At 35.2% G+C, this 69,666-nt stretch overlaps 10 protein-coding genes across 14 annotated transcripts; 5 read left to right on the top strand and 5 right to left on the bottom strand.

Annotated features, from left to right (window-relative positions):
* Nucleotides 1–22,950: 22,950 nt before the first annotated feature.
* Nucleotides 22,951–25,218, bottom strand: LOC133331960 (acyl-coenzyme A diphosphatase NUDT19-like). Its single transcript, XM_061540347.1, has 6 exons — nt 25,114–25,218; nt 24,810–25,057; nt 23,690–23,950; nt 23,547–23,628; nt 23,224–23,431; nt 22,951–23,156 (listed from the first exon to the last, which is right to left on the bottom strand). The coding sequence occupies exons 1-6, from the start codon at nt 25,216–25,218 to the stop codon at nt 22,951–22,953; spliced, it is 1,110 nt and encodes a 369-aa protein (XP_061396331.1).
* Nucleotides 25,219–27,342: 2,124 nt separating this feature from the next.
* Nucleotides 27,343–28,620, top strand: LOC133331959 (acyl-coenzyme A diphosphatase NUDT19). The gene is made up of 4 exons (XM_061540346.1): nt 27,343–27,441; nt 27,498–28,058; nt 28,124–28,334; nt 28,409–28,620. The coding sequence occupies exons 1-4, from the start codon at nt 27,343–27,345 to the stop codon at nt 28,618–28,620; spliced, it is 1,083 nt and encodes a 360-aa protein (XP_061396330.1).
* Nucleotides 28,621–29,744: 1,124 nt separating this feature from the next.
* On the top strand, nt 29,745–30,554 carry LOC133331958 (zinc finger protein 830). Its single transcript, XM_061540345.1, has one exon. It carries the CDS (start codon nt 29,745–29,747, stop codon nt 30,552–30,554), a length of 810 nt encoding a protein of 269 aa, XP_061396329.1.
* A 115-nt stretch (nt 30,555–30,669) lies between these two features.
* On the bottom strand, nt 30,670–31,959 carry LOC133331956 (cytoplasmic tRNA 2-thiolation protein 2). The gene has a single exon (XM_061540344.1). The coding sequence runs from the start codon at nt 31,957–31,959 to the stop codon at nt 30,670–30,672; it is 1,290 nt and encodes a 429-aa protein (XP_061396328.1).
* A 2,475-nt stretch (nt 31,960–34,434) lies between these two features.
* On the top strand, nt 34,435–39,226 carry LOC133331955 (zinc finger protein swm). The gene is made up of 4 exons (XM_061540342.1): nt 34,435–34,509; nt 34,582–35,026; nt 35,238–37,898; nt 38,764–39,226. Exons 1-4 carry the CDS (start codon nt 34,451–34,453, stop codon nt 39,163–39,165), a joined length of 3,567 nt encoding a protein of 1,188 aa, XP_061396326.1. The 5' UTR covers nt 34,435–34,450; the 3' UTR covers nt 39,166–39,226.
* A 2,775-nt stretch (nt 39,227–42,001) lies between these two features.
* Nucleotides 42,002–43,035, bottom strand: LOC133331954 (DNA-directed RNA polymerase I subunit RPA43). The gene is made up of 2 exons (XM_061540341.1): nt 42,484–43,035; nt 42,002–42,427 (listed from the first exon to the last, which is right to left on the bottom strand). Exons 1-2 carry the CDS (start codon nt 43,033–43,035, stop codon nt 42,002–42,004), a joined length of 978 nt encoding a protein of 325 aa, XP_061396325.1.
* A 2,141-nt stretch (nt 43,036–45,176) lies between these two features.
* On the top strand, nt 45,177–46,882 carry LOC133331953 (putative RNA polymerase II subunit B1 CTD phosphatase RPAP2 homolog). Its single transcript, XM_061540340.1, has 4 exons — nt 45,177–45,217; nt 45,275–45,389; nt 45,462–45,559; nt 46,690–46,882. Exons 1-4 carry the CDS (start codon nt 45,177–45,179, stop codon nt 46,880–46,882), a joined length of 447 nt encoding a protein of 148 aa, XP_061396324.1.
* A 298-nt stretch (nt 46,883–47,180) lies between these two features.
* LOC133331978 (FK506-binding protein 59) lies at nt 47,181–54,127 on the bottom strand. Its single transcript, XM_061540365.1, has 8 exons — nt 53,907–54,127; nt 53,670–53,812; nt 53,472–53,592; nt 52,794–52,932; nt 52,464–52,720; nt 52,298–52,392; nt 51,454–51,702; nt 47,181–47,344 (listed from the first exon to the last, which is right to left on the bottom strand). Exons 1-8 carry the CDS (start codon nt 54,109–54,111, stop codon nt 47,183–47,185), a joined length of 1,371 nt encoding a protein of 456 aa, XP_061396349.1. The 5' UTR covers nt 54,112–54,127; the 3' UTR covers nt 47,181–47,182.
* On the bottom strand, nt 48,208–51,292 carry LOC133331977 (uncharacterized). Of its 5 annotated transcripts, XM_061540363.1 has the most exons (5): nt 51,003–51,292; nt 49,013–49,125; nt 48,744–48,946; nt 48,533–48,683; nt 48,208–48,473 (listed from the first exon to the last, which is right to left on the bottom strand). In XM_061540363.1, exons 2-5 carry the CDS (start codon nt 49,068–49,070, stop codon nt 48,325–48,327), a joined length of 561 nt encoding a protein of 186 aa, XP_061396347.1. In that variant the 5' UTR covers nt 49,071–49,125; nt 51,003–51,292; the 3' UTR covers nt 48,208–48,324. The 5 variants fall into 5 exon arrangements, 2 of the variants coding, with proteins under 2 accessions (XP_061396347.1, XP_061396346.1); XM_061540362.1 differs by having other exon boundaries at nt 49,013–51,292; XR_009754402.1 differs by having other exon boundaries at nt 48,533–51,292.
* A 4,184-nt stretch (nt 54,128–58,311) lies between the features above and the next one.
* Nucleotides 58,312–64,680, top strand: LOC133331951 (methylcytosine dioxygenase TET). Its single transcript, XM_061540339.1, has 3 exons — nt 58,312–59,198; nt 62,407–62,889; nt 62,959–64,680. The coding sequence occupies exons 1-3, from the start codon at nt 58,347–58,349 to the stop codon at nt 64,663–64,665; spliced, it is 3,042 nt and encodes a 1,013-aa protein (XP_061396323.1). The 5' UTR covers nt 58,312–58,346; the 3' UTR covers nt 64,666–64,680.
* The last annotated feature ends 4,986 nt before the right edge of the window (nt 64,681–69,666 follow it).

Raw genomic sequence — 69,666 nt, 5'->3', positions numbered from 1 at the left:
TACATTAAGACGGATGCTTACCTTGGCTGTCACAAGGTAATGGTCCGAATCGATATTCGTTCCTCGGATCGATCGAACGTCTAATACACTGGATGAATGCATTCCGTCTTTCACAACATGGTCACTTTGATTTCTCGTTGCTTGATCAGGAGAAATCCAAGTGGCCTTGTGTATATCGAGATGCGTGAATCTGTTGCTGCTAACTACCATGTTTTTTGCTGCCGCGAAGTCAATCAACCTCATGCCGTTCTCGGATGTTTCATCATAAAGCTGAATTTTCCGACGGTGGGACCAAAAATATTTTCCCTTCCGATTTTTGCATTAAAATCTCCTAACAGAATTTTAATGTCATGGCAGCGATCATATGCTGTTTCTAGGCGCTCGTAAAATATGCCTTTGGTCTGCTCATCTTTGTCTTCGCTCGGAGCAAGGGCTCAAAAAAGTCTGATGTAGAAGAACTTCGCTTTTATACGGATTATAGCAATTCGCTCATCTCCCGGAGTGAATCTGGAGACGAGGTCATTTTTATTCTCCTGTTAACCATAAATCCGCAGCCAAATTCATGTCTCGTTGCAAGGCAGCTATAATACAGTGCGTAATCGTCTGATTTACTTACGCCTGTCCCTTTCCATCGAATTTCGTGTAAGGCAATAAAATCTGCTTTGTACTTCTTGAGTACATCCGCCAAAGCGAAAACTGCGCCTTTTTGGACCTTGCATACATTCCAAGTGCAGATCGTGGTCCTTTATACGTTTGCGGGGCTTGTCAACAGTAGGGGGAGTTTGGTTTTCTTTTTCTTTGCTTTTTCATAGTAGGCGGGGTTTTCCGAGTGTGGGCAACTAACCCGACGCTTCAACCCATTTTTTTAGTTCTTATGGGTGAACTCGCGGCACATATTAGCTCACTATTTAATCGGGTGATGAAAATAGCTACCCCAGGTGACACCGCGTGGAGGTCAGTGTCACAATTGAGATGAAAGAGGGACCAAGATAAGCCTGGACTTTGCCATGTTAAAGCCAATCAGAGCCGTTGCTTGGTATCTATCATCCCCTACGCCACCCCAGCCTTCTTGACTATTTGAAAAAAATGTTTTTTTTTTTTTAATCCGCACCTTGTTTAATATTTTATTTCACCTTAAAAATGCTGTTCCTTCCCTGTTTTGGTCACCTGCGACCATTTCCTTGTTTGTAAAACTTCGAACGGAATCGTTTAATTACAAACAAGTAACCTTTAACCAGCCAACCAAACATCTTCCTAAATGGTTAAACCTTAATGGCTACAAGTTCACATAACCCCTTGACATTGTTGCTTCTGAATGTGTAGCCGGTGAACTCTTTCATTTTGCGAACAGAATCAAAAGCGTAAAATCGAAAACTTTGAATGACTGATTTTTCACGGTTTGTTTCGGTAATGGAAGATTCCTTGTTATTTTCTCTTCTTTGGGAGAAAATTACCAACATAACTGATACACTGACACACACACACCCTCATGCATAACAATTCGATTTGTAAATGAAGATTTCATAATTTACAGCGTATCGAATTTGAGTTCGAAATATGAATTGTGGCTGTATATCGCATCGTTTCAACGATGTGCTATCAATTATCTCGATGTTGGGGTGAGTTGAGGTTTGGTATGAGGAGATTTAATTTTCGTTAATAAAACCTTGGGTTTAACAAAAATATTTTTTTATATAGTCTAGGCCTTGTGTAGGTCCTCAAAAAATATGTTTAAACCAGTAAGGAAAGTAGTAAAGTCGGACTGGGCCGACTATATGATACCCTTCACGACTTTGGGTATATTGTACATCCTACGATAAATTTAATTTCATTCGGGCAGATTTAGAGTCGTCTGCGTAGCAAAATTGATACACACTATTCGGTACGCCGCACTGTTAAAAAAATTAATCTCAATAGGGACTTTGGTGCACCATTTGTCTTAAATCGGACGAAAATATATATGCGAGCTATATCTAATTCCGAACCGATTTTCACGAAACTTAGCACACATCATTCTAGGCTTAATACAGTATGCTATGCCAAATTTCGTGCAAATCGAACGATATTTAGGGACTTTGGTGCACCATTTACCTTAAATCGGACGAATATGTATATGAGAGCTATATCTACATCTAAACGGATTTCCACGAAACTTAGCACACATCATTCTAGGCTTAATTCAGTTGGTTGTGCCAAATTTCTTGCAAATCGAAAAAAATTAATCTCAATAGAGACTTTGGTGCACCATTTGTCTTAAATCGGACAAAATATATATATATATATATATATATATATTTATAAAATCTGAACCGATTTTCACGAAACTTAGCACACATCATTCTAGGCTTAATTCAGTAGGCTGTGCCAAATTTCGTGCAAATCGAACGATATTTAGGGACTTTAGTGCACCATTTAGCTTAAATCGGACGAATATGTATATGAGAGCTATATCTAAATCTGAACCGATTTTCACGAAACTTAGCACACATCATTCTAGGCTTAATTTAGTACGCTTTGGCAAAATTTCGTGCAAATCGAAAGATATTTAGGAACTTTGGTGCACCATTTATCTTAAATCGGACGAAAATATATATGGGAGCTATATCTAAATCTGAACCGATTTTCACGAAATTTAGCACACATCATTCTAGGCTTAATACAGTGTGCTATGCCAAATTTCGTGCAAATCGAAAGATATTTAGGAACTTTGGTGCACCATTTACCTTAAATCGTACGAAAATATATATGGAAGCTATATCTAAATCTGAACCGATTTTCACGAAATTTAGCACACATCATTCTAGGCTTAATTTAGTACGCCTTGCCAAATTTCGTACAAATCGAAAGATATTTAGGGCCTTTGGTGCACCATTTACCTTAAATCGTACGAAAATATATATGGGAGCTATATCTAAATCTGAACCGATTTTTCCCAATTTCAATAGGGTTCGTCCTTGGGCCAAATGAATGAGCTGTGCCAAATTTCATCCAATTCCAATAATAAATGCGTCCTGTACTTTGTTTACAATTTAACATGGGCAGACGGACGGACATGCATAAATCGACTCAGAATGTGATTCTATGCATATTCTCAAAAGGAACCATGTGTCTATCTCGTTTCCTTTTGCCTGTTACAAACATATCCACAAATACATAATACCCTGTACCACAGTGTGGCGAAGGGTATAAAAATCTACACCTTGTGTAGGTCCTTAAAAATATTTTAAAAAAATTTTAGCCTTATGTAGGTCCTCAAAAAATATTTTATTAAAAATCCATAGATTATGCCCTCTAAAAAACGACGCGGTACATTAAGGTTCTACCCGCCATCCATTTGACATAAATGAAGCGTGTTTTTTAAATTTACTTCGTTTTATAATTGGCTCATGTCTACTTGGCCTGTGTCATATTTTTCGCCATAAAAAAGGGTTTCCCCTTTATTGATTTCACGCATATCAAAGTTAAATTTTATAGACTGGTTGTGTTTTCCACTTCACTGCCGCCATCTCCTTACGCACCCCTGCAAATTCGAAGTTCATTTCATTCGAAGTTAATAATTTTCACATTTTCTCAATAGACAATATACTGGAAGATTTTTTTTGTAGAGATATTCTAATATTTACATACAATTTGGAATATTAATGTTCCGAGGGGAGGGAGGGGAATGTGAACATCCACAACGACAAGGATGAGCCTTACACACATAAACAAGAAACTACGATAGGCTATAGAAGAATAGTGGGGCTTAGTATCAGCCATAAGAGAATTATTTGTAGAGTATGGGTGAGTATGGGATTTTATCTAGGACTGGATTCTATTATATTTTTGGCTGACCCTTAAGCCTCAAATTCTCTAATGTGATCCTCACCCTAATACCTTTCCATATCAGGAGGTTTTTTTTAGCAATACAGGGAAGGCAGATCCTTCCTTAGAAATTCTGAATTTTCCCTTTATATGCCAATGTCTTATGACCCTCCATAAATTAGCAATACCTCATTTCCCCTGATTGGAGATATTCATAAGAATTTTTCGCAAAGTCATAAATTCCACAAAATTTTAAACAAAAATAAATTTTCAAGTTTCTTGGGAAAGGAATGATACAGTAACATATTCTATATGTCATATCTACAATCTTCAAATAATAATAAAAAAGGGGTTAAACTGTCTTTAAAATATGACACTGTTCGGAACTTTACCCCATTCGCACTTAACAACGAAAAGTATTCGCAAAGAAACTTCGCTTTCTTCGTTTTTGATGAAGACATCAGGAATACAAATTTATTCAAAGCAAACACGGTGGGGTGAAAAGCCAAAGAAGTTAAGTAATAAAAAAATCTTTAAAAAATCCACGCCTTGTAAGGACCTCAAAAAATATTGAAAATCTTTAAAAAATCCACGCCTTGTAAGGACCTCAAAAAATATTGAAAATCTTTAAAAAATCCACGCCTTGTAAGGACCTCAAAAAATATTGAAAATCTTTAAAAAATCCACGCCTTGTAAGGACCTCAAAAAATATTGAAAATCTTTAAAAAATCCACGCCTTGTAAGGACCTCAAAAAATATGCTTTAAAAAATCCACGCCTTGTAAGGACCTCAAAAAATATGCTTTAAAAAATCCACGCCTTTTAAGGACCTCAAAAAATATGCTTTAAAAATCCACGCCTTTTAAGGACCTCAAAAAATATGCTTTAAAACATCCACGCCTTGTAAGGAAGGGTGTCAAAAAATATTCTTTAAAAAATCCACGCCTTGTAAGGAAGGGTGTCAAAAAATATTCTATAAAAAATCCACGCCTTGTAAGGAAGGACCTCAAAAAATATTCTTTAAAAAATCCACGCCTTGTAAGGAAGGACCTCAAAAAATATTCTTTAAAAAATCCACGCCTTGTAAGGAAGGACCTCAAAAAATATTCTTTAAAAAATCCACGCCTTGTAAGGAAGGACCTCAAAAAATATTCTTTAAAAAATCCACGCCTTGTAAGGAAGGACCTCAAAAAATATTCTTTAAAAAATCCACGCCTTGTAAGGAAGGACCTCAAAAAATATTCTTTAAAAAATCCACGCCTTGTAAGGAAGGACCTCAAAAAATATTCTTTAAAAAATCCACGCCTTGTAAGGAAGGACCTCAAAAAATATTCTTTAAAAAATCCACGCCTTGTAAGGAAGGACCTCAAAAAATATTCTTTAAAAAATCCACGCCTTGTAAGGAAGGACCTCAAAAAATATTCTTTAAAAATATTCTTTAAAAAATCCACGCCTTGTAAGGACCTTGAAAAAATATTCTTTAAAAAATCCACGCCTTGTAAAAACCTTGGACCTTTAAAAAATCCACGCCTTGTAAGGAAGGACCTCAAAAAATATTCTTTAAAAAATCCACGCCTTGTAAGGAAGGACCTGAACAAAAATATTCTTTAAAAAATCCACGCCTTGTAAGGAAGGACCTCGAAAAAATATTCTTTAAAAAATCCACGCCTTGTAAGGAAGGACCTCGAAAAAATATTCTTTAAAAAATCCACGCCTTGTAAGGAAGGACCTTGAAAAAATATTCTTTAAAAAATCCACGCCTTGTAAGGAAGGAATCCACGCCTTGTAAGGAAGGACCTGAACAAAAATATTCTTTAAAAAATCCACGCCTTGTAAGGAAGGACCTGAACAAAAATATTCTTTAAAAAATCCACGCCTTGTAAGGAAGGACCTCAAAAAATATTCTTTAAAAAAATCCACGCCTTGTAAGGAAAGACCTCAAAACATATTCTTTAAAAAATCCACGCCCTGTAAGGAAGGACCTTGAAAAAATATTCTTTAAAAAATCCACGCCTTGTAAGGAAGGACCTTGAAAAAATATTCTTTAAAAAATCCACGCCTTGTATGGAAGGGTGTCAAAAAATATTCTTTAAAAATTTCACGCCTTGTGTGGTTCCTCCAAAATTTTTTTATATTACTTAGTCCATTTGGCCTTTTTCCCTAATATTTTTATAAATTAAAAGACATTTAGAAATCCCAAAAGGGGGTGGGGCCCTAAGTCTTTAACGCTTGATTTAGTATCCTGGGTGGCTGAGGTAGGTGGGTGGTTGGCCTTGTTGAGTATTTATTTTTTACGCTTTTCTCAAGGCTATAATGGCAGACAGACAACAGAGGCCGGATGAAATCATAGCTAAGAAGAAGAGGAAAAAACGAAACAAAGGGAATTTTGTTACAATGGAAGATAGCTGGCAGGATGGATGGATAAATGAAAGGATGTTTCAATGGTTGGATGCTTCGAACGTGTACTTTGTGCGTGGAATATGAATCTTAATAGATTTTAGATAAATATCCGCAACATATGTATGTGCTGACATACACACACACATACATATCCATCCATCCGTAAATATAGCTATGATCATAACCTGCAAAAGTAAAGGGAGGGGGAAGGATTTTTCTTTTGAATATAAACATGTACTACCAGTTGAAGGAAAAATCGCAACAACAACAACAACCACGATAATAAAAAAGAGTATGAGAAGCGAAACATGTCCATGCAAAGAAAATTGAAAACTTCATAACGAAATTGACAAGTTGTATTTTTTTCCGATTTTCCTCATTGAAGTTCTGTTCAGATATTTCAAGTGGATTTTTTTTTGGTTTTTTGTTGCTTTTCTGAATAGTCAGTCGATCCACTGCCTTTTAAAAGTATTGAAATATGTTTTTATTGAATACGAGAGATTAAGTTTTTTGTTAAAAAATTGACTTTAGAAATTATTATTATTACTGGACTGAGGTGAAGCGGATGAGGAGGAGGAGGGGGCATAATCATGTCTTAAAAAAAAATTTTTAAAAACGAATTTTTTTATTTATTTTTTTAATCCTAATGAGAATTTTTCTTTTCCAACTAGAACATCCTTTGAAGTTGGATTAGATATTTTTTAAATGGTTTTCAATTCAAGTTTTTCAAATTATTAATACAAAGAAAATAAATAAAAAACTAGATTATGAATGGAGATAAATTAAAAAAAAATAAATACAATATAAAGGTTGATTGAATATCGATAATGTGAGGTTATGTTGACATATGTGCTAGTCATCATAACAATGGCTTAGGCAGTCTGTCTTTTGAAATCTTGTCCAGAGACTGACAAATAAAAAATTCTTTTCAAATCCCATACCATAACATACACACAAACTGGTACTTAGATGTCATTGCAACATCTTCATTTGAATATCGGATTTAAATAACCAGAATTCTAAGGAATTTTGAATGAAAACATTCTTTAATGGATGTGGGAAAAAATTTGGGATTTACTTGGAATTAAAACAGCAACACAAGGAATGGATTTTTTAAAAATATTTTTTAAAGCATCCACAAGGCCTATATTTTTTAAAGAATATTTTTTCAAGGTCCTTCCTTACAAGGCATGGATTTTTTAAAGATTTTTTTTTTCAAGGTTCTTCCTTACAAGGCCTGGATTTTTTAAAAAGTATTTTTTGAGGTCCTTCCTTACAAGGCGTGAATTTTTTAAAAAATATTTTTTGAGGTCCTTCCTTACAAGGCGTGGATTTTTTAAAGAATATTTTTTGACACCCTTCCTTACAAGGCGTGGATTTTTTAAAGAATATTTTTTGAAGGTCCTTCCTTACAAGGCGTGAATTTTTTAAAGAATATTTTTTAGGAAGGTTCTTCCTTACAAGGCGTGGATTTTTTAAAGAATATTTTTTTCAAGGTCCTTCCTTACAAGGCGTGGATTTTTTAAAGAATATTTTTTGACACCCTTCCTTACAAGGAGTGGATTTTTTAAAGAATATTTTTTTCAAGGTCCTTCCTTACAGGCGTGGATTTTTTAAAGAATATTTTTTTCAAGGTCTTTCCTTACAAGGCGTGGATTTTTTAAAGAATATTTTTTTCAAGGTCCTTCCTTACAAGGCGTGGATTTTTTAAAGAATATTTTTTTCAAGGTCTTTCCTTACAAGGCGTGGATTTTTTAAAGAATATTTTTTGACACCCTTCCTTACAAGGCGTGGATTTTTTAAAGAATATTTTTTGACACCCTTCCTTACAAGGCGTGGATTTTTTTAAGAATATTTTTTGACACCCTTCCTTACAAGGCGTGGATTTTTTAAAGAATATTTTTTGACACCCTTCCTTACAAGGCGTGGATTTTTTAAAGAATATTTTTTGACACCCTTCCTTACAAGGCGTGGATTTTTTAAAGAATATTTTTTGACACCCTTCCTTACAAGGCGTGGATTTTTTAACGAATATTTTTTGACACCCTTCCTTACAAGGCGTGGATTTTTTAAAGAATATTTTTTTCAAGGTCCTTCCTTACAAGGCGTGGATTTTTTAAAGAATATTTTTTTCAAGGTCCTTCCTTACAAGGCGTGGATTTTTTAAAGAATATTTTTTGATACCCTTCCTTACAAGGCGTGGATTTTTTAAAGAATATTTTTTTCCTTCCTTACAAGGCGTGGATTTTTTAAAGAATATGTTTTGAGGTCTTTCCTTACAAGGCGTGGATTTTTTTAAAGAATATTTTTTGAGGTCCTTCCTTACAAGGCGTGGATTTTTTAAAGAATATTTTTTGACACCCTTCCTTACAAGGCGTGGATTTTTTAAAGAATATTTTTTGAGGTTTCCTTACAAGGCGTGGATTTTTTAAAGAATATTTTTTGACACCCTTCCTTACAAGGCGTGGATTTTTTAAAGAATATTTTTTGACACCCTTCCTTACAAGGCGTGGATTTTTTAAAGAATATTTTTTGACACCCTTCCTTACAAGGCGTGGATTTTTTAAAGAATATTTTTTGACACCCTTCCTTACAAGGCGTGGATTTTTTAAAGAATATTTTTTGACACCCTTCCTTACAAGGCGTGGATTTTTTAAAGAATATTTTTTGACACCCTTCCTTACAAGGCGTGGATTTTTTAAAGAATATTTTTTGACACCCTTCCTTACAAGGCGTGGATTTTTTAAAGAATATTTTTTGACACCCTTCCTTACAAGGCGTGGATTTTTTAAAGAATATTTTTTGACACCCTTCCTTACAAGGCGTGGATTTTTTAAAGAATATTTTTTGACACCCTTCCTTACAAGGCGTGGATTTTTTAAAGAATATTTTTTGACACCCTTCCTTACAAGGCGTGGATTTTTTAAAGAATATTTTTTGACACCCTTCCTTACAAGGCGTGGATTTTTTAAAGAATATTTTTTGACACCCTTCCTTACAAGGCGTGGATTTTTTAAAGAATATTTTTTGACACCCTTCCTTACAAGGCGTGGATTTTTTAAAGAATATTTTTTGACACCCTTCCTTACAAGGCGTGGATTTTTTAAAGAATATTTTTTGACACCCTTCCTTACAAGGCGTGGATTTTTTAAAGAATATTTTTTGACACCCTTCCTTACAAGGCGTGGATTTTTTAAAGAATATTTTTTGACACCCTTCCTTACAAGGCGTGGATTTTTTAAAGAATATTTTTTGACACCCTTCCTTACAAGGCGTGGATTTTTTAAAGAATATTTTTTGACACCCTTCCTTACAAGGCGTGGATTTTTTAAAGAATATTTTTTGACACCCTTCCTTACAAGGCGTGGATTTTTTAAAGAATATTTTTTGAGGTCCTTCCTTACAAGGCGTGGATTTTTTAAAGAATATTTTTTGACACCCTTCCTTACAAGGCGTGGGTTTTTTAAAGAATATTTTTTGACACCCTTCCTTACAAGGCGTGGATTTTTTAAAGAATATTTTTTGGCACCCTTCCTTACAAGGCGTGGATTTTTTAAAGAATATTTTTTGACACCCTTCCTTACAAGGCGTGGATTTTTTAAAGAATATTTTTTGACACCCTTCCTTACAAGGCGTGGATTTTTTAAAGAATATTTTTTGACACCCTTCCTTACAAGGCGTGGATTTTTTAAAGAATATTTTTTGACACCCTTCCTTACAAGGCGTGGATTTTTTAAAGAATATTTTTTCAAGGTCCTTCCTTACAAGGCGTGGATTTTTTAAAGAATATTTTTTCAAGGTCCTTCCTTACAAGGCGTGGATTTTTTAAAGAATATTTTTTTCAAGGTCCTTCCTTACAAGGCGTGGATTTTTTAAAGAATATTTTTTTCAAGGTCCTTCCTTACAAGGTGTGGATTTTTTAAAGAATATGTTTTCAAGGTCCTTCCTTACAAGGCGTGGATTTTTTAAAGAATATTTTTCCAAGGTCCTTCCTTACAAGGCGTGGATTTTTAAAAAATATTTTTTTCAAGGTCCTTCCTTACATTTTTAAAAAATATTTTTTTCAAGGTCCTTCCTTACAAGGCGTGGATTTTTAAAAAATATTTTTTTCAAGGTCCTTCCTTACAAGGCGTGGATTTTTAAAAAATATTTTTTTCAAGGTCCTTCCTTACAAGGCGTGGATTTTTAAAAAATATTTTTTTCAAGGTCCTTCCTTACAAGGCGTGGATTTTTAAGAAATATTTTTTTCAAGGTCCTTATACCGGTTCTCCAAAAGGCGTGGATTTTAAGAAATATTTTTTTCAAGGTCCTTATACCGGTTCTCCAAAAGGCGTGGATTTTAAGAAATATTTTTTTCAAGGTCCTTCCTTACAAGGCGTGGATTTTTAAAAAATATTTTTTTTAAATACACAACCATTTTCAAGGACCATATGTTGGGCGCCATTTACATAGATTTTCTCTAATGCTAAAAATCAGCCTTTAAAATAATTTCTGAACCCATAAATACCACAATTCGATAACCATTTGTCTTCTTTGCTCCAAATTATTTCTATGCAAAAACATCTAAACAATTCCGACTGGCCAAGGTCATGTTTGGAAATATTTTTTTGCGATAACGAATAAATTAATATAAATTTACGATTTGATATGTATGTCGTAAATATATCAAACACACATATATATCCACCATAAAATACTGACAGACAGCCAGCCAGCCAAATTATTCCTCAAAACAACACTTCGTCCCGCAAAAGAAAAAAAGAATGACTGGAAACCGAATTTCCTGTTGGATTTGCGCAAGTCTCAATGGAAACCATTTTACTCCATCGCTTCGCTTGAATATATATGTAAGGTTGTGCGTTGTCCATTTCACATAAATAAACCCTAAAATTCCCGGAAACAACAACAAAAATTGGAGCTACACGGCTAGGGGGGAAATGAGACAACAAGTACTGCGACTTCTCATTTCATTGCAAAAGGTGTGAAATTTATTTTCCATTGAAATTTCATACATCCAACACCATGGATGGATGATGCGGATGGTGCAACAACAACAACACCAACTGCGAATTCCATTCTGCCACCTAGGACTCGGAAAAAAAGCCATTAATTGTAACCACCATCAATGTTTTGGATGATGTTGATAGACAACGAATGCCAACCATTCCGATGGCGATAAATTCCAATTCCATGGATGAGAAAACTGAATGTGACAGACAGAAAGACATACAACAACCATCCAAAAGGAACGAATGATTTTCATTCAAACACTCAGTCATACATACAGACATATACATTCGTATATAATGATTTGAACATGAAAACAAATCATAAAGATAACGCCCCTTCAGTTTCGACACTTTGTTTGGTGCCCCTCCTTCTTTTTGTTTGGCTGCTTGGGTTCTTTTGGTGTTGGAGTAATGGAAAACAAATTCGTGTAAAGGTGTGAGTTTATAACAGGTACACTCAGAAACACACATACTCAGAGAGTATGAAAATTGTTTGAGGTAGGTAGGTGGCATAACCACCAACCACCATTTTCAAGGCCCCTAAAAAATATTCTTTAAAAAATCCACGCCTTTTGAAGGTCCATAAAAAATATTCTTTAAAAAATCCACGCCTTTTGAAGGTCCATAAAAAATATTCTTTAAAAAATCCACGCCTTTTGAAGGTCCATAAAAAATATTCTTTAAAAAATCCACGCCTTTTGAAGGTCCATAAAAAATATTCTTTAAAAAATCCACGCCTTTTGAAGGTCCATAAAAAATATTCTTTAAAAAATCCATGCCTTTGAAGGTCCCTAAAAAATATTCTTTAAAAAATCCACGCCTTTTGAAGGTCCCTAAAAAATATTCTTTAAAAAATCCACGCCTTTTGAAGGTCCCTAAAAAATATTCTTTAAAAAATCCACGCCTTTTGAAGCCCTAAAAAATATTCTTTAAAAAATCCACGCCTCCCCAAAAAATATTTTTTAAAAAATCCACGCCTTTTGAAGGTCCCTAAAAAATATTCTTTAAAAAATCCACGCCTTTTGAAGGTCCCTAAAAAATATTCTTTAAAAAATCCACGCCTTTTGAAGGTCCCTAAAAAATATTCTTTAAAAAATCCACGCCTTTTGAAGGTCCCTAAAAAATATTCTTTAAAAAATCCACGCCTTTTGAAGGTCCCTAAAAAAAATTCTTTAAAAAATCCACGCCTTTTGAAGGTCCCTAAAAAATATTCTTTAAAAAATCCACGCCTTTTGAAGGTCCCTAAAAAATATTCTTTAAAAAATCCACGCCTTTTGAAGGTCCCTAAAAAATATTCTTTAAAAAATCCACGCCTTTTGAAGGTCCCTAAAAAATATTCTTTAAAAAATCCACGCCTTTTGAAGGTCCCTAAAAAATATTCTTTAAAAAATCCACGCCTTTTGAAGGTCCCTAAAAAATATTCTTTAAAAAATCCACGCCTTTTGAAGGTCCCTAAAAAATATTCTTTAAAAAATCCACGCCTTTTGAAGGTCCCTAAAAAATATTCTTTAAAAAATCCACGCCTTTTGAAGGTCCCTAAAAAATATTCTTTAAAAAATCCACGCCTTTTGAAGGTCCCTAAAAAATATTCTTTAAAAAATCCACGCCTTTTGAAGGTCCCTAAAAAATATTCTTTAAAAAATCCACGCCTTTTGAAGGTCCCTAAAAAATATTCTTTAAAAAATCCACGCCTTTTGAAGGTCCCTAAAAAATATTCTTTAAAAAATCCACGCCTTTTGAAGGTCCCTAAAAAATATTCTTTAAAAAATCCACGCCTTTTGAAGGTCCCTAAAAAATATTCTTTAAAAAATCCACGCCTTTTGAAGGTCCCTAAAAAATATTCTTTAAAAAATCCACGCCTTTTGAAGGTCCCTAAAAAATATTCTTTAAAAAATCCACGCCTTTTGAAGGTCCCTAAAAAATATTCTTTAAAAAATCCACGCCTTTTGAAGGTCCCTAAAAAATATTCTTTAAAAAATCCACGCCTTTTGAAGGTCCCTAAAAAATATTCTTTAAAAAATCCACGCCTTTTGAAGGTCCCTAAAAAATATTCTTTAAAAAATCCACGCCTTTTGAAGGTCCCTAAAAAATATTCTTTAAAAAATCCACGCCTTTTGAAGGTCCCTAAAAAATATTCTTTAAAAAATCCACGCCTTTTGAAGGTCCCTAAAAAATATTCTTTAAAAAATCCACGCCTTTTGAAGGTCCCTAAAAAATATTCTTTAAAAAATCCACGCCTTTTGAAGGTCCCTAAAAAATATTCTTTAAAAAATCCACGCCTTTTGAAGGTCCCTAAAAAATATTCTTTAAAAAATCCACGCCTTTTGAAGGTCCCTAAAAAATATTCTTTAAAAAATCCACGCCTTTTGAAGGTCCCTAAAAAATATTCTTTAAAAAATCCACGCCTTTTGAAGGTCCCTAAAAAATATTCTTTAAAAAATCCACGCCTTTTGAAGGTCCCTAAAAAATATTCTTTAAAAAATCCACGCCTTTTGAAGGTCCCTAAAAAATATTCTTTAAAAAATCCACGCCTTTTGAAGGTCCCTAAAAAATATTCTTTAAAAAATCCACGCCTTTTGAAGGTCCCTAAAAAATATTCTTTAAAAAATCCACGCCTTTTGAAGGCCCTAAAAAATATTCTTTAAAAAATCCACGCCTTTTGAAGGTCCCTAAAAAATATTCTTTAAAAAATCCACGCCTTTTGAAGGTCCCTAAAAAATATTCTTTAAAAAATCCACGCCTTTTGAAGGTCCCTAAAAAATATTCTTTAAAAAATCCACGCCTTTTGAAGGTCCCTAAAAAATATTCTTTAAAAAATCCACGCCTTTTGAAGGTCCCTAAAAAATATTCTTTAAAAAATCCACGCCTTTTGAAGGTCCCTAAAAAATATTCTTTAAAAAATCCACGCCTTTTGAAGGTCCCTAAAAAATATTCTTTAAAAAATCCACGCCTTTTGAAGGTCCCTAAAAAATATTCTTTAAAAAATCCACGCCTTTTGAAGGTCCCTAAAAAATATTCTTTAAAAAATCCACGCCTTTTGAAGGTCCCTAAAAAATATTCTTTAAAAAATCCACGCCTTTTGAAGGTCCCTAAAAAATATTCTTTAAAAAATCCACGCCTTTTGAAGGTCCCTAAAAAATATTCTTTAAAAAATCCACGCCTTTTGAAGGTCCCTAAAAAATATTCTTTAAAAAATCCACGCCTTTTGAAGGTCCCTAAAAAATATTCTTTAAAAAATCCACGCCTTTTGAAGGTCCCTAAAAAATATTCTTTAAAAAATCCACGCCTTTTGAAGGTCCCTAAAAAATATTCTTTAAAAAATCCACGCCTTTTGAAGGTCCCTAAAAAATATTCTTTAAAAAATCCACGCCTTTTGAAGGTCCCTAAAAAATATTCTTTAAAAAATCCACGCCTTTTGAAGGTCCCTAAAAAATATTCTTTAAAAAATCCACGCCTTTTGAAAAAAATATTCTTTAAAAAATCCACGCCTTTTGAAGGTCCCTAAAAAATATTCTTTAAAAAATCCACGCCTTTTGAAGGTCCCTAAAAAATATTCTTTAAAAAATCCACGCCTTTTGAAGGTCCCTAAAAAATATTCTTTAAAAAATCCACGCCTTTTGAAGGTCCCTAAAAAATATTCTTTAAAAAATCCACGCCTTTTGAAGGTCCCTAAAAAATATTCTTTAAAAAATCCACGCCTTTTGAAGGTCCCTAAAAAATATTCTTTAAAAAATCCACGCCTTTTGAAGGTCCCTAAAAAATATTCTTTAAAAAATCCACGCCTTTTGAAGGTCCCTAAAAAATATTCTTTAAAAAATCCACACCTTTTGAAGGTCCCTAAAAAATATTCTTTAAAAAATCCACGCCTTTTGAAGGTCCCTAAAAAATATTCTTTAAAAAATCCACGCCTTTTGAAGGTCCCTAAAAAATATTCTTTAAAAAATCCACACCTTTTGAAGGTCCCTAAAAAATATTCTTTAAAAAATCCACGCCTTTTGAAGGTCCCTAAAAAATATTCTTTAAAAAATCCACGCCTTTTGAAGGTCCCTAAAAAATATTCTTTAAGAAATCCAAGCCTTGTAGTAACCTCAAAAATATTCTTTAAAAAAAACCACGCCTTGTGTAGGTCCCTGAAAAAACAGTCTTTAAAAAATCCACGCCTGGCGAGGTTCCCTAAAAAAATAATCCTTAAAAATCACGCCTGGCGAGAGGCTCAGAAAAAATATTCTTTAAAAAATCCACACCATAAGAAGGGCCTGAAAAATTAATTTTTATAAAATCCACGCCTAAAAAATAATTTTAATAATAGATCCCCGATTAAAATATTTAAGAAATGCACGCCTTTTTTAGATCCCTATGATCCCCAGATTCACGCCTTAAGTAGATCCTGAAAAAATAATTACTCTCCAAGGACTTAATTTTTACTTATATTTTGAGATTCCTTATCCTGTTCCCCTTCCTATCTTGTCGCCCTCTTATCACCATCCCACAAAACTCGAAACGACATTTTCAAAATAATTTCAATTTAATTTTTTTTCATTTATAATCATGTTTTATTACGTTATCTTTGTAAACAACTTTGTTGGGTGTTTGGGTAATAATAAATCTGTCCGCTCACAATATTTATGATAAGTAAATCATCCCCCCTCCTACCTCGCCTTTGGAAAATGAAGTTTACTTCTGTAAAAATTGTTCTCATGCCTACGTTTGCACCTTTTTTCATTCCTTGAACTTAATCGTAAATTTTATGAAATGTTAATTTGTTGTCCTGCCCATGATTTAGTGGTTGGTGGCATCTTCATTCCTTCTTCAAATGAAGGAGATGAGGAAGAGTCTCCTTCTTCTTCTTCTCGTGATAATGTAAGAGGCTTTTCGTAATTCATCTTTCTTTTGGCCAACCAGCAGGAGAGCTCTATTAATTTTCTAATTTTCATTTATAATTTATGCAAGTCGGAGGGGGTGAGGTGGTAGTCGGTGGGTGGGGTTGATATAATGGTTGGTGATTAGAATAGAATCAACATCGAAGTCATAGTGAGGTCAATGTAAAGTGATTTATTTTTATGAAGTAATTTTGTTGGTATCTTTGGGCAAATATTTGGTATCCGTGGGAAGAAAATCGAATAGGACATTTTTGGTGATCCTGTAGAAGAGAATGAATGCAGATTTTGGCTCATAGAAATATAAAGTATGTTTTATATTTGGGCGCCATTTAGTACCACCAAGTCACATTTAGATTAAAAAACCCCTCGTTGCGGGATTATCCATTTTTGGATTTTTTGAAATTATTTTTGAGGTCCTTCAAAAAGGCCCGGTTTTTTATAATTTTTGTTTTTAAAGGATTTAAAAAGAAACATTTCAACACGTCCTTTTTAAAATATACCCAAGGGATGTTGTTGCACTTCATATTCAGTTCGAGTTCCCATGGGGCGGCGAATGATACTCCATTGATGAACGGTGTGAATATAAAGAATAGTTGGACATGAAAAAATTCTGCTGGTGATGATGTTGTTGTTTATTTGTTAGTTTTTTTACCCTTGGCTTTATTAACAGATTCTATCAATGGCATAACCTGACAATTGGTCTGTATCACTTTGTTCCAATACTAATAATAAATTGTCTATAACACAATTGAGGGTTATTTTTATTAGTTCGCAAAAACATGTCAAGTGGACTCTTCATCAATATCAGAATATAACATTCTGGTTATATTTTATTCCTGGCAGATTTTTTTATTTTTGTTTCTTTTTTTTATTATGCATGTCAGTTGCCATCATCATAGCAATTCCCTAAACATGTCCTGCTGTTACACTTAACCAATGTCCTGATACAAAACAAAACCGAACAGGTTTATTCAACAAAACGAGACACCTTATTAAATCAACCTCTCCGTCAATTCAGTTCTGCACACCCCCACCCACTTGCCACTGCCACCACCATCACCATTAAATCGTTTCATTCTGTCTGTGACAATAATCACTATAATTGGTTGTCATCGTCTTTATTTCTTTTGTCTACTTTCTTTTCCTTTCTACTTCCTGACATTTTTATTTTGTTCCATCTGAAAAAAACGAACGTGACTAGAATGCGGTGTGCAAACGTGTAAGGAGGTGAGCGAGTCGTCCTTCTTCTAGGAAGTCAAACAAAAAAAAAACAAATATTCCCGTACTTGATATTTCTAAAATTTGAGGTAAAGAAGGGGAGGGGATGCTATATCCTTATTTGCTACATTGTATTTGTAATCGCAAACACACACACTCACGCACATCTCACTCTCACTGGCTTATAATTATTATCGAAATTAATATTCTTGTCAATATTATTATCAACGACAGTAAATATCCTTGTAGGATGTGATAGGAAATTGGCAAATTTATAGCATATCCTTCGGGCAGCAAGGCAATTAATATTTGGTATTAAAGGCTTGTGAAGTTGGAAAATACAATTTTTTTATTGAATTTTATCAAATTTGTAAAGGTGATTTGAATTAATAAATAATTGGCGCCCAACGTGAAACCATAATTCATCTGGATGTTCGAAGTAGAAGCCGAAAGTTGCTATGAAATAGTATCCTGGTATACTCAAATAGTGTCTGCTATTTTAATTCCATGATAAAGATGGCGCCCAACATATAAAATATTAAATAATCTAAAAATTAAAAAAAATATTATTTTTTGATAATAAAGGCTTGGGATATAAATATTTTTCATGGATTTTTTTTTTTTTTTTTTTTTTGTAAATTGGTTCAAATTAAAAATAAGTGGCGCCCAACGCGATAATAAAACACAGTAATTTTGTCCAATAAAAGCAGAAACTAATCACAAATTATCGGCCCTTTCTGTGGTTTCATTTCGACACTTCTCAGAATTCTTCCAAAACATGTAAGCTCCTTCTCGGGGACTTTTTATGAAACTTGTCAGCACTGTGTCCGTGGCTTTTCATATTCCTTTCATTTTCAGTCCACCAACCTAGACATGCCAGTCTTAGGTGCCAAATTAAAATCGCCGATTCCTTTAAATCCTTAGTTTGAAATTTCAAACCTGAGAGATGGATGTTTCAGCTCGAGCACATAGACTTTTTATTTCATGTAAATTGCGCCCAACATACAGCTCAGTCTTGAGTGTGAAAAACTGAGTGTTGATTATTTTCAGTTCGAGGTCAGATATTTTTTTAAGCTTGAGTTTAGGAATTTTCTTTTCTGAACCCTGCGTTTTACAGGCCTTGATCTAAAACTACCAATTGTGAAATTCTAATCCTGGGTATTTAAATTTCAGCCCAAGGTCTGAGACTTCTTAACGTTGAGTCTGATACTTTTTATCACTGAGTCCTAGATTTTAATAGTTTTAATTTAGGGCTGTTACAATTTGTTGAATCAAAGCTTATCCATCCTTTTTTACCTTTTCCGAAACTTGTCACCTCTGGGTCCGGGGCTTTTCGTATTACTTTCATTTTCAATCCTCTAACCTAGATATGTCATTATTAAGTCCTAATTTTCAGTCTTCGATTTCTATTTCATGCAAATGGCGCCCAATATACAGCTCAGTACTGAGTGCTAAACTTTTAGTTCGAGGTCAAATACTTTTAGGGCTTGAGTTTGGGACTTTTTTATAATTCATCTGAAACATGTTAGTTCCTGCTCGAGTACTTCCCAAACTTTCAGCTATGGATCCTTTTAGCCTTTCAGCCTTTTTATACTACTTTCATTTTCAGTACTCCAACCTAGACATGTCCCAATTATCTGTCTTCGATTTATACTTCATGTAAATGGCGCCCAACGTACAGCTCAGTCCTGAGTGATAAAAACTGGCTGCTGATCTTTTCAGTTTGTGATTAGAGACTTCTTAGGTTTGTGTTTGGGACTTTTCATTTCTGAAACTTAAGTTTTACAAACATTCATCTAAAACTACCCAATGTGGAATTTTAATCCTAGAATTTGCGACTTCTTAAATTTGAGTAAAACACTTTTTATCGCTGAACCCTAATGCTATTTGATCTAAGGCTATTTCAATTTTTAACTAAAACGTGTCCTCTATTGGCGCGAATTTAATCAGCCCTTTGTGTGGTTCATTCCGGGACTTCTCTGGAACTTTTAAGCTCTATCTCGAGGACTTTTTTCTTTTCCGAAATATTTTGAGCTCTGGGTACGTGGTCCTTTCATTTTCAGTCCTCCAACATAGACATGTCAGTTTTAGGTCCACTTTTAAGTCCTAATTGTGCAATTTCAAAGCTGAGAGATGGACTTTTCAGTTCGAAGTCAGAGATTTCTTGAGTAAGTTCCGCATCCCTGAATTTTACCGACCATGAAAAAATATTTATTTACACTATATTTTAATAATATGCTTGACAACACTTGGCGCGGAATATACCAGTCGTTGGAGAGAAACTCCGGCCGTAAGACTGAAATATCGCGGTGCCAGATATTCCAGTCTTGCGGCCGGTCCTTAAGTCCTGTCAAAACTAGAACATAATTTAGCAATCTTCGATTATATTAAACTCTGAATTTGGGTCAGGTTAGTTTCGGGTGAGGAACCTCATTCAAAATCGTTTACAGCAATGAATTCTGGACTTCAGAACCTCGAAACTAAGACTACTTTGATATTTAGAACATAATATAGCAGCCTTCGATTCTATTAAACTCTGAGTTTGGTCAGGTTAGTTTCGGGTCAGGAACCTCATTCAAAAAATTTTACGGCAATGAATTCTGGACTTCAGAACCTCGAAACTAAGACTATTTTGATATTTTCCTCCGAAAACTTTCGGAATTAGTACGATCTATGCCATCAGTACATTTCAGCTCTGATTTATGACGGGTTCTCTTCGAGACTTTTTACATGTCGGCTAAAGTATGTCAGTTCGATTTTTTATTTAGTTCATAATCATGTATACTCTTTGTCCAAGACGTGCCAGCCTTAAATTCCGAGTGTATAATTTTAAAACTTAGCTTTTCCAATCCGACACATTTGAACTCTGAACTCTTGATTTTACATAAGACTTATTAAGGCATTTGGCGAGATTTTTGAGCTAAAGTCCAAAACTTATAAGATCTGACACCAGGAGTGGGTTCAAGACATGTCCCGTCCATATTTAATATTAGATTTAGAGGTCACAAGAAGAACCGAGATCACAATAATTAACAATTGGAACTAAACAGCTGGACCTAGTTCCTATCGTTCCTTCATAAGAACAATCGCAATGAACTAGTTCGCTCTGAAACTACACAATTCTACTTCTCAGTTCTAGGCCCGGGACTTGTTGGCCACTGAACATTTCCAACACTGTTTGTTAATTGTTTAGTTTTGGGTCAAGAAAATTTTATATCCACGCTCTCTTTCTGCGTTTGGTGCTTTTCACATTTTGGTAAGGGATATTAGAGCCTTTGGACCTACACATCTAAAGCCTTGGTCTGCAACTTGCCATCACTGGTTCTGAAGTTCTCATTTCTTTCACAGATTCTTAATTACTACCACTTTTGTCCACGACCGGGCAAATCTCTGTCTGTGATGCGGGTAATTTCAATTTTTTATCTGCGAGAAGTTGGTTCTGGATCTGCTCTATTAAATTATCCTTTATGTTAACTCTAGGTCTGGAGCTCTTTTAAATCGTTGTACCTTTCAATTCTCTGGCCACGAATTTTTATCACTGAGACACTCTCCTGATAACCGCTAATCCTCATAAACAATTTCTAACCAATTACCCATTTAATGACCACCTCCTCTCTCTACTGTCCTGCAGTGATAAGAAATAATTCTTAATTTGCATTTTGTTTTTAAAATCCCCTTAACAAAATTAAATTTAAAAAAATCCGCGTCAATTAACTGAATATGTCATAAAAAACATAGAGAATCTAATCCCTAAATAATTGGCTACAGTGGCAAAGAAATTTACTACCAGCCAAACAAAAAGTAAAAATTGCCACTGGAGGACATTTGGAGGAGACGAAGTTGTCGCCGTCACTTCCCATTACAAAAAAGGGTAATCACCAAAACAAATTATTGTTGGTATCACAAAAATTAGCCAAGGACTTTTGAACTATCTTCATTATTTCAAATCATATTTTATTTTATTGTTCAATTTGTTTTGACATAGACGGCGGAAGGGAGAGGGGAGAAGATATTCAATTTCCCTCCTTCCTTGCTTCCTTTTCCCATTTCAAAACATATTTGAAGAAAATTTATGAGGTCCTTTTTTCTGAACACGTTAAACAAATCGTTATTTTGTTCACAGATTTGTGCAACCCCCCACCCCAACCAACCACATTTCTTAGACAAAACAACCAAGGGGTGATTTTTTTAATAGACTGCCACCAGAAGTCATCGTTTTAAACTCCAGCACGGCCACAAAGTACCCTTGATGTTGTTAAGCGTTTAATGTATCACCCAAAATGTTTGAAATCAGGTGGTGGTGGTGGGGTATCACTTCCGTATTCAATTGTAAAAAAGGCCTCACAGCAGGCAGTGGAATGCCACTCTCTCGTTTTCAATAATCACATTAAAGTCATGGTGTGTCCTGGCCGTGGCACAACAACAACAAAAAAGTGATTTTAATGCATCCTTAATGGGATAAAATCAGTGTCTGCTTTGTGGTTTTGTTTGTTAACCATTGAAAGACAACAACAAAAAGAAATATTGAATAAAAAACTCCCCGCTCTGTGGCATGGGCAGCCATTGTGGTGAGTTTTGAACATTGGTACTTAAACATGAATGTTGTACAGCCCTCCATCCCATATTTTGGTGGGCCACAATTCCCTTTCCTTTTCTCTTTTTTTAATTATTCATTGTGTCGCACGGATGTTCATTTTTATCACAGTTTAAAATTCACGGAAGTTTTAAATTTAATTCAATTGTTTTGAAATCAACATTGGTTTTACGCTTGGAAATAAACCAGGGACTTTATAAGGAACCACAGGTCTTTATAAAGAACAATTGGTCTGTATAGAGACCAAGGGTCTTTATAAAAACCAAATGGTCTGTATAGAGACCACAGATCTTTATAAAAACCAAATGGTCTGTATAGAGACCACAGATCTTTATAGAGACAAATTGGTCTATATAGAGACCACAGGTCTCTATTACTGACCAATTGGGCTGTATAGAGACACAGGTCTTTATTACAGACCAATTGGGCTGTATAGAGACCCCAAGGTCTTTATACAGACCAATAGAGACCCCATGGTCTTTATAATATAGAGACCCCATGGTCTTTATAATATAGAGACCCCATGGTCTTTATTACAGACCAATTGGGCTGTATAGAGACCACAGGTCTTTATAAAGACCTATCGGTCGGAATAGGGACCATAGGTCTGTATGGAGACCACAGGTCCTTATTACAGACCAATTGGGCTGTATAGAGACCACAGGCCTTTATAAAGACCTATTAGTCGGAATACAAACCACAGTTCTTTATAAAGACCAATTGCTCTGTATAGAGACCACAGTTCTTTATAAAGACCAATTTCTCTGTATAGAGACCACAGTTCTTTATAAACCCCAATTGGTCTGTATAGAGACCACAGGTCTTTATAAAGACCTATTGGTCGGAGTACAGACCACAGTTCTTTATAAGGACTAATTGGTCTGTATGGGGACAAGAGGTCTTTATAAATACCACAGGTTTTTATAAGCTTGACTTTGGAAGACTTTCCGGCTTTGGAATCTCTATTTATTACTATCAAGTACACACACAATTACTATTTACTCATTACGTATAATATTTACAAAAAAAAATCCAATTTTATTCCTCTAAAGTTTATGTTTTCCCTCGAAACCACACAACGGTTTCAAATGTCCATCCAATGGTTCAAAATTCATATATATCACAGCATCGGCGGAACTTAAATTCTCTAAACGGTGAATAAGTTTCGAATGTAAACGAAATTCCTCGACGGAAAAGTCAACGGTACGATATGTTGTTGCCAGACGGGGGCAACCAACATGGAATTCATCTCCTATAAGAAATTGGAAAACAAATATTTTAAAAATATAGAAATCCATTCCAAAAAGTTGTAGGTTTACCTGGTAAAATTGATACAGGTCCATCGGTACATAAATATAAAATCGGGTGATTAATTGCCACACCTTTACCCCTACGCTCGATGGCAAAGTTCTTGAGGAAATCATATGATTTGTATGGCATAAAACGTGATATTTCATAGAATTGCGGAGGCATAAAGAACATATCACCATTTTTAACCATATCCAAAATTATTGAGGGTGGTAGCCACTAAAAAAAACAGAAAAAATAGGCACTATAGTATAGTATAATTGAGACATCAGCTGCGCTAAATGGATTACCTATTTATTGTGCCATGTCGAGGATTAAATGTACATATACTTACCAAATGTTCCTTAACTTCGGATACCTCACACAATATTGTTGGCTTTTCATTTAAAAATGTTATATAGAATGCAGTTTCATAGCTAGACAAAAATATAGGTAATTAAAAAAAAATATGCATAAAAAATTTCATTCAAAATTTACCCCTTACGTATGACAGCTGGACTTGCCCAACAAGACCATTCATGTAAAGCCCATAAATCGGGAACTACTTGCAGTTCACGACACATTTTAAGAAAATTCAATGGATTATCATGTACCGATTTTTGCCACTCCTTTTTATCCGCCAGCTCCATATAATAACCTTCATTAACCGGCAAATGTAATTGATGTTTATTGCGGCATAATAGTATTCCGACCTCTTCGAATGTTTCTCGTATGGCATTAATGCGTAGGGAAATTTCTCTGTGAAATTAGAAGAAACGTTTGGGAGTGTTAATTGTTTACATTAGGCAATTTTAACGGCAAGAACTCTATGATCTGCTGTTTGTAGAAATGAGAGGGATAATAGTTCTTAGCCTCACTTCTTTACATACTGAGTAATGCCGTTACTTAAGTTGATATAATTCGAATCTACACTGATTAAAGAATGTCTTTTCAAGTGAAAATCTCAAGAACTCTTGAAGATATAGCCGATTTATTGTGTCAGCATCAAGTGACGGCTGAAGGGCTTCTCAAACTTTAAACGCGTTTTTCTCTAAACATTTTTTTGCGAATGGCGGGCACGATAACTCAAAAACTAATAATCCAATCGGTTCCAAATTTTGCAAGTGTATAGTGTATAGCTCTCGTATGAACTAGGATAAAGCCAATCGGTGAAGATCTTCCTTATTTTTTAACTTGGTTTTTGGTAAAAAATCCGCGATTTTTCAAAAATATTTTTTCAAACGGCCACCATTTTCTTAATTTTAGAGCGAAGTCAATAATCCTAGTTCATACGAGAGTCAGACATGTACTCTTTCTAACACCGTTGGAATTTTCGGATTCCGATGTTCCAGTGAGGAGTTATCATGCCCGCCATCAAAAATAAGGACTTTTCTTTAATTACAAAAAAACAACAAAACAATAACAAAAATTTTTTGTAAATTATGTTTCTACTCTTTTAAATCTTCAATTATATATGTGCAAAGTTACAAACCGTAACAAGCATTGGTATTGATTTACCAGCCCATTGAAAATCTTGAAAAATTAAAATCGAGAATGGGTGGGGTTCCCTTAAAGTGTTTCACTGATCTTCATTAAATAAAAATTCTCTTTTCCTTACCTAGCCCATATTTTATTACTCTTAAAAAATCGATCATAACACCCAGTGCCCTGGGGAGCTAAAATCTTGGGTCTCTCTGTTTTAGTATCAACAACTACCAATTGTTTTAGCTCATCTTGAGTTATACCAAATTCTTGAAAATATTTTAACCATTCAATACTTTCATCGGCAGCATCAAATATTCCGCCAGGGAATACACCTTGATTTGTCGAAATTGCAGTTTTATCGGAACGTTTTATGAGCAGGATCTGTAAATGTATTTAATTATTAAAATAACCTTTTTAAATATTCCTCCAATACTTACATTATAATCATAACCATCTGTCTTCTTGGGGTTTTTCGTACATATTATTAAACTTGCCGATTCACGCCAAATGGGTCCTTTGTCGAGCTGCTTTTCCTCGGCCATTGTTGTTTAAAGCGAAATCTTTTTGGGAATTGAAATGATCAAATGTTAAATGCTTGTTTATTTTTGGCCAGAAAAGAAATTGATAAGAATTCTCGGGGAGTGTTGATATTGTGATAAGCGCCTTTACGCGTCGAAGAGATTATATAGCCCAAGATTATGTTTTTTTAATCGGCAGAGCAAATTATACCTGAATAGAATTTCGCTTGATAAAAAAACATATGTTTTTTGAAATCTATATGTTTTTATTTTAATAAAAAAAGGGTTCAAAATCTTCAGTATATTTTTAATATGTGTGAGCGTATCGTAATGAAATAATAGTTTTTCTATATATCTTTAGTCCTTAATTTCAAATTCAATTTTCAATCAAAATTACCTACACACAAATATATTAAAATATAGATCTTTCGCGTGAGCTCATATACACTTATAACGACCGATTTTAGGATTTCTAAAGGCCGTAGAGGCTGGAATTGAAATCGCAATTGAAAGAAGACTCCCTCCCAAAACGTATTCACCTTTTAAGAAGTCCTCCTCTGAGAATGAGCAATCACAATATTTAAAAACATAAACTAGGTCTTCTATTAAATGCAGATTATCGAGTCTCTATTCTTGACTTGAAAATCATACCCTTTTGGTTTTCGATATTGCAATATTGATCTGTTGGGTTAGCTCATATACTATTATAACGACCGATTTTATGGGTTTCAAAAGGTATTAGATGCTGAAATTGAAGGAGGATCTCTTCCCAAAACGTATCCACCCTTCAAGATGTCCTCCTCTGCTAGTAGGACAAAAGAATGAACAGGTATTAGAGGCTGAAATTGAAGGAGGACCTCTTCCCAAAATGTATCCACCCTTCAAGATGTCCTCCTCGGCTAGTAGGACAAAAGAATGAACAGTCCCAGTATTAAAAACAATAAACTAGGTCTTTTATTAAATGTTGATCATCGGTTCTCTATTTCTGACTTGAAAATCATTCCTTTGGGTTTCTATTATAAATGTCTATCTGTCTTTCGCCCAATATTTCTAGAAGGATGGGAAACTTTCTTATACAGAATAATGATTTATAGATAACCCAATGATTATCTTGTGTATAAGCTGATTAGAAATCCATAAAATTATCCTTTTGAAGATGACCCAAATATTTTCCTTTATACAAAATCCAATGACGTATCTTATGGAGTTTCCAATGATAAACAGTGCTTCATATAACCGGAAACAAATTAGTCTTATGGAAGAACAATTAGCCTTTAATATTGGTCCATTTAAATTTAACATTTCTTCGTCAAATACATCCACCTCTAGATATTTAAATTTTGGCACTGTTTACCTAGAAACCCATAATCATAGTTTATTAGAAATAATGCGATCTTATATGGACTATGACATTACCTGGTTTTCGTTAAAAACTTCTAAGATATCCCAAGAGCTTAAAAAATCCGAAAAATAATACGTTTAACTACCCTTTGTACTTTGGTAATAGAAGAGGTTTACGGATTTTTGTTTTTAACTTCATGACTTCTTCTGAACCTCCAGCTGATCGCAAAGATTATAATTAGAATGACAAGAGGTATCGAATTTCAATAACATGTATGGAGATTTTAAAAATATGTTCAGCTATTATATCAAATTTAAGAGGTTCCGGAATTTATTGAATTCAAATGTCCCGATGTAAATGGAGAAACTTTTTTTTTATTAATTACATTTCATTATTAAATTGTTAGAATTATATGTCTTATAACATAATATCCCAAGTGGTACTCCTATACCACTTGATATTCTTAATTTTCTCAAAGTGTATGCGATCAGCTGTTTGCGTATCACTATTTAGAGATTAGAAAAACAATAACAACAACAAATAATTATTGGTAAATAAAAACAAACTTGTTCCAAATTCCATAAATAAAAAAAATTTCAGGGAAGCACAAAACATCCAACAGAAAACCACCGAAAACTTTGGATGCAATATTCCTTCTACACCAGCATGGAGTAAAGGCATAATGGAATAAAAATCTAACATTACAATTACAATTTACTACCTTCCCAGAAAGGCACTCGAACAAAGTTCAAACTACTATCAATGGAGAAGTATTGTTTCCATATTAAAATATCAAAAATACAAATATGACAAGCCACGACGAATATGAGAAAATCTATCGGCCATCTGCCACAATTATTATATCAGCTAAAACTGACTCCAAGGAACTTGGTTACAATTATAGGGTAAATATGAATGCAGATTATTGAAATTTTTATTTATTTATTTGTTATCTCCTCAGATACTCTTAGCCAAGCGAACATATAAAACTGCCTTTGCACCCGATCACCATGTCTTTCCGGGAGGTGTTTTTGATGCCAAAGCTGATGAAAATCCCCAGTGGTTAGATCTGTTCAAAGAAAATGGTGTAACAGAAAAAGAATTACAGAAACTGTGTTTGGAACATTTACCCAATCGACCGCGACCATTGATGACAAATAAGAAATTTATGTCTCGGGATATTTCCTTACGCATTACAGCCATTCGAGAAGCCTTCGAAGAAGTCGGTGTTTTGTTGTGTATAACAAAGAAACAATTTGCAACTGGTAATCCAGGTTATGGACAATTCAGGGATAATTTCGACAAGAGCCATTGGCAGCAACGTGTCCACAATAATTCCATGGAATTTTTGAACTTGTGTAAATATTTGAAAGTAATACCAGACTTATGGTCCCTACACGAATGGAGTATATGGCGTAGTCCACCGGCAGCTTTAAAGAAATATGATACAGTTTTGTATTTTGTGGCTTTGGATAGGCTGCCGCAGTTGCTTTTAGAACCTAGTGAGGTGGAAAAGGAGTTGGTAATTACAACAATAAATTATTTTTTTATAAATTAATTAAATCTCTTTGTTCTTCCATTCTCCAGTGGGCCTCTCCCTCATTTGCCCTTAAATTATATAGAGAACGTAAAATTTGGCTACCACCTTTACAGTTTTATGAAATCTCTCGTCTAACAAATATTTTAAATTGGTCCGAACTTAAGAAGTTTGTAAAAAATCGTAGTACTAAAGGCAGTACCTTATTGGTATTGGCCTATTATCGTTGTAATGATGACGTTCTCGTCGGAACACTGCCAAGTAAGTGAATATGATACAAAATTATTTTGTTTTATGATTAATTAAATTTTATTTTTTCATTGTTTTTTTTTTAGATGACGATTTCTATCCCAAAGAGCCTATAGACAACCGGGAGACTGTACAGCTGGAAGAAGATCCCACGCAATTCCATGCCAGAGCTAAGAACCTTCATCGTTTAGTCTATAAGGATATGTATGATTTGGCAATAATTTGTAATATACCAGGCTTGGATGGTCACCTTAGTCCAATGAACCAGGGTTTAGAGGAGGAAAAGAGTAAATTGTAAATGTAAATATTTTGGAAAATAGGACGATATAGAATTTATATTTTTGTGCTTATGTATATATTTTATTATAAGTTAATAAAATTTTAATTTTGATACAAAATATTGTACCTTTATGTTTTTCATATGTGGTCTCAATTGGTCCTTATGAAGACCTCTGGTCTCTATACAGACCAATTGGTCTTTATAAAGACCTCTTGTCTCTATACAGACCAATTGGTCTTTATAAAGACCTCTTGTCTCTATACAGACCAATTGGTCTTTATAAAGACCTCTGGTCTATATACAGACCAATTGGTCTTTATAAAGACCTCTTGTCTCAATACAGACCAATTGGTCTCTGAAACCTCTGGTATCTATACAGCCCAATTGGCTTGTAATAAGGATCTGTGGTCTCTATACAGCCCAATTGCTCTGTTATAAAGACCTGTGGTCTCTACACAGCCCAATTGGTCTCTATAAAGACCTCTGATCTTTTATAGAGACCAATTTGTCTTTATAAAGAACTATGGTCTATATACAGAAAAATTGGTCTTTATTAAGAACTATGGTCTATATACAGACCAATCGGTCTTTATAAAGTCCTCTGGTCTCTATACAGACCAATTGGTCTCTATAAAGACCTCTGGTCTCAGACCAATTGTTCCTTAAAAAAGACCTCTGGTATCTATACAGCCCTATTGGTCTGTAATAAAGCCCTCTGGTATCTATAATAAAGACCTGTGGTCTCTATACAGCCCAATTAGTCTGTTATAAAGACCTGTGCTCTATACAGCCCAATTGGTCTGTTATAAAGACCTGTGGTCTCTATACAGAGCCGTGGTCTCTATACAAAACAAATAGTGTATATAGTCCTGTGTTCCAGGACCATCAAGAAACTTATATAAATCGAAATTATTTTACAACGTTTCTAGTACGGGAACAAACCGTAAACATTTAAATAGTCAAACGTAACTAGTTCACATGGTTTCTTTGAAGTGAATATTGATTTTGAACACTTCAGCAAGAAATTGGCACTAAACGATTGAATTTGTACATAAACAATAAATTAACATTTTTACTAATAGATAGTGGACCCAGAAGGCGTCCTGTCCCCAAAATTATTTCCTAAGATTACAACAACAGCAATGAAACGCCTCAGTACGAATGTCACACAAAAACAGCTTCGGGCTTTGGCTGTAAAACATGGCATGAAAGAGGCTGCAAATACCACAGAAAAAATCGAATCGCCACTAATGAAAGTGGATTCTAAAGGACAACTGATTTGTGTAATTTGTCGTACCCCTCTAAAATCGGCCAATATTTGGAAGGTTCACGTCAATTCCAAAGCTCATAAAAATAATGTACAAGCTGCCAAGGAACTGAAGACGACGCTCCTAAATGCCGGGACCTCTACTTTGAAAACAAATATTCCCACAAAGACTGATGGCAATGTCAAATCGGCTGCTGTTCCAAAAGATACTGTGCACGGGAAGACAACAAAAACAACTCCAATAGAATCTAATTCAATTAGACCACAAGTAGCCTCTGCCACAGTGGACACCAAAAGTTCAGAGTTAGCGAACAAATCATTGAATGATCCCTTACCAGCTGAGTTTTTTGATAGTAGTGCTGCTGAAGCGAAAGCCCAGATTGCCGAAAATAAAGATGCCGAATGGGAATTGTTCCAGAAGGAAATAAAAGAAGTAGCCGAGGCGTCATATGAAATTTTCGTGGCCGATCAAAAGGAATTGGCAGTGGAAAAGGAGCTTGTCGAGATTGATGAGCAGATACATCATTGGTCCAAGGTTTTGGAATTAGAAGAGAAAAGGAAAAAATTGAATAAATTTATGGAGAAAAATAAATCCGCTCACAACTCGGATGAATCAAGTGATGATGTATCCGAAACGGAGGACTTTGATGAATACACAGATTGGAGGGCAAAGGGGTTTAAGTAGTTTACAAAGTTTTTTATTATAAAGAAAAAAATGTTTACCATGTAAATTATTAAAAAAAGTAATAAAACAAAAAAAATATTTAAATATTTATAGTTAATATTTTTATTAAAAACTGTTATTGTAACAAAATGTCATTGTTATTTGAATCTGCATAAATATTACGACAGGCATGACACATCTGTGTCAAATCACAGCCCTCAATATCACCAGCAACATGTTTTTGGGCTTCCATACTTAACTCCGACGTATCATCCTCGGTTTTAATACCACATTCCGAAACAATGCGAGAAAATTCAATAGCCAATAATGTCGTCGAATCCTGATAATCCAAAGGGGATTTACAAAATTTACAACATCCTTCCGTTTTATTATTATCATCTCCAATTTGTGAGGCTATTTTAGAACCGGTACGAAACACTGTCGATACCGTCGATGAATAATTCTGTTGTAAATCTTTAACAAATGACTTGGTGAGATTTTGCAAACTTGCCGAGGGTCCACAATCATTGCCATATATCCGATGATCCAGTAATGGGAGATTTTGAGCTTTTATATACAAACCAATTTCCTCTTCGGTTAGGTCTTTGAGAGGCCTTACAATTTTAATATCATCATCTAGACGATTATCCACCAAGGCAACATCCAATGCAGCACTGCCTCCCCTACCCAAAGCAATGGCTGCCAACAGATCTGAGGCTAAATCTGAACTTATATCTGCCTTAAAGGCAAATTGACATTGAAAGTGCTTTGCAGCAAGGGCAATAATTTTACTTCGATAATGTTTGATGAAATCTTGTCGGGATGTTAAGGATTTCAGACAATCTACTGCCCCTTTAAAATCCAATTTTTGTTTAGCCACTGTTGAAAAGTAATTTTCCTCCAACAATTTCAAATCAAAGATTAAATCCTTAACATAATCCGCCTTCACCAATGGCAGTAGGAAACATTCAAAATGTTCATATGTTCCACAGGTCTTTTGTACATCTCGCAATAGCTTTTCATAATCCTTGTCGTCCTCCCCGTTCACTGCATAATCATCTATATAAAGAACTGTTGCATTGCAATGCAATCTCTTAAACGTATTCTGAGTCTGAGCATGATGTAGCATATCCAAAAGCACCAAAGACTGTGCACTACCATCAAACACTAGCAGGACATTGGCATTCTTGGGTAACACTTTGGAGGAGCCCAATGCTGCACGAAATTTATGTCGTACATAGTTGAGGAAGCAATCCTTACATTCTGGTTCACGGAATGCCAGTTTATATGCAGCTCCAGGTTGTTTACATTTATTGCACAAACGTTCAGTTTCAATGGATGATTGTGATTCGTCACGCTTTACATCAGGTACCATAGAATGAACTCCACCCTCATCCCCAAAGTCATCTTCACCAATGCTGCACATTTTTTTATTTATATATTTTTTTGTTTTTAAATAATTTATTGATTTAAATAAACTATTCCAGCAGCATGCTCGTTCCAAATGACGTGAGAGAAGGTTTTAGTGTTGCCAACCGCATAGAGAATTTGTTTATTCACGAGTTCACGTTATGCGCTCGTTCAATTCAATTATTCACTGAGCAAAGAGGGACTAGTTTAATCTATAAATCTCAGACATTGACAAATTGCGTTAAAAAATATCTTTATAAATAATATAAAAAGATTTGCAAATTATGGACAGGGGTCGTTATAGACAACCTGAAGAGGGAGTCTATAGACGAGATGAAAGTAGGGAGTCTATGGACGCATTTAAAAGAGAGGCAGAGATTCTAAAGCTTGAAGGCTGGTGGTTGAGATGAGAAAAAAAGTCTTTATGGATGTTCAAATTAGTGGAAGGGGGTCTTTATGGACCAGCTGAAGTGGTAGTCTATAGACGAGATGAAGATAGGACGAACTTAACAGATAGGCAGAGGTTCTAAATCTTGAAGGGTGGTGGTTGAGATGAAAAGATGAATAGTATAGCCAGTAATAGATAAAAAAAAGATGCCAGTCCAAACAATATGGAATTCATATATCAATATCAATGTATATATGCCGATTGGCATACTTTAAATAAATTAAACTAAATCGCCATATACATTAGAACTTTTTACCGTGTTAACCTACTTTATGAGGATTTATTTGACATATATACAAACGAATTGATAATTGACAACCACTGGGTTAACGAAATCCGGTTAAATGTAAACGTACTATAAATATATTTTTTTATAGGTGAACCAAGGCACAATGAATAGGTAGTCCATTTAGCACAGCTAATGTCTCGATTAACTGTAAAAGTGGGTAATTTCTATGTGCAGTATTGCCAAACATTTGAAATATTATATGGAAAAAATTGACAGATAATCGAGACAAAAACAAAGGTTTTTGTTTTAATACATCACCTTATTATTGCATCCTGAGCTGAACATTGTTCTCAAGGTTTAACCAAGGTTGTTACAACTTATATTTATAAGTTTAGAGCCAGGGAACTTCAAAATATTGATAAATATAATTGCTTTAGCAATTTTTGGAAGTATGTGACCGTATGAGACTATAATTAGTCATTAATTGGATTATTGGATTTTTGTGGCCTTAATATCACACACAACCACTTAAAAACATAGCAAACCTATTTTACTGCTCTCAACTCAGTTCTTTTTGTGTGAGCGAAGTGAACTGAAAGAACCAACTGCAAATCACTCCTTTGGCTCATTTCACAGAATCACTCGTTTGAACCATTTCTCGTTGCTAAAAGACAACTCTACAATTCGTTCGTTATTCGTTGAAGAACAATGTAAGTGGCCTGGTGTTAAGCGTAATTTATTATTAAATTTTAACCAATTTAAAGTGCATAAAAACAATAGAAAAATATGTAAACGTGTAAAATAAAGTTGTGGCAACACGAAGCGAATGAAATTCTTTCGGAAATTAATAATATAAAACAAAAAAGTCTTCGTCTATAGAATTTGCCAGTATTTTCGCCAGTACTGTTAATTTCTACAACGAAAAGCGAGTGAAAAATCGAGGAAAATCCACTACTCGTCGCCTTATTACGTTTGGTCGTGTGTGTTTGGTTGTTTGTGTGTGTGGTGTGGACTATAACTCGCCTCGTTCATGGCAACACACATAATATCATTGTGAAACAAAACTAAACGTGCGTGGATGTTGTTTAATTTTGTTTTTGTTTGTCAAATGCAAAACAGAGAAGAGATATAAAAAGAATTGTAATTAATTTAGTTTAAAAAGAAAATTATTGTGTTAATAGAATAATTCATTCGCTGGTTGTCATATTAGTTGCTGTTTTTTTCTTTTGGTGGATTTACGAATGACGAGCTACAAAAATTGTGTTGTTTCCCTTTTTCGGACACTAGGAGTAAAAGAGACAGTGTATGCTTTGTTGTTTCTTTCTCCTGTTTACGATATTTCGTGTACTCTTCTGGCTAGTAGTTGACACTACAATCAGTCGATTTGACGTTTACGATACACCAGCCAGTATAACGTCACATGCAAAGAAATTTACAAATTCATAAAACATAAATTTGCGCAATATTTTGTAATAATTTATTGAAATATTTTATAATAAAAACAAAATTACAACAAAGCAAGTCAAGGGGAAGATCAACGACTAATACTTTGCATCAAATTTTCTATTTTTCAGATTTTAAGAAAGAAGAGATTAATATTGGAAGAAAAAAAAACAAGAAAAATACGTGAATTGTTATTGTTGTATACCACACACCGAGAGGAGGAAAACAGAAAAACACAAACAACAAGCAGCGAATTTGGTCGTTTAGCGCAAAAGAAGAAAAGGCAGGCAAGGCGAAATTCAAGACCAACCCCCTACACACACACTCTGTGAAGATAATAAAGTAGCAGCAGTCCAGTCAGTCAGTCGCGTTTCAACATAACTAAACATGTTGATAAATAATACAGAAGCATTAAAAAGCTGGCTGGTTGTCATACTAGAGCCATTGTAAGTTTAAAAAAATTAATAATTATAAAGAAAATTATTATTAAAAATATTAAATATTTAATTTCCTTACAGATGTGATGCTGATTCTTCTGCCTTGGCACGTTATGTGTTGGCTCTATTGAAAAAGGATAAACCGGAAAAAGAGCTAAAACGTGTTATGATCGAACAATTGGATGTCTTTCTAACCGAAGAGACTAAACCATTTGTGGAACGTCTATTCGAGGCCATAAATAGTGAGGAATATTTAAAAACTCCCCCGCCAACTGCCAATCCCAAGTCAACGACTACGGACAATGAGGATGAGGAGACAACATCCACTGCAGTGGAGGCAACAATAAGTAAACCATCTGCTGCCAGTGATGCTTCAACATTGCCGACGTCATCAGCATCATCGTCAAATGTGATAAATCAAAATGATAGCGATACAATCACTAGTGTTACCGCCAAATTAGATGATAAAATTGCCCCCAGTGGTTCGTATGCTGCGGATAGAATTAATACACCACCAATTGAAGAAGTGAGTTGAATATTACAACAACATAAATGTATATGTATTTTAAGAGGGAACAAGCGACAGTGTTTAATTTTTTTAGTCTCCTGGCAGACAATTTGATTTGGTTCACCTCAACCTGTTTTAATTTTATTTTTCAATAATTATTTTTATATTTACTTATTTATTAATTATTTTTTTACTTAATTATTAATTAATTTCTTCTTTTTTCTTGCAGAGTAAAACCAAAGATACCCACAGCAATATTACGACAGAACAACGTACCTCAGCACCATCTACATCATCATCATCCTCTCACCATCATCATCAATCAGGTTCAGTGTCATCATATCATCATCATCATAATTCATCGTCAAGTCGCAACGAGACACATTCATATGGTGGAGGAGGTGGCGGAGGCGGCGGCAGTGGTGCCGTTCATTTTAACAACGATCGCCATCATCATCGTAGTGCCAGTCCTCCTGCTGCCCGTACAAATCCTGCTGACAAAGAAAATCAACCTCGTGAAAGTCGCAGAAGACGTGCCTCACTGCGTTCTCGTTCAAGATCACGTTCCCGTTCTCGTTCCAATGAACGTTTATCGCGCCGTTCAAGATCTCGTGATCGTCGTATTAATGAACGTGAGAAAGCCCAACGTCAATTCCGCAATAAATCTCCACCAAATGGTGGAGGTGGCGATTCCCGTCATGATCGTAGACGTGGTATTGGCGGCGGTGGTGGTGGTGGAGATAGGCGCCGTATGATGTCCAACAATATGGGTGGTGGCGGTCCCGATGATCGTTCACCTAGATTTGGCGGTAATGATCGTAGAGGTAGTGGTGGCATTTCTGGCGGACGTTCAACAAATCATTCGTCCAATTCGCCACGCAGTCGTTCGCCTTCGCTGGAACGAGGCGGCGGAAGAAGTGGAAAGGCGTCACCTCCCTCACTGGGACGTTCTCAAAACCGTAGTGGCAATGGTGCCAATTCAGGTGCCACCACATCTCCCGAACGTCATCATCATGACAGCGAAAAGAGACAAAGATGTCGTGACTTCGATGAAAAAGGTTACTGCGTAAGAGGTGAAACTTGCCCCTGGGATCATGGTGTAAATCCCGTTGTATTTGAAGGCCTCAACAATTCTGCCCTAATAAGTATGTCGTTGCGTGAATATAATCCAGACGCCCCGGATCTTTGGTCCCGCTCCGCACCAGCCCCTGGTCCAATTGTGGGTGCTGCTGCACCTGGAGCTATGATGGCTGGTACTGCAGCCGCAGGTATTAATCCTTTTACTGGTACTGCTCGCCCAGGTGCTGTAATTATGGGTGGCCCAACGGGACCAGTGGGTTTCCCGCATGTTCCTGGTACAGATAAGGGCACAAATGGTGCTGCGGGTCCACTGGCGGCTGCTGACTATGCTCGTACCGCTGCTGCCGCCGCCGCTGCTGGAGCCGGTTTCCGTGCAGCAGCACCTATGATGCCGTTCCCATTCAATCCAGCTGCCGTAACAACGCCATTACAACGGGAACTAATCCCCATACCCGTTGTAGATGCCAGCGGAGGCGGTGGAGCACCTGCTGCCGGCGGTGATGTCAGTGCAACCCTACAGGCCCAAAGTAAACGACGCTTTGAACTGGAAGATTCTGTTGCCATAGCCGACGGCCCAACAAAACGTAAAATACCAGCGCATAGCCGTCTGGGACCACGAGTGCCTAGTTTACAAAACTGCTCCCTGGAGTTACGTAAAGTGCCACGTGGTCTCAACACCATTGCTCACCTGAACAATCACTTTGCCAAATTCGGTAAAATTGTCAATATTCAAATATCGTATGACGGCGATCCGGAGGCAGCTATTATCACATTTTCAACCCATGCCGAAGCAAATGTGGCTTACCGCAGTACCGAAGCTGTGCTCAACAATCGCTTCATCAAGGTATTTTGGCATACTCCCGATCCGAATGCAGCTAGTGATGTCAACACAATGGTGTCACAGCCACCTGGTGGTATTCGTAAAAATAGTCAATATCACTTGAACAATATTCCCGCAGTACCCACACCAGCCGCTGATTCTGCCAAAACCGCAAACACTAGTCAATCTCAGACCGGAACAAACAACACCAGTACAACAGCAAGCACAACCACATCACCATCGGACACAACGACCAACACAAGTACCACTTCAACACCGACCACACCGGTTACCGCCACACATGTTCCGCCACCGTCGCTACGTCTGAAAAACAATATACCACCAAGAACACCCGGTGCTGTCGTGAACACTGCCATGTTCCGTAAGAAACAAGAGGAACAGGTAAAGGCCGTAGCTCAGCTGGCCAATGGCTTGCGGAAACGCAAACAAGAACTTCTACAGAGTTATGTGAAACAAATGAAATCGGCCTTGGAGTTGGTGGAACGTTGTGAACCCACAGATCCGCAAAGGGCCAAAACGCTGGAGACCATTAAAGTGCTACAGGAAACCATTGATAAGTTGCGTAAAGAAATTGCTGCCGAACAGGAGCAAATACAGGCACAAATACAAAATCAACAACCACCAACACCGATCAAGAAGTCAAAAGAACAGCAGAAGAAAGAATTGCTGGACATTGAGTTGGAATTGTTTGCTCAACAACAGGAAGGCAATGATACTACGGCCATACAGAAACGTCTTGAAGAATTGCAGCGTAGTATTGGTATTGTACCGGGTTCGGCATCGAATGTGCCACTTAGCGGTTCACCGGGTATTGGCAAGTCACCTCATTACATACCAGGGGGTAGACCAATACCGCGAGGCAGGCCTAGTTATCCTGAAGGTTCTACACGTGTTGATCGTCGCCCGAAGACAATTATTGTTACCGGTTTTGCCAGTGAAGATGCCGATTTTGTGCTGGGTCACTTTAAGGTAAGTAAGGGAAGGGGCTTTTTAATACGTTTTTATTTGTTTAATGTTTATATGGAGGAGATAATAATTTTTCTGATGGTATGCAAAAAATGTTTGATGATCTCGCTGCCGATATGAAAAAGAAATTAGATGAACAAATGAGCAAATTTTCGAATGAGGTTCAAATGTTAGTTGATTCCGTTATTGGTGGATTATGTGTCCAGCTTTTTGCTGCTGTTGGGAAATTGCGGAATGATATTTCAGAATGTCAGCAAAATGCTGAGAAAGTCGAACAGTCCTGCAGTTCCTTGTTGTTGGAATGTCAACAAAATGTTGAAAAATTGGAGCATGATCCTAGTGTTGCTTTAGCTCATGCGGAGCAGGAGAATCTTGTGTTGCAAAGGCGCCTAAATCGTGCGGACATTTTGATAAATGGCATGCCCCGTTTTATAATTGTCCTTCGTTAGCCTATTTCTAAAATTGCAAGTTTATGCAGGGTAGATCTGTCTCCCACAGATGTGCAGCACTGTTGGTATGTTTTTGGTGGAAAGTCCGTTCTAGTCAAATTTAATTCGGTGCGTACAAGAGATGTTATTATGGCGTATTATTCAGGGTTTGCTTTTATTACATTAAATAATGTAGTTAATACTGATGTCAGCTCCCGCATTTATCTTAATGACCACTTCACGCCTCTTGCTTCCAAATTGATGACTATAAAACTGTTCCATAAAATAAGGCATTTCAGGTTCTTGGAGTGAAGATGCTAAATACGAATAGATCGTATACGGATAGGGTCTACATGATTTTGAATATTTTAAATGACCACTTAATGTAATTTTTTTCTTGTTCTAAAACTAAAACTGTCTTTCTTTTTCTCCCCCTCTAGCATTTTGGTGAGATAACCAAACATGACATGGATTTGGAAAAGCCACAATTGATATTATCGTATGCCACTCGCATCAATGCCGAACAAGCCATTGTGCGTGGCAAACTGTTCAAGGACACTCGTCTACAAATTGCCTGGGCTCCCGTTGTAAACACTCCTGCTATAGCTCCAACTGCGGGCAATAAGACAGCAGTCGCAACACCCAATGCTGCTGACAACAAGTCCACCGGCAGCGAAGCCAACAAAAATCAGCCCCAAGAGGCAACCACCGCAATTTCTTCACCAAATCCCAGCCAAACCAACAGTGAAACAGATGCGAACAACACTGACACATTACCCGAGCTACGACTCGAAGATGAGGAGGAGGACGAGGAATCCGAAGATCGCTCATGGCGTCGTTGATTTTCAGTAACAAAAACTCCAGCAACAAACAGCAGCCATACCAACCGTAATCAGAGTCTGAGATGTAGAGTCTAGAATCCTAAAAGAAAAAACAAAAACATTAACTTAGATATAGAGAGGATTAATTATTCTTTTAGAATTACGGATGTTGCCCTAATCATCATCCGCTGTGGAAGATAGTCGTTGCGCAAATCGGTGCATCATTAATTTAGTGGCATAAGGTAGAATGTGGAAAGAGGAAGAAGAAAATTTGTTGTTATTAAATAGCACATAACTTTTGTAGTCGAATAAGATAATTTTTGTATACTAGAAGATGATGGCAAAGAAGAAGAAGGAGAAGATGTTGAAGATAATGAAAAGGAATGTGAATTATCCTAATTTTATTCTAAGCTAAAAAAAGGGGCTTTCTCTTCAGAATTAAGACAACACAAACAAAAAAAGGAAAATTATAAAAAAAACACAACACAAAAACCAAATCTAAATCAACAACATACGATTTGGTATTTTGTCGTTTAATTATTGTTTCCAATTTTTACAAAAACCCAAACAAAAATTATTTTTGAATATCTTTGTAATTGCATCATTTAAAATGATAACCAATCACCCCACATCTAATGGTTTTATTGTAAACTAATATTTCCTTCTCTTCATATATATGAATGCTAGGCTTAAATGTTTTTACTTTTGTTTTATTATTTGAATATCTATATTTATCTACTTCTCTATACACACCCACATACAATCTAATTTGTATTCTCCTCTATATTCTTCATCATGGCTTTCTTCATTTTTTTCAATATTTCTTCTTCTTTTATAATTTTTTTTTAAACAAGTTGTTTAGTTAACCGTTTTTATGTTGAATTATTTTAAACCATTTTTATATTAATTGAATATAATAATTATATATAGAATATACTACACCTACATTATTACTAATAATAAAACAAACAAAAAACAGACTTATTATAAAAATAATAAAACAAAAAAACATGAAGTGATTTTTTCAAAAAAAGAAAATTCAAACAAAAAAAGAGTAAAAACAATGAAAAAAATCAAGAAAAATTATTCTACCAAAAGCAACAAACCAACCAACAAACAAAAGAGAAATCTATATATAAATGAAGAACAAAATTAAAAAAAAGAAAAAATATCACTAATATTTGCGGAGAATAAGAAAAATAAATGAAACTATATAGAATATTATTTGCTATTAAATTTCTCATAAAAATCCAGTTGTTTTACTTTGATGTGGGAGGGGAGGGTGTTGAGGGGTGGGAAAGGGTGAAATGAAAATACATTTCTCGATTGCATTTGAAAAAAACATTTAAAAGAAATGTTGGAAATCCTCGCCTTGAAAAAATATTTTTAAAAAATTTACATCTTTTTATAAAATTAAATACTAGATTAAATATTTTTAAAAAAATCAATACTTAAAAATTATCCACACATTGTAAAAATATTATTTTAAAAATCTTACTGCGTGGATTTTATTTTTAACATTTTTTCTAATCCACGCATTGAATAATTATTTTTTAAAATATCCACGCATTGAAAAATTATTTTTTTAAATATCCACGCATTGAAAAATTATTTTTTGAAAAAAATCCACGCTTTGAAAAATTATGTTTTTTAACAAAGCATAGAAACGCCTTCAAAAATATTTTTAAAATAATCCACGTCTTGAAATATTTTTTTTGAAAATTCACGCCTTGTTTTGTTTCTAAATCCATATATTTAAAATGTTTTTTTTAATCCAGGCCTTGATGTTTTTTAAATCCATATATTTAAAATGTTTTTTTTTTAATCCAAGCCTTAAAATTCGTTTAAATATTTTTTTTAATCCACGTCTTGATAACCAAGACTTAAAAAATATATATATATTTTTTTTTAAATCCACGCTTTGAAAAAATATTTTTTTAAAAATCCACGCCTTGAAAAAATATTTTTTAAAAATCCACGCCTTGAAAAAATATTTTTTAAAAATCCACGCCTTGAAAACATATTTTTTTCAAAATCCAAGCCTTGAAAACATATTTTTTAAAAATCCACGCTTTGAAAAATATTTTTTTTTAAATCCACGCCTTGAAAAAATTTTTTTTAAAAATCCACGCATTGAAAAAATATATATTTTTTTTAAATCCACGCCTTGAAAAAATATTTTTTTAACAATCCACGCCTTGAAAAAAATGTTTTAAAAAATCCACGCCTGGAAAAAAATTTTAACAATCCACGCCTTGAAAAAAATACATTTTTTTAAATCCACGCCTTGAAAAAATATATATATTTTTAAATCCACGCCTTGAAAAAATATTTTTTTAAATCCACGCCTTGAAAAATTTTTTTTTTAAAAATCCGTGACCTGAAAAAACATTTTTTTAAAAATCCGTGACCTGAACAAACATTTTTTTAAAAATCCACGTCTTGAAAAAATATTTTTTAAATCCACGCCTTGAGATATTTTTTTTTTAAATCCACGTCTTTAAAAAAATGTTTTTAAGAAATCCACGTCTTTAAAAAATTGATTTTAAAAAATCAACGCATTGAAAAAATATTGTTTCAAAATCCACACTTTGAATTTTTTTTTATTATTTTAAAATTTTTATTAATTTTTTTTTTTTTTAATTTTTTTGTAACGTAAACATTTTGTTGCAGTTAACTTTATTGGTCTCGAAATGTATGCATGCATACATATTAAACATTTGTACTCAATAGATTATAAAAAATATATGTATGTTCGTGTATTTAAAACATTGCCCGTTATTGATTGATTTAAAACTTAAAAATCGCACCTAAGAAAAATTAAAACATAACTACTAATCGATGTGTGTGTGTTGGGTCAGTCATCTGAATCAGAACTTTCTGCTTTAATTTGGAGGGATGTCTTAGCTGGTGTCGCTGCTATACTTTCATCTTCACTTTTCACCTTTTCTTTTTTAATCTTTTTCGGTGTTAATACAGTTGTTTCCTCGGAATTGGAATCCACCGTAGAGGAATTCAAAGAACTTGAGATTTTACGTTTCTTTGAAGATTTTTTGGCAGGCGTTTCCTCACTATTTTCATTAGTTGTTCCATTTTCTTTTGGAGTTTTCTTGGATTTCTTTGAAGATTTCTTGGTGGCGGCAGTTATGCTCTGTTCCATAACTTCAGGTTCTTCGGCTTTGATTATCGATATCAGTTCATCCAGTTCTTGTATGCCGCCTTCCTTTTCTTCTATACCAGAATCGCCATTATCATTTTCGTTATCTTTAAAAACGATTTTTTTCTGAAAATAAAAAACAGTTTTATTTTGTTTAATATTCGGAATTTTGGAATATTTACCCCTTTGTGGCTAATAGCTTCTCCATTGGCCATCAGCAATTCTCCATCAATGTATGGAAATACATTTTGTAAATTATATTTATTAATGCGAAATTTAACTTCTTGATCCATTTGTATTTCCTCCTTGTTCACTTTGTGGCCCACTCTCAGATTGGCATTAAAAACTCGATACAGCACCACACCAACATGTTGGGCAGCAATGTGTTTCACAACTCCCGTCAGCACTGCGCCCTCGGTGGGTTTGAAAACATATACATCAGCATTGATGTTTACATGTATCCGGGGATCATCAGCCCGTAGGGCACCAGTATTACCCAACACCTTAACTTTCTTCACATCCAACACAATACCATCCAATTGTACATCATAGCTGCCCACCTTGTTACGGACAATATGTGCCATAAGTACATGCTTAAAGTCAGCTAAACAAAACGGACCCATGGACAAGTGTAAATTGGTATTTATTTTGTGGACACACGATCCTTCTGTTTGGACATATTCATCCAATTCTTTAATGGTATATTTAACATATTCCTGTAGTCTTTTGGCCATTATTTCTGGGTGGTTTCTTTCACTAGCATGCAATTGAAATGATGTGGATGTCAAATTTCAAGAAATCACCACAATTCCAACAGAAAATCACTCACAACAAGGCATGCATGTGGATATTGTTAGGGCATTATAGATCGATAAATGGAGTATGGTAGGTTACATTAGATTGTAAATGGCAACCATATTAGGGATTTAGAAATTTAGACTTTAATTTTTATATTAGGCAGGAAAAATGTTAAATTTTTAAAAATGTTTTCAATTTCTGTAAATTAAAAAAATACTAGAAGCAGTAAATAGCTAAAGTTATTTACTACATTACATTTTGTTCCCGTACTGCAAGAATTGACAAATAATAACTATTTATTTTCCATATCATAAAGTAATAATTGTTATCGCGATAAAAAATTAACATTCTTGCAGATTCTGTAATTATTGGTCTGTTCCTGTACTGCAAGAATTTACGAGTTTTTACTATTTTTTTTTTTCGATATAACAAAGGAAAAAAGTATTATCGTAGTAAAAAATAGTAGATTCTTGCAGTACGGGAACAGACCATATATGGAGACAAAATTGTACAAAACTGGAAATAGCACATCAAATAAAGTTAAAATTAATAATTTGAGTATTACTACCATGATACAATTATACAAGGTAGATTATCTTTTATCAACAATGAAAAAATACATCTCTACGATGTGGGCTATAATGTCAGAATAAATAAAAACAAATGCAACAAGTCGCTGTGTTCATTTGATATATTTTTAAAATTTTGCCAAAAACACAAAAAATTAATAGAATGTTAAGGTTTCTTTTTAAAATCAAGTTGGGAATAATATTGATTGTTGTATGTCCTGGTTATTGAATTTAAAAATATGGCTGACAACTCTATTAAAATTAAAGAAGTACAATTAAAGGAGTTTATGGCACAATAAATAGGTTTTTGTTTTGAATTCGACGTGGAAAAATATGTAATCAGAAATCAAATTGGATAATAAATAACAAAGGTTTTTGTTTCGATACATCGCCTTATTATTGCATCATGGTGCATAGTTTCTACTTGAATTCGACGTGCAATGTTGCCAACCATGGGAAATATTACTAGATGAAATTTGACAGATGTTGGAATATAAACAAATGTTTTTGTTTTGATACATCCCCTCATTATTACATCGTGAGTATATTCTTGTATTCGGAGTCATGACTTTTTAATAAGATCGCCCAAAAAGCGAAAAACAGATGTTTTTTGTCAAGTTAATATCATAAATTTGAAATGGCCTTATTAATAGGCCATGATCCAATAATAAGGTCGTCCGATAATGCCAGATGATTTCATCCGAGCTGTCAAAATGCTTTCAATTTTGACTCAATTGTGTGAAAAATTAAACAAAAAAAAAAAAAAAATTGACAACTTGGGGTAATTTAATCCAAAATTGTCTAACGATTGCTTCTGACACGACCTGTTTATTGGATCATGTTAACAGGCCAACGTTGTATATAGCTGTGTTCACACCAGCACTTTTAACTGGCACCTTTTTTTTATAGATTACTGACTGTTCAACAACTGTGAATATCACTATCAAACAAGCTCTATCAAACAAGCAAAATTTGGGCAAGAGTGCCATTCAAAATGCAGCTAATGACTACGAAAATAACTTGATTTTTATGTTATGTATACGTCTGTTATACATCAGACTTGATTTATAGAAACAATTATTTATTAGTGGTGAAAGTATGACATTCCTGAAATCCATCCATAGCAAAGTAATTACTTTTAGACGAAAGCGATAAAAAAATCATTTTCATTTCAATTAAATTTGAATATATTTTAATTTAATTAATATACAAAAGATTTATTTTTTGATAATTGAAACAGGCTAATTTGAGAATAAATATTGCATCTGGTAGTAGCTATTCCCTATACTTTGTAATAATTATACCATAATGTGTACTCTGCTTTAGTTTGTGCCAAAAAAAAAGCTTTGCGTTATGATTGTTGCCATACGTGCTTACTTATGGTTAAAAATGTTCCATCACTGTTTGGTTGGCAACACTGTTTAGACCCCAATATAAACAAAAATACCGTGTTATTATATTTTTGCAAATATTTTACGTTAGAATTCACCGAAATTCCAGCAAGCACAATGAGTAAATCCACTAAATCTTCCAAAACCCAACAATTGAGGTAATGTACTACCGAATGTAACCATTAAATAATGACATCTCATTTTTTTTCCTACAGCAAAGAACAATTGATCGAGGCGATACGCAAGAAAAAGGAATGTAATGCTCGGGCCCAGGCCATTGTGGAGTCACTGTTGGAGCGCAACATCAATGAAGATGAATTTCTTAGAAAGGTGGGCACCAGTAAGTTGCTGCTATAGCTGCAATTATTTTACAATAAATTTGCTTTTTTTGTCTAAGGATAGCTGAAGGATATAAATCAATGTCATTATGATGATATTGTGGATGAGAGAAATATTCTGCACTTATGTTCATATCCATTGTGTGATGAAGTTTTGGAAAAGTAAGTATTGAAATTATGAGATGCTAAGATCGAAAAGTGTTTGGATGAATTTGGACTTAGTTATGGGTTAGGAATTTCAGGGAAAATATGTAATATCACATGCGGGACATTGTGGGGTATACATTATGACTGTAGAGGTTAAACTTTATTAATATGTATCTAATTTCCAGATAAATTCAATATATTTCAAGAATATTTTTGTGTAAGCGGGTCGTCATGTTAGCATGTTTACCAGTGTGTCGCGCTGTTTAAGCAAATTGGGTATATCGAATGGAGGGACGCATTTTTTTTAAAGCATGTTTTTACGAATGGCGTTCACGATAACTCAAAAACTAATAATCCAATCGGTTCCAAATTTTGACACGTTTCTCTGGGAGTGTATAGCTCTCGTATGAACTAGGATAAAGCCAATTGTTAAAGATCTTCCTTATTTTTAACTTAGTTTGTGGTCAAAAATAGGCGATTGTCAAAAAAAAAAAAAATTGTTATGTATTGTGCGAAGTCAATAATCCTAGTTCATAAAAAATCACAAAAAACAACAACAAATTTTTGCACTTCGGTGCTGGTGGGCATATTTCCGCCTGTGGCACAGCCATTGTGAGGTAGGGCAATAGGCAGGAACTCAGGGGAGTCTTTTAGACGAGCTGAAAGGAGTCTTTATAGACGAGCTAAAGGAAGTCCTTATATATGAGTTGAAGGGAGTCTTAATAGACGAGCTGAAAGCAGTCTTTACAGACGAGTTGAAGGGAGACTTTTTAGACGAGCTGAAGGGTGTATTTATAGACTACAGAATTTTTTATATTAGCAGAAGGGTGTCTTTTAGACCAGTCGAAAGGAATCTTCATATTTTCCTATAAGTCCTATAAGGGTGGATTTTTTAAAGGAGTTTTGGAGTATTTTGATAGTTTCAGCGCATTTTCCAATAGATGTCGCTGTAATTTGACATTGGCAGAAGACCTCTGCAAACTTTTTTTATTCGCCCATGTTTTGGGATAGCAGCTTTGGGTAGCCGGAGGATAAACTATCTTCTTACACAAAATGTTCAATATAGGTCCATGTCCTTTTTTTATTTCCTTTGATATATTTTCCTAACATATTTGTTGATTTTCTTTTCTGGTTTTCCCTTCCAGCGTTCCCACAAAACAATATCAAATCTCCACGGCAACCAATAAAGTTTATGACATTACGGATCGTAAGAAATTCTGCAGCACCAAATGTTTCAAGGCTTCGGAATATGTTAAATCACAAATGTTAACAAGTCCACTGTGGATGAGACATCAGGAGATAATACCGGAATTTAAATTACTAAAATTAGATGATTGATATACATGCAATTTCTTTTCATTTTTAGGCATTTTATTTATGATTATTATTATATATAGTTAATTTTATAATTCAAATTCGAAAATCAAATAAAATGATTATTTTTTATATATATGTAACTATTATTAAAACATAATATGGATATTTTTTTTTGAAAACGTAATAATGGCATTGCAGATTATACACAAATTCAAGCATGTATGATGATGAGTTTCGGGTGATTTATAGAGAGGAGGAACAGGGGGAGATTATTTGTGGTTAAGAAGGATAATAAGTCCTTTCTTTGTTTTCTTTCATTCTTTATATCATTACAATATTATCCCTTTCTAAGGCATAATCTGCTTCTCGTTTGGTATCTTCATCTGTCCACTCATCTCCAGATTTCCGTTCACTTGCTGCCATGGCATCTTCATCCTTCCATTCACCACACTTGGCCAGCACATCATCTTCAGGTTTCTCATCCTGCTGGGAATAAAAATATGGAACAAATGGCAGGATGTAAATTTGTGACAATAAAAAAATAACTACACACACAAACTATTTTTAAATAAAATAAACCCTGCAGCGAGCAGCTTTAGTAAAATTGTAGTGTTTTACTGGTGACATTGTCGCTAGTACTAGTGAAAAAGTATACCACAACCAATGTAATTTCCTATGGACATTTAACATAGGCTTGTCATAGGAGAAGTACCAGTAGACCTTGACTATATTGACTAAGTAGTTCTTTTGGGACTATATGGTGACATTTGAACCAAATAGTCACTAGAAAAAGATTATATCTTTTGAGATTATGTGATGACGTGTATACCAAATAATCACTACATTATATTGGGTTTCCTGAGCTATATGTAGACATTTGAACCAAATAATCACTAGAAAAAGATTAGATCTTTTAAGTTTATATGGTGACGTTTGAACCAAATAATCACTGCATTTTATTGGGTATCCTGAGCTATATGTAGACATTTGAACCAAATAATCACTAGAAAAAGATTAGATCTTTTAAGTTTATATGGTGACGTTTGAACCAAATAATCACTGCATTTTATTGGGTATCCTGAGCTATATGTAGACATTTGAACCAAATAAACACTAGAAGACCATTAGTCCTTTCGAGATCATATGGAGGCATTCGAACCAAATAGTCATTTGAGATTTTTAGGAAAATGCTTGTAATAGAATAAGTATTTAACAACGTTACATTTTTAACGCAGTTATTAAGTAACAAAAACAAAAGTAAAGCACAGTTCAATCTACACACAATATATTTAATTAATCTAAAACAGTCTGCGAATTTTAGGCAAGGTAATAAATTAAGAAATGGATTACATATATAGCTCACTTTTTTCAAGGCTGGCCAAACCTTGTCTTATTTTTAATAAAACTGAATAGTGTTAGAACTAGGATTTTAAAATTATATAGTATAACATAAAAACATTCAGTTAAATTTGTGGTTCTTCATCATTTTCATCTTGTTCCTTTTCTTCGGTGCGCCTGCTTCGTTTGTTGATCTTAAAATACTTTTTCTTTTGGCGTTGGAACGCTGCTCGTAAAGTCTTGTCAGGTAATTTATTAAATGTTGATATAACTTCTGTTTTATAAACTATATTTTAGCATTACTTATTTGAAACAAAAACAAACACGTTTTACCTATTATGGCGGCAAGTACATTACCAAAATCTCGTAGACCTTTTTTCCCGAAAGTTCCGTCAACATTAAAATCCATAATAATATTTCTTCCAAATACTTTATGCAAATTACGTTCAGCGTTACCTGCAATGAGATTTTTCATTTGTCGAGTCTGCAATTGTAAAAATTGTTTTAGTTATGAATTTGTTATTCCCAAAACGCAGATACGTACATATAGATCTGCTTGTGTTGCGAGAATTCGATCAAATTCTCGAAGTTTTTCTTCCGATTCAATTGGAAAAATTGTCATAATATTGTCCACAAATGCGTTCTGAGAAATAACACGATCCAGTAAAACTTTATGCTCCGCCAAAATATCAATAATCGTGTCTAGTTTTCTGGCATTTTCTTGGCAGGAAGAACATTTTGCATTAGCTATCAAAAATATGAACTCAATTTTGTTATACTGTTAAAAATTTAGTGATAATCTTTGGAGATTACCTTGTGGAGCAAAATATTTCATTTTTCCTTTGGAAGGGTTGGCATTTTCGTTCGACATGTTTATGTGCGGGAGTTGTGTACTTAGGAGGTAAAAATTTGTGCTTGATATTTCTCTGGAAAGCAGGAATGTAAAATGGGCACGATTACAAAATCAGAATCAATTGGCAAGCATACAAATTTGAACTGAATGTCTTTAATACAAAATGTCTCTTTTTCCCCTAGAGTCAGATTCGTTTTGAAAATACCAATCTCACAAGAATTCACCGGTTCTTCGTAGAAACTTTCTAATGCCAAAATTCGACTGCCTTCAATATATATTTCGCCCTTTTTCTTTATATTATCAATTTTTATTGGAATGCATGAATTCACCGCGCAAATATTATCTGGTTCTTTGCAGGATATGTAGCAATCATTTACAAAAGCTCCAACGATAACACCTTTTTCATATTTTAACCCATCCTGAATAGTGTTGACAATCATGCAATTTTTTTCCTTTTGAATAATTTGTTGAAAGATATGTGATGGTTTTCGAACATGTTTTTTCAGTGTTTGCAGTTTATTTTCAAATGCATATGCAGAAAACGAAATAAGGGGACCATACTTTTCTGCGCAAGAAGCCAAATGAAGCAGATTATGAACGTTAAAAGAAATGCTGTTCGAACCAAATACAGTTGAGAAGTTCTCGACAAATAATTGAAGCAAATTATTAGCTTGAACAATATTTTGATCCATATGTCGTGCATTGTTAAGAAGTCGATAAGCACAATGTAAAGTTAAAAATTCATAATAAATATCTTCGTGTACATTATTATAAAGAGCAATAATTCCTGTATAAGCAAGGAACTGGTGAAATTCAGTCGCTTTCCAATGACAAAGATCATCTAAAGGCCTGGGTTTTCTTGGGAATTCCCTTGGAATGTATTTTTTAAATTTCACCAATTCAGAAGATATTTTTGAAATATTTTGTTTTGAGGTTTTCTTTTCAGTTTTATTATGCATTATTCTGGTTAGCATTTTTTTGGTGACTCCGAGGTCAATGAGATGCATGCTATCTAAAGGAGTCTGATTTATCATACCAAATCCAATTTCTTCGAGAGGAGTTTTTTCTTCTTTGAACATTTGGGAATGGTGGCATGGATACTTTCGCACAGCAAAGTCCTCATCGGAGATTAGGGAACCACTCTCGCTACTATAAGTCAAGACATTGTTTACCTTCTTCGCAATTTGAGTACACTTGGTGCAGCCATGTGTTGATGTATGTCCAGGAACTCCACAAACGAAAGCTTTTGCTGGTGCGTCACATATTAAGCAACGAAACTTCAATTTTAAATGTTTTTGTTGTATGATAAACTGACCTTTTAGTAGAATCACTTCATCAATGAAGTCTTTCAAATACACATTCACACTACCCGGCTTGGTGTTTCCCAAGTATAATCCAACAACAAACGGTTTTGTTTTCTCCTGAATATTAACGATTCTGCAAAGGATTGGCCACAATTGCACACGAGAGCTTTTGAACAGTGGAATTCCATCGATATTTATATCTAGTTCGACTTCCTCATACTTTTCCAAAATGTGACCAACTTTTCGTAGTTGTGTTTCTATGCCAATATGACAATAAATTCCAGGGGCAACATTTCTCGTTAACATATTTTTTGCTCTGCCCACCAAAGTCTCTCTAGTGAGCGGAACATCTAGACCTTCTTCCTTTAATATTGATAAAAGACTTTCCAAACATTTCTTTGAAGGATTCGTTTCCATGCACCACTTTTTAAGTTTGTCCCGCAACATTAATTTCGGAACTGCAAAATCTTCCATTCCATTTTCCACGAAATCATTTATAAAATCTCCACCGTTTGACACAAATTCACTTTCACTATTTTCTTGTTCACATTGCAAACTTCTGTTTTTATACAATATTTTTTGTTTTTTAATTAATCTTTTATAATTTCTTTTACTCATTTTGTTTATATATTTAATAAATAATCACCTTTTTAACAATAAAACACACAAAACAAATTAATTGCCGATAAAAACGCGTTGTTTCGATGCGATCTACAAAAAAATTACATAAAAATGTGTATATATTCAATATGTTTTAATGACAATAAAAGAAAAGCCAACTGTCGACATTGTCAGTAGAAATACACTACAATCAGTGTCCCAAACCAAACTCTACTCGTAAATTGTTGAAATTTGAACTAGTACAATTGTCTGTAGAAATAAAGTGGTAATATAAGATACACATGGATCTTTGCTCGCAGCAGGGAATTTATTTTTTACTATCACTACAAATACAATATAAGAAAAAAAAATAAATACAAAGTTAAATTACATTACAAAAATAAATGTAATAGATTTTGTGATAGGAAATTATATTAAATTACTGGAGTTTTAGTATTTTTCCTCTAATGGAAATTATTGTGTGATTTTTTTTATACCTCTTTATCAGCAGCGGCCAGTTTTGTGAACATATTGGCGTAGATTCTCTTCTCCTTATCCTTGGCCTCTTTGATTTTGTGTTTGCATATTTGTATTTGATTTTGAGCAGCCTTATTGGTGGGTTCCAGTTCGAGAACTTTCTGGAAGTCAATCAAAGCTTCATCGTAATCGGCAACGGTTACGTTACATTGGCCACGACGATAGAGAGCCTTAATGTTGTTGGGTTCCAATTTGAGGGTTTCATTGCACTGTAATTGAAATAAAAAAGAAGAAAGAATGAAACTCAACACACGTTATTCTAGTCTAAATTCAGTATGCCGGGCAAAATTTGATGTCAATCGGAAAAATATTGGGGGTTTAGTGCAACATTTTCATGAAATCGGGTGAAAATATATATAGGGGCTGTATCAAAATCTGAACCGACTTAAACGATACTCAGGATAAGTTATTCTAGACTCAATTCAGGAGGCTGTGCAAAATTTCATGTCAATCGAAAAAACTTTGGCTCTTTGGTGCACCATTTACGCGAAATCCGACGAAAATATATATGGAAGCTTTATCAAAATCTGATCCGATTTGAACGAAACTCATTTCAAGTTATTCTAGACACAATGCATTATGCTATGCAAAAGTTCATGTCAATCGGACAAACTTTGTGTATTTGGCGGACCATTTACCTGAAATCCGACAAAATTATGTATGGGAGCTATATCAAAATATAAACCGATTTAAACGAAACTCAACACATTGTATTCCAGACGCATTTCAATACCCTCTGCAAAATTTCATGGCAATCGGACACCCTTATGTTGTACATATACCAACACTTCTTCTACTACTTACTGCCTGTTTAGCCTCAAAATGTTCATTTAATTTTTGATGACACAGAGCCTGATTGCTATAAGCTGTGGCCTTTAGTTTGTTGCTTTCGTCATCAGCTAAAAATAAAAATAGATAAAAAAAACAATTTCAATATTAAATTATAAAAATTAAAACATTCTATACTTACAATTATTCTCCAAAAAGTCCACACACTTTTTGTACATTTTCAATGCCAGCGAATAGTTTTCCTTTTTAAAATATTTTGTACCCTTTTCTTTGTAGATTTTCGAATGTTCAAGACGTTCGGCATCCGAGAATTTCCAATCTTCAATACCTTTTTCGCAATCATTTAATTTGATAATATATTCGACAGTGGCATTTGCTGGTATATTAAATTGTTCATTGCCCTTGGTGCCAAATGCATATTTGGGCTTAATTTTGAATCTATTAAAAAAGGAGGGAAAATAAACATTTTAATTTTATTCTGAAAAAAGCGGTTTGATATTCAAATATTTACCTTGACTCTTCGCCAATGACCATTTTTCCAATGGCAATTTCAACACCTTCAATTAAACCGATATCGCTACCTTCGCCCAAATTAAATTCAACATCACGTTCTTCAAATACTTTGCCATCATATTTGCCGGTGATGTGAGCTGGGGTATGAAAAATAAATAAAACAAAAAATATAAAAATAATTGTTTAATGGTATAAAAGTCAAATATACAAAAAATAATATTAATAAATATTCTAAATATCTAAAAAAATTAAAATTCTCTAAAGTTAATAAAAATTTTTTTCACACTAAAAGAAAACAAAATTTTTTAAAATAAAAAATAAATTCAATTTTTTAAAATTGTTATTTAAATTTTAATTCATAGCAGTTTTGTTAAATCCATTGCACCCCAAAAACCAACATATTATCGACAACAAAACCCCATTCAACTATATAACAAAAGCACACACACACCACCACCACTACTTAAAAACAACAACAACTACCACACACACTTCCAGAAAATTCGATTATTCTAACATCACACCGCACATATCCATATCAAACTCAAACATTGCATTTTGGGGGCATAAATTAGATTTTCATTGACCACAAACAAACTGATATGAATATTCAAATTTAATGGTTTTGCGATATCCAAACCAAAAACTTCTTAAAATTAAAAAAAGAAACCCTTACCTTTGCACAGGGAACCATCATTGGGACCACGCCGCTTATCACTGCTTGTAATGATGAAACGTTCAATGCTACCATCTTTATTAGGACTAACATCGGCACCCTTCCAGCCCAGCATTTCCAACTAATTAGGGGAAGAAAAATCAGAAATCTTAAATGAAAACATCCATAAATGGCAAAGAGTAACACCTTTCAATATACCTCAAAAATCAATGTGGCATTGGGTGGTATACTTGGTGGACTACCACTTTCGCCATAGGCATATTCGGGAGCACAAATTAAATTACATTTTTCACCCAATTTCATAGTCAGAACACCCAAATCAAAGGCTTTGATGACACTTCCTGGAAACCACAACAAACACACACACATTAATTGGATTAGCATAGAATCGAAAAATCTATTCAATAATAGAAAATGTATAATTATTCCACTTACTTGCACCCAATTCAAACTCAAAAGGTTCTCCACGATCAACGCTAGAATCGAATACAGTTCCATCGGTTAGCCGGCCTGTATAATGCAATGAGACTTTGCAACCATTTTCGGGTGTCTCATCGCCGGTACCATGTTTAAGGATTTCTTTTTGTACACCACCATCTTCAGTGATGGTAATTTTTTCCAATACTTCTCCAGCAGTCATTTTTGTGTTCTTTCTTTATTTTCTGTTTAGTTTTTATTTTGTAGATTTGCAAATTTTCTCCTTAATTTGGTTGGATGTGCAATTTATAAAGTACTCACGAAGAATGAAAGGCAATCCAATCCCGCAGTGTGTTGAATTACTAGAAAAATCGATGAAGATATGTTATCGATTTTTAGCTGTCAAATTATCGATTGTAGTCACACGGCGATTGTAAAGAAATCAAAAAGGAGACCCTTCCATGGTAACGGATGACATAATGGACTGGCAAATTTGATGTGTTTATAGAGAAAATAATTTGCATTACGTTTCCTTTGTATCTATGTCAAATACAGAAAATATTGTGAATGTAAATAATGGTACATTTACGTTGTAATAGATTAAATAAATCCTGTGGATTTAAATTGTCTATTTCATTGCAAAAAAGCTTCACAGGAATGGTTGTAGTGCGTTTAGATTTACGAAATCCACTCGATTTAAAATGTCAGTTCGATAGCGTATAGGTCAAGTATATTACACAGGATTTTAAACAGGATTAACGTGACCTAAACGTTATGCAATTTTTGATTGATATCGAGTAAATTTAGGTTATATCTAGGTTTATTTATAACCAAAATAACCTAGTGCTACTGATGTGAAAAAAGAAGCGTATACGGAAACACTGCAGACAATAGCAACACGTAATGTGAGGGAGAATTATCGGGAGAAAAGAAAAGAGAAATTTATTTTCAGAAAAAAGAACAAGAAAAATGTGAGCGGGAGCCGAACGAAGTCCAGAAATTTTATCAACTAAACCGAAGGCTTTGGTAGAGGCACATCCTCCTGTAGGAATCCTGTACAGCGTGTTGAGGATCTGAAAGGAGCATTTTGTAATGCTTCTGGTATCAAATAGTGGCGGTGAAGAAGATACCCCAGAACCAATAATAGATGATGGTATAAAGTGTATACCACCTATCCAAGATGAGGTCAGAATAGCAATTAATCAGCTGAAGAATAATAAAGCAGCAGGTGCCGATGGGTTACCAGCCGAACTATTCAAGACTGGTGGTCAGATGCTGGTCAGGAGCTTGCGTCAGCTGATTTGTACAATTTGGCTAGAGGAATTCATGCCCTATAATTTGAACCTCCTGTGTCACGTGCACAACAAAGGAGACAATACGATATGTGCCAACTATAGAGGAATAAATTTCCTTCCCATCGTAATAAATTGCTATCCTGCGGGCTGTGTGAACGACTGAAGCCAATGGTCAATGAATGATTATTGGACCATACCAATGCGACTTCAGACCTGGAAAATCCACCATTGACCAGATCTTCATGCTGCGCCAAATCCTGGAAAACCCCACGATAAACATATCAACAAATGACACCTATTCGTCGACTATAATGCCGTATTTGACAGCCCTATCCGTTCAGATGCGTATAAAGCGATGTCTACGTTCGGCATTCCTGCAAAATTAATACGGCTATGTAGGATAACTTTAACTGGTACAATGTCAGCAGTTAAAGTAGGAAAGGACCTATCAAAGCCCTTCAATACCGAACGAGGGTTCAGACAAGGTGACAGTTTGTCGTGTGACCTTTTTAACATCCTCCTGGAAAAGGTCATACGAGAGGCAAGGTGAACAGAAATGGCACTCTGTACACCAAACAGCAAATTTTACTCGCCTACCCCGATGACATCGACATAATGGGTCGAACATTGCGAGCAGTAACAGCCACCTTTGAACGAATTGAGAAGGAGTCTGCCAAAGTGGGACTGACAGTAAATGGCGAAAAGACCAAGCTGACGGTATCAACGCGCAAGACGTCCAGTAGACTCGGACCAACTGTGGAACTTGAAAACTATATCTTCGAGGTAGTGAACGATTTTATATACTTCGGTGCCGCCATAACAAACGAATGACATCAATTTTGAAATTCAGAGAAGGGTTGTGATGACCAACAGATACAAGTCCACCTCTCGCCAGACCAAACGGAGGATTCATTATTCAGTCACCAAAGACTATTATTGAAAATTTTAGACCTTCAGAAATCGATGCTTCAGACTACAAAGTCAATTTATTCAAGGTCAATTATTACAAGGTAGGGCATATCGACCCTTCGATTACAATTTTGGCTTAAGGCGACTTGTTCTATCAAATAAAAATACATATTTAGAGTACGTGTGTGTATAGTTTTGAATACCATGAAAAATAAATTCAAATTACCTTGAATTATATTTAAATTTAAGTGAAATAAAAAGGATTTTATTTTTGACAGAAGAAGTCATTACCTACTAATGAAAAATATATAACAATAAATATAAAATATATGTAGACACTCTTTGAAATAACTGCTGCTAATATTACCGGATTTTTTAAATTCAATTCCATTCAACAAATCCTCATCGAGGATGTTATTTCGGTAAAAATTTCTAATCTAAATGTCGTTTAATAATGATTAAATTACATTGAATGTAAACCTTAAATTACATTGAATGTAAACATATTTTATTTATTCGTCATATTCATATTTGGTCTGTTCCCGTACTGAAAGAATCTACTACTTTTTACTACGGTAACGAATATTCCTTTATGTTATCGAAGAAAATAGTAAAATCTAGTAGATTCGTGCAGTACGAGAACAGACCAATTGCGAGCTGATGTAAATATAACAACATAACCTATTTCGGTCATTTACAACCTACCTTGTATACGTCCTCATTAAAGATTACCCACTTGACATTGAGAAACCTCAATAAAACATAATAATTACGATTACCAATTACTCTTTGAGCTTAGTGGCATAGAACTGGTATTCAGTAGTCTTTTGAATGAGAGATTTTTTCATTCAATAGCACATACAACCGCAGAGAAAAAGACAACGTTTAATTAACAAACTAAAAAAATTGTTAGAAAATTTAATATATTATTAACAAAAGACCGCATACAATATAAGGCAAAATACAAACAAAAACAAACAGAACTGTGCAAAAAACAGGCAACGAGAAAAGTAGTGTGGAAAAAACGCAGTTGAAAAGCAGAAACGTTCACATGCGAAGCGAAGTAAAGGAGAGCGACACACACACACACACACACACAAGGAGAAAGAGAACGAAGAAGCAAGAATAAAGAAGTCAGTGACAGACATTAAAGTAACGAGTGAATGGTGGCGAATGCAACGAGTAGCGAATTTTTGAACATCGTTTTTGTGATTATTTTTTTTTTCAATATTTTTGTTAGTGAGAGAAAAAAGACCTCTTATTTCGAGAAGAAATATTTTTTTGGACGCAACGCGATAAAAAGAACGGATTTAAATGTGCTCCAGATATCAACCTGTTTGCCCTGCGAAGTGTATGTTTACAATTTGATTTGTGCAAAGTGAATTCGGAGAGGTTATTTTACCAGCTACGAAGAAAAGAAAAAACTATAAATTGCATATCCATCCCGTCAAAATCCCGTCGTCGTTGTGCAGATGCAGAACAACACAAGTCCGCAGAATACAACTTGTTAAAGCAAAGAAGAAAGAAAAAAATCAGTTTTTTAATTTTCATTTTGTATTTAGTTTTGATTCGATTATCTGGCCTGCAGCTAAATGTGGAAACGTCGTCACTGACAACGTATCATTGCCGTTCGCCGTTCGTTTGGAGGAAGATTTTTTTTCAACAACAAGGGTCAACTGAGTAGAGACTAAAGGAAAAAAAAAATTATTGAAAAATCTGTTGGAGATTTGCAAAAAGATCTATTGGAGGTGCTCTAGGCGAAATCTAGGCGGAAAACAGCAACAATAAACCCAAAAGATAACACAGTGACCACCGCAACAACAAGAACAACAACTTTAATAAAGACGACAACAACAACAGCAACCAGATCAAAAGACGTAACGCCTCCGCCGTTGTCATTTTGACACCAACGTCGACGGTTGGTGTACGCTGTACATTCGGTACATTTCTTTGCGAATTGCTCGAAACTCGACTGGCCTAAATGCATCAGAGTAATGCGGCTTTGTCCAGACCCAAACAACAATTCCAAGTCCATCAAACTAGCAACAATAATTGCAAAGACAATTAGAGGACAAATTGCAGTGCTAGAAAGTCAACGCGCCGCCATAGGTCTGTTGTGAGGAGGACTGTGAGAAAAGCAAAGCAAAACTAACAAAAAATATATATATTTGCCGAACATCGCTGACGCCACCACGACCATCAACAGCAGCAGTCAAACAAACACATCCAGCCATTCGCAAGAAAAAACGTGGAAATGATTACCAAGAACGATGTGATAATGTGGTTTAGAGCCCTTGAGAGCTATAAGCGCATAGACACTATGTGCACCCTGCTCAATATGTGTTTGCCATTTGAGTTACGCTTCCTGGGCACCTGCCTGGAGGAGTTGGGCCGGAGAGATTCCCAGGAGCTGAGAGGTATGGAGCTAAGGGCCAATAACCCGCAAGATTTGGCAACGGACATGATTGCCTGTCAAAAGGGCGAGCCAACCGATATGAAGGTACGTCGTAAAATGGCCCTGTATTTGGCTCTAATACGAGCCTGTAATCGTACCAATGTCACCGAAATATTTCGCACCCTTGAGTCATGGGGTGAGCTGGATTTTTCCACAATGACTGATATTGATACACTAAAGGAGCTGCTGTTGGTCTATACCATGGCGGCAAATCATCCGGTATTTGAATTTGAACAACATCTGAAATTTATGAAGATTTTTGAAAAAATCAAAGAAAATAAATTGGTAGCTGATCCACCGCCATCAACATCACCGCCACCACAATCATCATCGTGCAACACCACACAGCAGCAACAGCAGCAGCCGCAGCAGCAGCAACAACCCGCTATCCATCCACAAACAGCCCATCAATCTGCCACAACCATGGACAACCAAACGCTGCCTATGACTCCACAACAACAACAAATGCACCAACATCCTCCTCCACCGTCCCAACAGGAATTGATGCAGCAACATGTTTTACATGCTGCCCTGCATGCAACCGGTCAACATCATCAGCTATTGGCACCGACACCTATGCAAATGCTTGCCCAGGGTACAATACCGCTTAGTTATCCCCAGAGTCATTTGGCCAAGGTAAACTACGTATATGTATGTGAAAAAGAATTGGTAAAAATTTCATAATTATTTTTTGTTGTCTTGTTGTGTTTACATTGTAATATTTTTTGTTGACCTCCGTGATTGTTACAGGATATAGGGGAAGCTGGGACCATAGATCATAGAATATAGTCTAGAGAGGTAGTTTAAGAAAAAAATGGATTAGTAATCCTGTACCATGGAAATCTAGCTCCCTTGTCAAGGACTTCGGAGTGTTTTGGTTGTTTTTTAACATAGATTGTGTAGTGCTTTGGGTATGTACTTCCATTTGGTGGTAAAAGGCGCCTTCAGACACAAATGCGCAGTCGCCTAGATCGGATTAGGCGTTCGGCCCTTTTTGTTTCCATTTGAAATTGGGATGAAGTCATTTCCCTTCAGGCCTAAAATTAACACATACAGTTGATTCTAACATCCCACCCTTCCATCTATACTTCGTTCTTCGATATCTTAATATTTTAATCGTGTTTTTCTTTTTGGATTGAATTCTGAATATCCAGTTTCTGAGGCCCGAAACTTCAGAATTGGAGAACTGAAACTTCAGCTCCTTAGGACAAAGTCCTGAGTCTCTGAGGAATTAATCCTCAAATTCCTTAATATCTCAATATTGAATGAAACCTCAGAGGAGATGAGGCGTATAACTAACCACCTCTGCATCTATGTAGACTGAATATTCAATCCTACAACAGGTTTCTCAACCTCTGCATATTTTAATGATGGTATTTTAGGATTGAATTATAGATCTCCAGTTTCCAAGGACTGAAACTTCAGTATCTTAGGACAGAGTTCTTAAATTCCGAGGAAGTAATCCCCATAATCTGAGGGCTGAATCTTTAATCTGTGAGGAAATCCTCAATATTGACTGAAACCTCAAACTCTCAAGAGGATGAATCATCTGCCATCCATCCATCAATGTACACTTAATCTTAAAAACAGATTTCTCAATCTCTAAATTTGATTGAATTCTGGATCTCCAGTCTCCGATGACTGATGCCTCATAGGACAGAGTCCTTAGTTTCCAAGGAATTATTCCTCATACCCTGAGGATTAAAACTTTAGTCTCTGAAGAATACTCTGATGACTAACTTCTTAGTATCTGAGGCTTGAATTCTGAATCCTTATTCCTTGAGGCTTGACTCCTCAGAACCTGAGGACGAAACACTCATTCTCTGAGTACTTAAACCTCAGACTTTCAGGACAGAATCCTTAGTCTTTTTTTATCTGAGTAATGAATTGTCAGTATCTGAATACTGAACCACCAGTCTAAATTATTTCTCTACACTGAGGACTGAAACCTTAGGCTTTGAATGATTATTCCTCATACTCTGATAAATAAATCTGTAGTATCTGAGGATTGAATTCTGAATCAGTAGTCCCTGAAGCATGACCTGAGGACAGAACACTCATTCTCTGAGTACGGAAACCTCAGACTTTCAGGACAGAATCCTCAGTGAGAGCTGAGTCTTTTTTATCTGAGTAATGAATTGTCAGTATTTGAATGCTGAACCCACAGTCACTAAGGCCTGAATCCTTAGTTCATTTGGGTTGACTATAAAGAATCTAAGGACATCAGAGTTTCATGAAAAAATCTGAATCTCTGAGAATTTAATCCTCAGTTCCAGGGTTTGATTCGGATTTGAGAACTACATATTCAGACTTTCAGGTCAGAATTCTAAGTGAGCGCTGCGTCTTCTATATTTGAGGACACAAGTATTAGGACTCAATTATTAGTATATAGTATATAGTTCATTGGGGCTGACTATGAAGAATCTGAGGACATCAGAGTTTCATGAAAAAATCTGAGACTTTGAGAATTTAATCCTCAGTTCCAGGGTTTGATTCGGATTTGAGAACTACATATTCAGACTTTCAGGTCAGAATTCTAAGTGAGCGCTGCGTCATCTTTATTTGAGGAATCAATTTTTAGTATATGAATACTAAACCCTCAGCCCTTAGTTCATTGTTCCAAATAATATAAGGACTGAATACTGATATTTTCATCGACTCTCAGAACAGTTTCTTAGTATTTAACCCTCAGTATCTGTAGACTGAATTCTCAAGCTTTGAATAATGAAACCTCAGACTCTGATGGCTGCATCCAAAATCGCTGAAGAAGTATTCTTTCGCCTTTCCCTGTAGGTCTAAATCCTCAGTCCATGAGCACTGAATCCTTAGTTCATGGGGACTGAATCTGAGGACATTAGACGTTCAGAAAAGAATACGGAGTCTCTGAGCATTGTATCATCAGCATCAGCTTTGAATTTTGAAACTTCAGGCTCTAATGACAGAATCGTCCTAAGGCTCTGAGGGATGAATTCCCTGCTCACTGGTCAATCAGTCTTCTCCTATTTAAAGAATTAATCATAGAAATAAATTTTAGTCGTTAAAGAATCCGGGACCTCTGGAGACATCAGAGCTGATTTTCCAAGTCAACAATGAGATTTGATTTTTCGCATTCTTCGATGACCTAGAAAAAATTAGTCCGTGAGATATCCGCACACAGATTCCTTCGTTTCTGTGTATAAATTTCCGATACACTACGATTACCCGTCTCTTCGGGTCATTGATTACCTGTTCTTAAGGATTGATTTCACAGTATCTAGATATTGGATCTGCAGCCTATGATTACAGGAACGATATTCTTCGAATAACGTATTTTTAGTCTTTTCTTGAATCTTCAGATTTTAGGGTCACTAAAGGAACTGTTCTTTTGTATGTCTTAGAATTAAATACTTAGTCTCTCAGGTCTAATTCCAAAGCCTCTGTAGATTGACTTCAGAGTCTATGAGGATAGGGACAATATGATATTGCCTCTATGATCTGATTAAGGGTTAACTTATCTTAAATCAGAATTCAGACCCTAGTCCTTTAGAACTGATTCCCGTTCCTGGGTCTCTTAATGCTGACTCCTCAATCTACGTAAACAGATTCTTCAGATAGAAATCCAAAGGATTAAATTCGATCTTCTGCCAACCGTGTTCCTCAGCCCTGAACACAAATTTCTCAGTTCTATATAGAATGTATGGAATATATTTTCATATAGCTTCTATTTTTCTATAGATTTCCACAGTCCCAATTTCTTAGATGAGAAGTATCATTTTAAAATGTTTAATACTCGTCAACAACACGAGGTTGTAGTTTTGATATCTAAAAAACACACAAACATATCAAAATTCAATACTAATTTTAATTTTATTTTTTACAGTTAATACCACCCACAGATGGCACCACTTTACAACATCAACTAGTTGATGGCCTTCCGCCACATATGCTCTCCTCCAACATCATTCCAGACGCCAGCAATGGTGGTGCTGCCACAATTCTAACACATCCCAATGCAGCAACATGGGCCATGCGACAATATCATCAGGCGCCAACGCAAACCATGGATCATCCACCACAAGCCTCGTCGCCAATGTTGAGCCAACAGTCGTCACCATCGAGTAGTCGTGCCACAAGTCCCAATCGTACATCGTCATGCGATAGCGGTGGCGGTCTAATGCAGCAACAACAACAACATCAGCCATCACAAAATCCCTCCCAGACACGTAACATGTCACAACGTTTAGCGGGTATGAAGAATATAGGTATAAGACGTCCATCGGCTGAGACAACACCACCACCACAGATGACCCAAATGGGTGGAGGTGAATTGATAATGCCCACGAGTATGAAACATATACAGGAGGTAAGTGAGGGGATGAGATAATCTTGTTGATGATATTTTTTTAATAATTCCTTTTTATACTTCTTCCAGGTGGTTATGAACAATGAAACAACTGGAAATCAATTACAAAATCTAATACGCAATGGTTTTACCCGGTCCGGCAATCATCCGCGCATTAAGGCCAACACCTATATACCACCACATCAGCAGCAGCAACAGCAGCAACAACAACAATCGCCAGTCAACCAACATTATCAGGGTAATTTTGCTGTCAATGCCGGTCTAACATATGCCATGCAAAATATGTCCATGTCTGATATGTCATCCAGTGGCCATCACAGCATGGATGGCAGTAGCACTATGACAAGTATGAATTCCAACAAAAGTACGGGCAGTGATTCTGGTAGTTCCATTGGTTCATCCGGTGAAATATCACCACCGGAAACACCCACGCTTATGATGAGCAATGCCACAACAAATCCCGCCATGCGAGGTGGTGATGGCCAACAGTCACAGCAGCAGCAGCAACAACCAACACAGAAACATCATCAGCCCTCACAGTTGAGTTATAACAAACAGATGGGCCTACAACGTTTAAATGGCCGATCTGAAAAAATGTCCTCCGCTGGTGGTGGTGGAAATAATGTGATGTCCAACAGTGCTATACTCTATGCCCAGACAGCTCAGCAACAGCAGCAGCAACAACAACAGCAACAGCAGCAACAGTCAGCCAATCAACAAGCCATATATGCCGAAATGATGTTGGGCCCGGGCCCGGCAAATGTCGGCTCCACAAATGTCATGCAAACCTCCATGACCAACAACAATCCCGGTGGCAATCCTGCAGCAAATGTGGTTTCCAGCAACAACAACATGGTGGGTAATAACACCGTGCTAATCAGTTCACCCTCGGCCGCGGCTGGTACAGCAGCCACACTGGGCAATGTCCTGTCAACGAATTCGGTGTTGTTGCAATCGGCCCACCAGCAACAGCAATACAATGCCACATATCCTTATCATGCGGCAGCAGCTGCTGCAGCTCAACATTTGGCCGCGACAACACGTCCGCAAATTATGACCCACAATCCCGGTATGGCGCCGCCACCACACAGCACTTTCCGTGTGCCTAGTTTTCAGCTGCCACCCAATGGCGGTGAACTGCTGTATCAAACCTATCATCCACCTGGTATAGCATTTTTGTCGGGAGCTCCAGCACCGCCACCCGGTGCCCCACCTGGTAGCCTGAGGAGTACGAATAGTGGAGCCGCTGTCAACCAACCGCCACCAACGCCACAACAAATTCCAGCGCCAACAGGACAGCAGCAGGCGGCGGGGCAACCGCCACAGCTGCAACAGACACCACAAGCCACAGTTCTAGCCTCACCCTACAGTTCACTAAGTGTGAGTTTAAGTACGAAACCCCTGTCCTGCTACAACTGCGGTTCACAGACCCACAGTGGGCGGGAATGCCAGGAGGCGTCGATGGACGATGTGACACGTAGCGCCATTTATAAATTAGACTATTCACAGGCAGCGTCGGGAGCGGGGGCGGGAACACCAAGTGCGGCTGCCTCCACACCTGCCAATGCCTCCTCCAATCAGCAGCAACAACAACAATCTGTAAGCAACAGTGCATCAGAATCTTCAATATCGTCGTCGGGAACAACGACGCATCATAAAAGTCATGACAGCAGCGCTGTTAATTCCCTGTCATCATCGTCATCGGTGGCATCGGCGTCCTCTGTTTCAAATACAACGCTGGCAGCGGCGGCCACAGCGACAGCGGGGGCAAAATGAAGGGACAACACGAACCCGAACAACAACAACAAAGTGAGTTTTATTCATAGATAAAAACAAAAACCATAATCATAAACAAAACAGAAAAAAGAAATGAAAATGGTGTTCAATCATGATCCAGATGTTGGAGGAAGAAGAAGACGTAAGACTATATATGTATATAAATCTATATATACACACAGACACCACATACAGACCACATATATATAGAGGTAGATGCTAATAGGTTTAAACTGGATTTAAGCGTAAGGTTATACGTTCGCAAAACAACAAAAAAAGAAAAAACACAGAAAATGAAAAAAAAACAACAAAACAAATATATGGAACTTTATTATAGTGATATACAACAATAATTACAAAAACAAGGAATCAAAAATACGAATTCAAATACTAAACAAGAAGAAGGGTTATGGCGAAGCAGAAATAAAACGATCAAACATCATAAATAAATCAATTTACTTCGTTTGAAAACAATAGTTGTTAACTATTTTGAGATTGTAAATTTGAATTGTTGATGATTATTCTTGAGTAACCAATCTTTATTGCCTATAACATAAAGTTATAATAACATAAAGTATATAAAAATTCAAATACTTTTTTTGCAGATTAATGAAAATTTATAACACTTCTTCTTTTCCTCACTATAACCCTTCTTCTTTTCCTCTTCTACTATTCTTCGCCTGTATTTAAGTATATATATGTATAAGCGCGTGTTTTATTCTTGTTTATTTTTTTTTTTTAAATTAAGAATGATTAATATGTCTATGTTGTTATTTGACATAAGCATATTTTTTTAAGTAAATAATTTGACGATTTTTTTGGTTAAAGAAAATTTTTCTTTTTTTAATTTTTATTATTATTATTATTGATATTTAAATACAAAAAAACATGTTTTAATTATTATAAGTTTTGTTATTTTGGAAAAAATATTTAAAGTAATTTATTTTAGAAACCCACAAAAAGAAAACGAATAAAAAATTGTAAAATACTGTAAAAAAATAATAAAAAAGCAACAAAAAGTAATAGAGATAACAAAAACTAAAAAAACCCAATTAGGTGTCCTTTTTTATTTTTTTTTTTTGTAAAAAATATTTTTCTTCCCATTTATAATTAAATTTCTGTGTCCAATTACGAAGACCAAATACCTTTGTAAAATCCCTTAAACATTGAAACCCCTCTTTTTTTACAAATTTTCTAAAAGAAAGTTTTTGAGGGAAATAAGCTGAAGGGCATATTGACTTGATTTTATGCATGATCAGATATGGAAGATTTTATAGGCAACCAGAAATTTGATTTATAGGTGATCAAATACAGAAGTCTTTATAGACGATCAGAAAATTACCTTCTTCATCAGCAAAATGCCTCTATGGACACGCTAAAGGATACAGGGAGCCTTTATAGCGAGCTAAAGGAAGTACTTATAGAAGAAGGGACGACATTTTTCCTAGATATGCTGGGTATTCATAGACTAGCCCAGCGGAATCATAGAAGAGCTGTGAAAGCTGGATTCTTTATAGGCGATCTGAAACAGGAAGTCAACTTTTATGAAATCCGTGAAATATTGAAACCGCCTTTTTATATAAGTTTTCAAGAAGAACAGCATACTAATAAATAAGAGGCGACATTGGACTAGGCTAGGGAAATATTGACCTGATTTATAGTTGATCATATACAGAAGACTTTATAGACGAACAGAAAATAATCTTCTTCATTTGCAAAATGAGTCCATAGACAAGCTGAAGGAATTCTTTATATGTAAGCTAAGGGAAGTCTTTTAGGTCGAACTAAAGCTGAGTCTGTATAAACTAGCCCTGCGGAATCATAGATCAGCTGAAAGCTGAATTCTTTATAGGCGGTCTGAAGCAGGAAGTCTTTTATAAAAAGCTAAATGCGAGAGGAGATTTATTGACAGCTTAAAGGCCAGAACGTCAGCTAAAGCAGGGGACCACAGGTGACCAATTTTCAACCGCAAGAAATGCCTTAATAGACCTCTAAAAGAAAGTCTTTTAGAGGTGTGTTGCAGCTGGGAGTCTTTTAAAAATGAGAAGAGGCTTCCGAGCTGGCGGAAGTCTTTATGAATGAGCTGAAGTTATTTTTTTTTTTGACTAGCTGAAGCAGTAAGTCTTCATAGACGAGCTAAAAGTCTGAAGGATGAAGTGTAGCAAGGTGTCATTAATGAGACTCCCTTCAGCTCTGGAGTCTTTTTAGATGATCTGAAGGTAAGGGAGTCATTACAGACGAACTGAAGCCGGGTTTCTTCATAGACGAACTGAGGGGAGTTTTTATAGACGAACTGAAGGTAGTCTTTATAGACGAACTGAAGGGAGTTTTATAGACGATTAGAAGGGAGTCTTTATAGACGAGCTGAAGGAAGTCTTTATAGACGACCTGAAGGGAGTCTCTATAGATTACCTGAAGGGAGTCTCTATGGATGACCTGAAGGGAGTCTTTATAGACGAGCTGAAGGGAGTTTTTATAGACGAGCTGAAGGGAGTATTTATAGACGACTTGAAGGTAGTCTTTATAGACGACTTGAAGGTAGTCTTTATAGACGACTTGAAGGTAGTCTTTATAGACGAACTGAAGGGAGTCTCTATAGATGACCTGAAGGGAGTCTCTATAGACGAGCTGAAGGGGGTCTTTATAGACGAGCTGAAGGGAGTCTTTATAGACGAGCTGAAGGGAGTTTTTATAGACGAGCTGAAGGGAATATTTATAAACGACTTGAAGGTAGTCTTTATAGACGACTTGAAGGTAGTCTTTATAGACGAACTGAAGGGAGTCTTTATAGACGAGCTGAAGGGAGTCTTTATATTCGACCTGAAGGGGATTGTTATAGACGAGCTGAAAGGAGTCTTTATAGACGACTTAAAAAGGAAGTAGATAGGACCATGAAATTCCGTTGAAAATCAATATTTTAGAATTCACTATTTAGATTTTAGAGTACTGAGTCTGTATTCTAACTAAATTGAGGTTATCTAATCAGAATTTAATTATTTTTTTTATATACTTTATATTTATTTTTTTTAATTAAATAATTTTTTTTTACATTTATTTTTTATTTAACAAATTTGTATTTAATTTAATTTTGAAAAAAAAAAACACGCAACCATATATACATATATATCTTGTATGAGTGTATAACTTTTATTCTATAGCTTAAATCCATGTTATGGCCTAAATGCCTGCTCTGGTAAATGTTTGGTGTGATACGTCTTCACAAAACTCTGGCACGATAAGGAAAATAAAAAAGCAAAATAATATTAAGTTCCACTATAAAGAAAAGAAATGCTCTTCTTCAGAAAATTTTGTGAGAAAAATATGAAGAAGAATAAGTGTTCATGTTGAGGGCGGTTCACAGCCATCTTCAGCATTACAACCCCTCCTTAAGAAGAAATTTACAGAAGATTTATGAAGAAGGAACAATTGAAATTGGTCGGATGTGGGGTCTAAGGTAAGGCTACATGTGTTATGATTTTTCTCCTCAAAATAGGATTACCTCGAATTCGTAATTTCGATATGGTAATCCTGTAAGTTGAAAAAATCATCAACATAAAGCAGCCGTACTTACTATCCTTCCTACCCTACCGAAATGTTTAGATTTGATAATAAGCAAACATAATGTGTATGTGTTTTTATACATAAAACAAAAACAATTTAGTAGTAATTTATAATCATTAAACAAATAAATTTAAACGTAAATTTTTAATTTTAAATAAACTGATACTGATATATGAGAAGAAGAAGAAGAAAAAAGGCGGAAATAAAATTTCACGCTTTTTTTTAAATTATTATTATTTTAAATATATTTTTCTTTGTCTCTTAAAAGAAATAGTGTGTAAGTAAGGTAAACAAAAACAACAACAAATTACTCTATTTATTAAGTAACAAATATATAAACAAACAAAAAATTATATATTTAAAAAAAATTAAAATTTTATTAGTGAAAAAAAAAATTATTATTAAAATGGAAAAAAACAACACAAAAAATCCCTAGTGTATTTTCTTTAAGTGTTTAAAGACTAAGTAAAATTATATATAAATATAATGTATGAAAAAACAAACAACACAAAAAATATATATATTATTATATATTAGACAAAAAAGTATGTAAGAAAACAAAAAATAATAAGAATGTTAGGTTAACTTTATTAAAAACACAGAAGAAGACGAAAAGAAAAGTACTCTGAAAAAAAATGAAAACTGGAAACAAAATTACAATGTACAATAGCAAAAAATCGAAAAAACAGAATATTTATAAGTTAATATTATTTATAATACAGGGACTGAATAAGCGAGGAGGCTCACAAAATTCGATTTTTTATACCACCTGTGCAGAGTCTTTATAGACGAACTGAAGCTCAGGGAGTCTTATAAGCGAGATGAGACCTTCAGGAGCTGAAGCAGGGAGTCTTTATAGACGAGCTGAAGCAGGGAGTCTTTATAGACGAGCTCAAGCAGGGAGTCTTTATAGACGAGCTGAAGCAGGGAGCCTTTATAAACGAGCTCAAGCAGGGAGTCTTTATAGACGAGCTCAAGCAGGGAGTCTTTATAGACGAGCTGAAGCAGGGAGTCTTTATAGACGAGCTGAAGCAGGGAGTCTTTATAGACGAGCTGAAGCAGGGAGTCTTTATAGACGGGCTGAAGCAGGGAGTCTTTATAGACGAGCTGAAGCAGGGAGTCGTTATAGACGAGCTGAAGCAGGGAGCCTTTATAAACGAGCTCAAGCAGGGAGTCTATATAGACGAGCTCAAGCAGGGAGTCTTTATAGACGAGCTCAAGCAGGGAGTCTTTATAGACGAGCTGAAGCAGGGAGTCTTTATAGACGAGCTGAAGCAGAGAGTCTTTATAGACGGGCTGAAGCAGGGAGTCTTTATAGACGAGCTGAAGCAGGTAGTCTTTATAGACGAGCTGAAGCAGGGGGTCTTTGCAGACGAGCTGAAGCAGGGAGTCTTTATAGACGAGCTGAAGCAGGGAGTCTTTATAGACGAGCTGAAGCAG

This window comes from Musca vetustissima, unplaced genomic scaffold (assembly GCF_032173495.1).
Source record: "Musca vetustissima isolate MV318-11 ecotype Yass unplaced genomic scaffold, APGP_CSIRO_Mvet_v1 utg3401, whole genome shotgun sequence".
Taxonomy (NCBI): domain Eukaryota; kingdom Metazoa; phylum Arthropoda; class Insecta; order Diptera; family Muscidae; genus Musca; species Musca vetustissima.
Note: the sequence above shows the minus strand (reverse complement) of the source record. Positions and strands in the feature narration are given on the sequence as shown.

Bases quoted from the DNA above. Each gene is read 5' to 3' on its own strand.
- LOC133331951 (XM_061540339.1), top strand. From the start codon at position 58,347: ATGATTACCAAGAACGATGTGATAATGTGGTTTAGAGCCCTTGAGAGC. The intron at 59,199-62,406 runs GTATGTGAAAAA...TATTTTTTACAG, and splicing joins CCAAGGTAAACTACGTATAT to TTAATACCACCCACAGATGG. The intron at 62,890-62,958 runs GTAAGTGAGGGG...TACTTCTTCCAG, and splicing joins GTATGAAACATATACAGGAG to GTGGTTATGAACAATGAAAC.
- LOC133331959 (XM_061540346.1), top strand. From the start codon at position 27,343: ATGACAAGCCACGACGAATATGAGAAAATCTATCGGCCATCTGCCACA. The intron at 27,442-27,497 runs GTAAATATGAAT...TTATCTCCTCAG, and splicing joins AACTTGGTTACAATTATAGG to ATACTCTTAGCCAAGCGAAC. The intron at 28,335-28,408 runs GTAAGTGAATAT...TTTTTTTTTTAG, and splicing joins TCTCGTCGGAACACTGCCAA to ATGACGATTTCTATCCCAAA.
- LOC133331953 (XM_061540340.1), top strand. From the start codon at position 45,177: ATGAGTAAATCCACTAAATCTTCCAAAACCCAACAATTGAG. The intron at 45,218-45,274 runs GTAATGTACTAC...TTTTTCCTACAG, and splicing joins TCCAAAACCCAACAATTGAG to CAAAGAACAATTGATCGAGG. The intron at 45,560-46,689 runs GTAAGTATTGAA...TTTCCCTTCCAG, and splicing joins TGTGATGAAGTTTTGGAAAA to CGTTCCCACAAAACAATATC.
- LOC133331955 (XM_061540342.1), top strand. From the start codon at position 34,451: ATGTTGATAAATAATACAGAAGCATTAAAAAGCTGGCTGGTTGTCATA. The intron at 34,510-34,581 runs GTAAGTTTAAAA...ATTTCCTTACAG, and splicing joins GTTGTCATACTAGAGCCATT to ATGTGATGCTGATTCTTCTG. The intron at 37,899-38,763 runs GTAAGTAAGGGA...CTCCCCCTCTAG, and splicing joins TTGTGCTGGGTCACTTTAAG to CATTTTGGTGAGATAACCAA.
- LOC133331977 (XM_061540362.1), bottom strand. From the start codon at position 49,070: ATGTCGAACGAAAATGCCAACCCTTCCAAAGGAAAAATGAAATATTTT. The intron at 48,947-49,012 runs GTAATCTCCAAA...TATTTTTGATAG, and splicing joins GAAATATTTTGCTCCACAAG to CTAATGCAAAATGTTCTTCC. The intron at 48,474-48,532 runs GTAAAACGTGTT...TTTATAAAACAG, and splicing joins TGTACTTGCCGCCATAATAG to AAGTTATATCAACATTTAAT.
- LOC133331958 (XM_061540345.1), top strand. From the start codon at position 29,745: ATGAAACGCCTCAGTACGAATGTCACACAAAAACAGCTTCGGGCTTTG.
- LOC133331954 (XM_061540341.1), bottom strand. From the start codon at position 43,035: ATGGCCAAAAGACTACAGGAATATGTTAAATATACCATTAAAGAATTG. The intron at 42,428-42,483 runs GTAAATATTCCA...TTTTATTTTCAG, and splicing joins AAGCTATTAGCCACAAAGGG to AAAAAAATCGTTTTTAAAGA.
- LOC133331960 (XM_061540347.1), bottom strand. From the start codon at position 25,218: ATGGCCGAGGAAAAGCAGCTCGACAAAGGACCCATTTGGCGTGAATCG. The intron at 23,629-23,689 runs GTAAATTTTGAA...ATTTTTGTCTAG, and splicing joins CCAGCTGTCATACGTAAGGG to CTATGAAACTGCATTCTATA. The intron at 23,157-23,223 runs GTAAACCTACAA...AATTTCTTATAG, and splicing joins ACCTGTATCAATTTTACCAG to GAGATGAATTCCATGTTGGT.
- LOC133331956 (XM_061540344.1), bottom strand. From the start codon at position 31,959: ATGTGCAGCATTGGTGAAGATGACTTTGGGGATGAGGGTGGAGTTCAT.
- LOC133331978 (XM_061540365.1), bottom strand. From the start codon at position 54,111: ATGACTGCTGGAGAAGTATTGGAAAAAATTACCATCACTGAAGATGGT. The intron at 52,393-52,463 runs GTAAGTATAGAA...TTTTATTTTTAG, and splicing joins GGACTTTTTGGAGAATAATT to CTGATGACGAAAGCAACAAA. The intron at 51,703-52,297 runs GTAAGTAGTAGA...TTTCAATTACAG, and splicing joins ATTTTGAGGCTAAACAGGCA to TGCAATGAAACCCTCAAATT.